Raw genomic sequence first — 72,089 nt, 5'->3', positions numbered from 1 at the left:
AGCCTTGATACACAAATCCCCCCCTATCTCTCTCTTTCAAGCAAAAACCTCCAAGTCCTACACCACCATTTCTTCTACACCACCAGCCCCCACCCTTCCATCCTCCATTCTAGAAGTTTGAAGGTGTTCTCCAAGGTCTAAGGGTGCTACAAACTCAAGCCAAGAGTTGCTAAAGACTTGTCTTCAAGGGTGAGTTTCATTTCCCCTTTTTTTGGTCCATTTCTTGTATCCTTTGTAAGCCATGCATTCTTACTGTTTCGAGCTCCGGCCCTAACTGAAAGTGGCCTTCTTTTGAGCTCCTTTTCACTTTTGATTAAGGGCTCAACCCTGTTTGAGCCCCCCATCTTGCACTTGCTTCAATATCCTTCTTGAATGTCATTTTCTTGCATGATATTTTTAGTCTATATGTGATCTGTTTTGGAGCATGATGTAAACTGTAGATAGGCTTATTTTGAGCCCCTCTTCAACATTGAAGAAGGGCTCATCACTGTTTGGGACCTCCATGTGCCACTTGTCATATTACCCCTCTTTGGTCCCCATTTTTGCATGATTTATTAGCCTATTGTGCTTCCATTTTTGGATGATTTTCAGAACTGAAAACAGTCCTATTTTGGACTCCTCTTCATATTTCATTGAGGGTCCTTCACTGTTTGAGGCACCCTTCCTATACTTTGTGTTATATCTCTCTTTTAATCCCCATTTTTGCATGATTTATTAGCCTATTGTTCTTCCATTTTTGGACGATTTTCAGAACTGAAAAAAGTCCTATTTTGGCCTCTTCTTCATGTTTCATTGAGGGTATTTCACTGTTTGAGACTTCCTTTATATACTTTGTGTTATATCCCTCTCTTTTGGCCATATTTTGCATGATATTTTTGGCTTGTATGCATGCTGTTTTGGGTCCGCCCATCAACTGTGAAGTGAATTATCTTTGGTCCCTCTTCAGTGTTGTAGAAGAGTCTTTTTCCATTTGGACTTTGCATCTACCACTTGCTTCTTTGGCCATCTTTTGGCCCATTTCTTGCATGAGAGTTTATCCATATCTGTGCTGGTTTTTGTGGTTTACCATAAACTATAAAAGATCATGTTTTGGGCCCCTCTTCAACTTTGTTGAAGGTCCCTAATCTGTTTGAGGACAGCACCTGTGAGTTGCTTCTTAATCTCACATTTAGGGCCATTTCTCGCATGCTAGTTTTGCCCTGTTTCTGTTTGCTGTTTGGCCATTCTTTGAACTGTAAAAGTGCTTATTTTGGGGCTTCCTTGCTTCTGTATTTTCATTCCATGTGCCAATTATGCATGCTTTGTATAGCTGTAGGCCACTTCGGGTGCCAAAATTCATGTTTCGGGACTATTCCAGGCATCGGGTGTACTTTCGCCTCATTTCGGGGCTGTTTTCCCCCACATTTCAGTGCTAAAATTCCATTAGCATGTTTGCATGCCATTTTAGCCATATTGCATTGCGTATGCCATTGCCTCGGTTTGCGTGCCCGTGTGCACGCATTTCGAGGCACTTCATTTTTCATCCACCGGCCTCTTATGTGAGTGTGGCAAAGGCTCTCTCATGTTAGTATAAGTCCATGTTGCATTCTATATGCCATTTTAGCCATATTGCATTGCGTATGCCATTGCCTCGATTTGCGTGCCCGTGTGCACGCATTTCGAGGCACTTCATTTTCATCCACCGGCCTCTTATGTGAGTGTAGCTGAGGCTCTCTCATGTTAGTATAAGTCCATGTTGCATTCTATATGCCATTTTAGCCATATTGCATTGCGTATGCCATTGCCTCAGTTTGTGTGCCCGTGTGCACGCATTTCGAGGCGCTTCATTTTCATCCGCCGGCCTCTTATGTGAGTGTGGCTGAGGCTCTCTAATGTTAGTATAAGTCCATATTGCATTGCGTATGCCATTTCATCCATAGCATTGTGTATGCTCGGTCGTGTATTACCTCGTATAGCGTGTATGCCATTCCATAACATTGTGTATGTTAGGATTGTATCTTAGTTGCATTTCATGCATGTCATGCATAATGCATCGTGTTCGGGACAGGAGTTAGCCCAAGCACGGGAAACGAGGCGTATTTCGTACTCCGAGAGACGGAATGTGTCTCAATTCCCTAGTCACCGACACTCCGGATTATCCATGATGGAGTTAGGTTTTGTTGTGTTTTCATGTGCATTCATCCTATATTGAATTGTGCAATTCGACTCCTCGGCCATCATGCCTCGGTATGCGTGATTGGTGGCACGAGGATCGAGGCATGCATATATCTGTGAAAATACATTGCTATGCCCCTTTCCTGCTCTTTGTTGCAGCAAAATGAAGAATCAGCAACTTTTCGGAGCTTGGCACGCTTTCCAAGAATAACTGCTAAACAGAGGCTAATCGGGGCATCCCAGTGAATTTTCGCGCAAGGCAGTCTAAACATACATCATTCATCAGAAGCGAGGCAGTCCCTGGCTTGCATGCCAGTTTTACAGTTTTCTTAGTTTAATTTGTTAAATTAATTAGGAATTTGTATATTATTTGGACTGTAATATTTGGACTGTAATATTCTTTCATTCGGGACTATATATTTATTCGGACCCTCTGTGCGAGGGCAAAACTGTAATAAGTGTGTGTGAGTGTGTTGTATGTCTTCCAACCCCACATCTTTCTCCCTTTTATTTATCCGCTTATGATGGTTAGATTAGGGCATATTTCAATTAGCATACAGTATGATAGCATGTTTGCATTCATTCATCTGTATTGCATGCACCGGGCTCGGCGCATCATACTAACTGCATTGTACTTTCAATTCCAAATTGAATGCATGTTAGTTGTCGCATTCCATATGCCATGTTTAGAATAGCCGAGCCTGCTATAGTTGCATTTTGCATGTGTTGCATTAGGCATTTCTGTATACTTAGGATCATGCATGATTTCTAATGTAGTCTCTATTTTTTGGCTTGGAGTACTCGGTAAGTTTTATGCTTTAGCATCCTTACATGCGTGTGAGTGACTGCCATGAATAGCATGCTTACCATGAGGCTATATGCTTATGTGATATAACTGCCTGAATGCCTGTGGGTGAAGGTTGGGTTATTTGGGTTGGAACAAATTATTGACTGTGAGTTTTAAGCCCACTAGATAGTGGCAAAACCATCTTTTCTAAGCCCACCCGAGGGTGGCAAAATCTGCATTTTAAGCCTACTTGCGAGTAGCAAACCATCTTTCAAAAACAAACATGAAATGTTTTGTTCCAATTCAGGCGACCCAGTCTATACTTGTATGCTGTGCGCATCACATAGTAAACTAGGCTAATAACCGGAATAAGAACACACAATGTTTTTCAAAAAAAGACATCATGGTTAGTAGAGGCCGATCTTTGATCGGGCGAGCGGGGGTGCTCACAAAGTGACCTTCCCCAATCGTACCCAAGTTCCCGAGCCGAGGCAACTTTGGTGATGACGGACACGTGGCCTTAGGCAATGAGTCAGGGTTTCCTAAATTTCCCAAAATAAAATATTTTGGTGGCGACTCTATATCTGGCAAAGCAGTCCATGTTTGGCACTTCTTTCAAAATCTGTTTCTCAAAACGATTTGCCGGATTTGGACTCTTTGGTTCAGATTTAGAACCGTGACAAATTTGAGAGTCCTGAGCTGTAGTGACCCCAAATGAACGGAACGGGAGCTCGCCCTGCCGGGAGCGTTCGGGGACGTCTACAGTTTCTAGCGACTCTGCTGGGGATTTAGAGAACTTGACTCGAACTCATGATATCTGTTTTTGACTACACTTGTGTGTTTCTTTGCATTGCATTTGCATTGGTGCGCCTAGGACACCGTGTTTGCCATCTGCTATTCCTGAACGGTTTTCCGGAGGCTTGTCTTGTCAAGACATGACCATAAGGCTGACCGGTTGTGGGCTCTGCCAGTATGGGAACACAAACCCCGGTTTTACCGGGGCACCCTTTTTGACCATTCGACCTAGTGCATATTCGGAATCCATAGTAGCCATTCCAAGCTAGGACAGGTTGCTTACCCGATCATAGGTTGTTTGAAACCGCTGCGTGCGTAGTGAAACCCTAGCTCCTGACAAAATAGGACAGGGAAACCCTACCCCAACATAGGGGTGTTTTGGCTCTCACTCATCTGTTATGTGCTTTTAGAGTGCGTCTCTACAGGAATGCATGTATCAGTTTGCAAGTTTGGGCATCAGGCCTGCGGGCATCAGTATCTGGGAATCAGTTTTACCTGAGGGTATCAGTTCACCGGCAGAATTTTGGGCAAAATTCAGTAGAGAGCACACTCATTCAACTATGCTCATATCTGTTCAGGTGAAATCAGGCTGTGATGCTCTCTGTTTTCCCTTTTGCTAGGTAGTCCTGGAACCATAGCTTCAGAAGGCTCCGATATCCCCCGGGTACATTAGACTAGTGCTGATAGACTTTGTTAGGTCAGAAATTCAATTCAAGGGCAACCAGTGTTCTTTCGCTGAGGCAAGGTAAAGAAAAGCTGGTCAGGGCTCGTCGGTTTATCTAATCCGTCAGTCGCCAGTCACATCACCTTTGTTCATACTCAGCAGACCGTGATGGCACAAGGTTCGGGAGAATTTGTGGCCGTGATAGCAGCGCTAAATCAGGGAACTGCCATGCGGGCTGAGACCAATACTGAAACACAGCGCCCATCTGGGGCGTCTGCCTCACATCCAGCTTTGGGACCCCAGCCGAACTTTGACCCATTTCCGCCAGCTGAAGATTTGCAGGGTCCAGATCCTCGAGAAGGGTTAGCTCAAGCCCGAGTTTTCGGACCCTTGGTGCTGCCTAATGAGAGACTTTATCCCCTTGATGCTAATGACCTCGATCTGACCGCAGTGAAAATTGCGAACCTTGAGAAGCAGTTCAAAAAGGCACAGGGCCTTAACTCCATTCCCGACATTGAGGATGGGTACACCGAGTCTACCGTACGGCTCCCAGACAGATTCAAAATGCCATATATTGACCGTTTCGATGGGTCTGGGGATCCAATGGTACATATCTGGCATTTCTTGGATGTCCTGAAGTCGATGGGTTTGACTAAGCCACAAAACTCTCTCTGTATGGAAGAACCCTGTCAGGTGTAGCAGCCACTTGGTATGCCAAGTTGGAGGATACAGTGAAGCAAAACTGGGAAGAACTGGCTGATGCCTTTGTCGATCAGTATTCCTACAATACCCAAGTTGAAATGACCATCCAAGAGCTTGAAGCAACTCGCCAGAACCCAATAGAGCCTTTTGTGGAATTCGTTGCAAGGTGGAGAGCAAAGGCAGCACAAATGACAAATCGTCGCCCTTCTGAAAGGGATCAAGTGTAGATGATGGTGCGAAACCTCGAGCATGATATGTTGCAAAAGTTGATAGTCGCTCCGCTATTCACTTTCAAAAGTTTGCATGAACTGGGGGTTCAGGTCGAGAATGCATTCAACAGTGGGATCATTCCCAGAATAAGGGAACCGACAAGGAGGATGATTTCAAGGAGTACCAATGCGGGAAGTAGCACTATTCCCAAACCCACTGAAATCAATACAGTCACCACAGCCAATCCTTTCGCCAAACCAAGCCTAGAAACAACCGGCCCAGCCCGAGCTCAGGGCAGAACTTTCACCCCTCTCTATATGAGCCTGACTAGCGCACTAAAAGTCTTGATGGAAAGAGGGCATCTCAAACCCCCCGATCCTCAACCTCTTCCTGACCCACTCCCAGCCAGACATAACCCCTCCAAGTACTGTATGTACCATCAGCAGCGCGGTCATGGCACCGACCGTTGCTACCGCCTTCGTCATGAGATCCAAAATCTCATCAACAATCAGACGATAGCTCCACCTTCAGACCCCAATGACCAAACATCTCCTGCCTACCTCAATCTCATCCACATACTGCCATCCACCTATAACCCCAGCATATACATCACCCCGGCCCATCTACCCAAGCCTGAGGTGTTTATCCCAGAAAGCATGGACTTATGCATGATGGGTGCACCTGAACCTCAACCATCTCAAACCCGTGAACCCACTACTTCTGAGTTGATAGGAATGATTAAAGATCTTCAAAGAACCATGACAGATCTGGCCTCCGGGACATTGGCTCCATCATCGACCACACCACATACCGAGAACTTCATGTCAAAAGGCTCCCCGATGTTGGGACGGGCTGCATTTGAGGAAGGCCAATCCCTTGGCAAAGTGGAGGCGAGTGGAAAGAACAAGATAGGGGCGGACATGGATCCCAATGAACATCTTCTGTTGGCTGTTGAGGCTTTGAAAGCCGAGGGACTGAACAAAGAGCAAGTCCTCGCAGTTGTTGTAAAAGCTGTGGATGACACTTTCGCTACTCAAGTTGGGGGCAGTCTGAATCAAAGGGAACATCGGGAGAAGGGCTGTCATACCAGAGATGATCCTGTTATCTCTAATCCTCCACTCGGAAGAGATCGGCAAACCAGACCAGCACCTGCCAATCTCTTTGTTGGTGCACCCAGTAAAAATCCACAAGCCTTGAAGTACCAACCCCGAGGTCGGAGGGTCTTCCATGCCCTCTATATGCCTTTGTCCAAAGCTCTCCAAATCCTTGTTGGACAAGGCCATCTCAAACCCCTTGAGCCTCGGCCTCTCCCGAACCCTCTTCCGGCTACACATGATACTACCCAGTACTGCGCGTACCATCAACAAACTGGCCATACTACCGACGACTGCTTCCGTCTTCGCCATGAAGTACAGGATCTATTTGACAATGGGGTCATCTTCCCGCCGAGCTTAGCAAAGTCTATCGGCACTTGATCAGTGAATTTGTGGGGGGATAATGTGATCTGATCAGAGGTTGAACCAGCTGCGGATGGCACTCGATTAACTCCGAACGTGGGAATGGCATGCACTGTTCTGAGCAATATGCAAATACCAGTTTTTGTGCTTTCTGACTTGGGTATTGGGTCAGTCTTGTTGTGTCGTACAGAGTCAGTCTTTTCTTACTAAGTCAGTCGGGTCTGTCTTGTTGTACCGAGTCAGTCCTGTTTTGTTAGAGTTAGGTGATTCCGGGGGTGTTACCTCGAGCATCACTATTTTGTTTTGTGTTTGTCTTTTTGCTTTCTTTTGAGTCTGTTTCTGTCTTGGAGCCAGTAATACCAACAGATTTGAATGAACAACAGTGATTTTCACATTCTTGTATTCGCTCCTGCCTTGTGCCAAAAGTTCTGAATGAAACGACAATGCTTTTCACCTGCTTTTCTGTGCTTTGAAAATCATTGCATCGACCTAAGTTTTTCAAAACTTTTTGAACACTGCGGTGAAAACGAAGAGGAAGAAATTCCTCGGGATTTGTAAAACTTTGATCATTTAATAGAAAGAGAGGCGTGCTAAGCCCTTAATGAATGAAATCATGCTTGTTAGCATGAGTACTGAGAAGGACCCTGGCTTGATCCAGACTGGTTTCACACTATCTTCAGCGCGAGCGATTTGTCGCTTTCTTAAAAACTTTCAAAAAAATAAAATGTTTTGCGCGGTCCTGCGAAGACCTGTGTGGAATCGCTCTTGAGATTGTGCAGCCTAGGATCGCTCTCAGCCTCGAGACTCAACCCCTTCGCTTCCAAACCTTGAACTTGAATTCAGAAGGTTCAACGGTCAATTACGATGTGAGCCCTGTGTGGCCAGATTTGAAGCAGCCCTCGAACAAGAAGCCAGGAAAGTCAGATCAAAAAAATCAGAAGATCAGAAAAAGCTTGCAAAGCTAGAACAGAAGTACCCCTCGAACTAGGGGCAAAGATATCAGACATGCTCGAAGAGCTGAAGATGAGTCCTCTTGCAAATCAACAGCCACTCTCCTGGATACGGATGGCTTCGAAACCCTATAACCATTTGGCATGGACCAAGCTACACTTTTACCCTTGAGAGGCTCGCTGGGCTGAAAACCCGGAAGGGCGACCCAGGCAAAAGTTAGAGCAAGAAAAAGAAGAAAAAGAACAAAAAAGAAAAAAAAAAGAAGAAAAAGAAAAGAAAAGAAAAAAAAAGAAAGAAAAAATGCAAGAAAAGAAAAGAAAAGAATATCAAAAAAAAAGAAGAACGCAAAAATTGAAAAGAAGAAAAACAAAGCTCGCAAGGTCGAAAACCCGCAATGGGCGCCTTGGCAAAAGTTAGAGCCTAAAAATGAGAGGTTAATACCCGAGTGTACCTTCACCCCGAACTACGTAAGGCTTGATTCCCATCTTTGGGATACGTAGGCAACTTCATTCTGAAGTCCAGCCGTAAAACACTTCAAATTCGATTATGTCCATGCGATGGTTTTAGTCATCTTTGTCTTCTCTGTATCTGAGAGTCTGGTTGCGTTCGTCGCTCTGAGGACTGCCCACAAAGCGCTGCGGTGCCATCCAAACAAGGGGCAACTTTCCGTTGCCACTCGATGCGCTGCAATGCCATTCAGACAAGGGGCAGCTTCCCGTCGCCATTCAATGCGCCGTGGCGCCGTTCAAACAAGGGGCAACTTTCCGTCGCCATTCAATGCGCCGCGGTGCCATTCAAACAAGGGGCAACTTTCCGTTGCCATGCAGTGTCCTTCAGACAAGGGGCAATTTTCCATTGCCATGGATCCGAGGTTGCGCATCTCAAGAGTAGGTTCCGTGCTCGTTGAGCAGTGGTCGTTTGCAAAAATAGTTTTTGAGAATTTTTACTGAGGTTGACTAATCTTCTCGAAAAGTATTCCATTTTCAAAACTGGACCATTTCTTGGACCCAAAAGAGGAAAATTTTCAGTTCTCATGGCCTGACTTGCATGATTTTAAATCAGAAAATTGAACAAGCATGTTAATCTAACTCTCATTTTGGTCAAACTGTTTTAGTAGAAAGCAAAAACAAAAAATGGTCAAAATAATGAACTAGGGGCACAGTTGAGTCAGGTGTTCTGTCTTTTCCCCTTTATCAAAATACTTGCCGGAAAGGGCACTCTACTTGTCGGAAAGGGCACCGTATTCGCCAGAAAAGGGCACAACAAAGGGCAGAAAGCTCTCACATCCTCCAACCAACGAGGTATCAAGCCAAGTGCGAAGCACGAACTAGAATGGGGCAAGATATTCCACTCCATCTGGATAGATCTTATCACGTCCAAACTCCTCAGCAAAGCATCATCAACTGATGTTAGCTGCAGATTTGCTACACACCCATTTGCAGCGCAACCCTTCCGTGGGAGGAATTCACTAGCTGTGAGCGGAAGAAAGAGAATCTAGCGGAATGCTAAGGGCAAGAGCCCGCAACTTTCTGTTTGTCCATCAACCACCCAGGGGAGGGATAAAAAATGAGAGATTGAAGAATAGAGAGATGTGAGCTGAGAGAAAAAGTGAGAAAAGGGCTTTTTCAGAAAAACAAAGCCTGAGGGCCGAGTGCTGTGAGAACCACAAATGAGAAAGGGTGGAAAACACTACCTGGTGAAACAGGCTCCCTGTGCATGTCTGAGTGTCGTGTCTTTTTATTTTATCTCGTTTTTTGTTTTGAGTCGTTTCGAGTGTTACTCGATGTGTCTAGGTTGTGTGCCTTTTATTTCCTTGTTGAGTCGTTTTGTTGTGTTCAGTTATAGGCTCAATACCCGATCGAGAACTCATTTATCAATTTCAAAATAAAATCGTTTTGCGCTCTGAGTGCCGTGCCGTTCTCCACATTTGTGCAAAACAGAATTGGTTTTTTCATAAAGTCGCGGGGTTCAACCTAGGTCACGTGAGAACAGTAAAACTAGGACCTATTTGAAGCTATATAGGTTCCGGACTGCAAAGCAAAAGAAAAGAGGCAAAACCTAAGCATCTGAGTGTGTCTCACCTTCAGCAAATCCCGTGATTGTACTCCGGATGCACCTCTTCAGGCCTTGTCAGTGCTCCGAAGAATGAGTGTGCTTCTACTCTAATCTTAAGCCTGCTTCGAGTCAGAATGGCAATTAAAGCAGCAGTAGATGTTATCTCTCGCCAATATAAATAGGGTGTCCCCTTTTCAGGCGGAGTGTGTTACAAACCCCTTCGTGAGGTAAATCGGAGGTCGCGTTTGGTTTTGGTCTTGTTAAGGCTTGTATTCCCATATTCGGCATTTTGTTTCAAATATGCGTTGTCACGCACGTTCCACTTGCATTGTGATGTACGTTCCAATTGCATGGTTATGCACCCACTTCACTTGCATTGTGATGCACATTCCAATTGTATTGTTATGCACCCACTTCACTAGCATTGTTACACTCATTCATTGCAATGATTTTGCACATCTATCTAGCATTGTCATGCTCATTACTTGCATTGTTATGCACATTTTCACTTGCAATTATCATTCTTTCTCCTCGCGCGTGCGACGGGTTAGACCTTCTCTGGTTAAGAGCATTTGGAATACGTTTCAATGCTCACACCATTCCGAAACACCGGGATACGTCCCTATGTTTCTCCCTCTTCGGTTAAAAGCGTTAGGAATACGTTCCAATGCTCACACCATTCTGAAACACCGGGATACGTCCCTATGTTTCTCCCTCATCGGTTAAAAGTGTTCGGAATACGTTCTAATGCTCACACCATTCTGAAACACCGGGATACATCCCTATGTTTCTCCCCCTTCGGTTAAAATCGTTCGGAATACGTTCCAATGCTTATACCATTCCGAAACACTGGGATAAGTCCCTATGTTTCTCTCTTTGTCCCCTTCCTCACACGATTTCAGCGTGTCTGGAATTTATCTTAGGATGCATGGAGCGCGCTCCTGATTAATTTTCTTTATTCTTCCTCTACTCACGAGTCCAACGTGGTTGGAGTATGTCACCATTTTGCATCTATTGTACTCTCTGTTGCATCGCATCTATTATCTATTGCATCACATCTATTACATCCATTGCGCCATATCTGTTTTATCGCCTGGTCTAAGGAGACCTTAAATCCTGCATCATCGTTCACGCTGTTTTGCGCATCGCACTTGCATTTATTCGTACTGTCTTGTGCACTCCCGGTCTAGGAGACCTTAAATCCTCTAAAGGTGCAATTCCTTTGGTGTTTGTCGTGCCCGAACGACTTCCAGTGGTCTGGTATAGCCACCTGCCTGTGTTAGCAGTGAGTTCCTAGGAGATCAACTGAGACGGTGGAAACTAGAGTTCGAATGGCTCATGCCTAGAACACAAAGGTTCGGGATTTCCGAGACTAAAGTCTGGTTTAAATACCCAGGGGATATCCTCGGCTTGAAATCTGTATGGCAGCCCCATAGATTGAGATAGCATGTGTATGCACCTCAATTCTGGATACTGAACCAACCTAGTCTGTCACCTTGTTGGAGAATAGGGAAAACTGTGACCATAGTCAGGGAGAAAAGTAGTACCTGCAGTTCAACCAAGAAGAAGCGAAAGATCCCCAGTAGCATGAGGTAAGTCATTGCCCATTGCCCCTGTAAGGTACCTTTACCTCTTAGCTATTACATTGCATTTTAGCTATTACATTACAGTGCATTGCATGAATCCTCCAATCATCAAATCGGCTTCGCGTAGCGTATAAGTCTAATTGTCAAATCGGCTTCGCGTAGCGTATAAGTCCAATTGTCAAACCGGCTTCGCGTAGCGTGTAAGTCCAATCGTCAAACCGGCTTCGCGTAGCGTATAAGTCCAATTGTCAAACCGGCTTCGCGTAGCGTATAAGTCCAATCTTCAAACCGGCTTCGCGTAGCGTATAAGTCCAATCTTCAAACCGGCTTCGCGTAGCGTGTAAGTCCAATCGTCAAACCGGCTTTGCGTAGCGTATAAGTCCAATCATCAAGCCGGCTTCGCGTAGCGTGTAAGTCCAATCGTCAAACCGGCTTTGCGTAGCGTATAAGTCCAATTGTCAAACTGGCTTCGCGTAGCGTGTAAGTCCAATCGTCAAACCGGCTTCGCGTAGCGTGTAAGTCCAATCGTCAAATCGGCTTCGCGTAGCGTGTAAGTCCAATCTTCAAATCGGCTTCGCGTAGAGTCTAAGTCCAATCTTCAAACCGGCTTCGCGTAGCGTGTAAGTCCAATCGTCAAACCGGCTTCGCGTAGCGTATAAGTCCAATCGTCAGACCGGCTTCGCGTAGCGTGTAAGTCCAATCGTCAAACCGGCTTCGCGTAGCGTGTAAGTCCAATCGTCAAATCGGCTTCGCGTAGCATATAAGTCCAATCTTCAAATCGGCTTCGCGTAGCGTATAAGTCCAATCTTCAAACCGGCTTTGCGTAGCGTATAAGTCCAATTGTCAAACCGGCTTCGCGTAGCGTATAAGTCCAATTTTCAAACCGGCTTCGCGTAGCGTATATGTCCAATTATTAAAATCTTTCTGCATATCGCTTTGCATTTTGCCCCCTTGCCTGCGGGCACATCTCTATTTATCTTGTATGTTTGTCTAAGTCTTCGGCCTTGTCCAAAATGGGTCGTCTCTGGGCTTTGACATTCACTCCCGTCACTTGTGACTTCCGAGTTCTGTCAAAGAGGGGCAACTCTAGACACCCCATTTTTGACTGACCTTAAGACTCAGACGTCACTAGTTGAGCACTGGGTGATATTGCATGTTGTGCTTGTTCAGAAGTCTAAGAGTCGCGGCTGCGAGCCCTGCCTCCGGACTTCCAAACCCTCTGTTGTGCCTTGTCTCGGTTTGCGAACCAGACTCGGTTTTCTCTGTTTCTTTTCCTGAGGGGAGGGAGAGGTCCCGTAGACCATCTCTCAGTGGCCGTGGGCTACATTTTGTGGCCATAGGCCATTTTGCCCATTTCGGAGCCCGGTTTCCGGTTTTTCGGGACCGTTGGCCGTGTGCCTCGGTTCGGGACCGCCTAATCATCTCCGTTTGCCCCAATTTTTGGTATACCTCCTATTTACTCCCTTTTGAGGGACACTGAGGTCTGAGAGACCCACTTCGTGGTCAAATGCCACTTTCGGTGCTTAACAGCCCATTTTCGGGGCCCTAAACTGCGCGTTTTGGCCCCCGAGCATTCGTTTTGCATCGGTTTTCGTTCATTTTTGGCAGGTACCTCTGTTTTATCATCAAAAAGGCCGTAGAAGGGTGGGAGGCCAGCAATTGTTTCAGCAACCAGTTATATATCCTCCGGCGCCCTCCGACGCCCGTTTTTCTCACTTCCGGGCCAATGTTGAACACCCCTGAGTCACTTTCTTGAACTTTCAACCACATATTTGTGATGTACACACATGGGAGGATCCTAAAAGTTGGTGGCCGGCCATTAATGTTGCTTGACCCTTTTGACCCCCTCCTAGAAATGGCTTGTTGTCCCTCCTGTTTTACAGTTGCCAATTTTGAACCACAGGGTTGTGTTGAGGACACCTGGGAGGACACTTTTTTGTGGTGGCCGGCCAGAAAATCAACTTGACCTTTTTGACCCCTAGCCGGCCGGCTAGGGAGGGTGGCCGGCCGGCCACCTGTAGCTTTGAAACCTAGCCGGCCATGTTCCTTGCAATACACACTTTACAGCTGTATAGCTGTATCCCCCAGAAAATATCTCAATCCGGGGGATATTTTGTGGGGGAAAACTTGCCTCCTTTCCCCCCACCTTTTGCCCTCCCTTTGCTCTCTCTTTTTTGTCCATATAACCAGCTGCTAGCATTTGTATTAGGGGTTAGAAAAATTGGTCTTCAAGCCTTGATACACAAATTCCCCCCTATCTCTCTCTTTCAAGCAAAAACCTCCAAGTCCTACACCACCATTTCTTCTACACCACCAGCCCCCACCCTTCCATCCTCCATTCCAGAAGTTTGAAGGTGTTGTCCAAGGTCTAAGGGTGCTACAAACTCAAGCCAAGAGTTGCTAAAGACTTGTCTTCAAGGGTGAGTTTCATTTCCCCTTTTTTTGGTCCATTTCTTGTATCCTTTGTAAGCCATGCATTCTTACTGTTTCGAGCTCCGGCCCTAACTGAAAGTGGCCTTATTTTGAGCTCCTTTTCACTTTTTCTTAAGGGCTCAACCCTGTTTGAGCCCCCCATCTTGCACTTGCTTCAATATCCTTCTTGAATGTCATTTTCTTGCATGATATTTTTAGTCTATATGTGATCTGTTTTGGAGCATGATGTAAACTGTAGATAGGCTTATTTTGAGCCCCTCTTCAACATTGAAGAAGGGCTTATCACTATTTGGGACCTCCATGTGCCACTTGTCATATTACCCCTCTTTGGTCCCCATTTTTGCATGATTTATTAGCCTATTGTGCTTCCATTTTTGGATGATTTTCAGAACTGAAAACAGTCCTATTTTGGACTCCTCTTCATATTTCATTGAGGGTCCTTCACTATTTGAGGCACCCTTCCTATACTTTGTGTTATATCTCTCTTTTAATCCCCATTTTTTGCATGATTTATTAGCCTATTGTGCTTCCATTTTTGGACGATTTTCAGAACTGAAAAAAGTCCTATTTTGGCCTCTTCTTCATGTTTCATTGAGGGTATTTCACTGTTTGAGACTTCCTTTATATACTTTGTGTTATATCCCTCTCTTTTGGCCATATTTTGCATGATATTTTTGGCTTGTATGCATGCTGTTTTGGGTCCGCCCATCAACTGTGAAGTGAATTATCTTTGGTCCCTCTTCAGTGTTGTAGAAGAGTCTTTTTCTATTTGGGCTTTGCATCTACCACTTGCTTCTTTGGCCATCTTTTGGCCCATTTCTTGCATGAGAGTTTATCCATATATGTGCTGGTTTTTGTGGTTTACCATAAACTATAAAAGATCATGTTTTGGGCCCCTCTTCAACTTTGTTGAAGGTCCCTAATCTGTTTGAGGACAGCACCTGTGAGTTGCTTCTTAATCTCACATTTAGGGCCATTTCTCGCATGCTAGTTTTGCCCTGTTTCTGTTTGCTGTTTGGCCATTCTTTGAACTGTAAAAGTGCTTATTTTGGGGCTTCCTTGCTTCTGTCTTTCATTCCATGTGCCAATTATGCATGCTTTGTATAGCTGTAGGCCACTTCGGGTGCCAAAATTCATGTTTCGGGACTATTCCAGGCATCGGGTGTACTTTCGCCTCATTTCGGGGCAGTTTTCCCCCACATTTCAGTGCTAAAATCCCATTAGCATGTTTGCATGCCATTTTAGCCATATTGCATTGCGTATGCCATTGCCTCGGTTTGCGTGCCCGTGTGCACGCATTTCGAGGCACTTCATTTTTCATCCACCGGCCTCTTATGTGAGTGTGGCTGAGGCTCTCTCATGTTAGTATAAGTCCATGTTGCATTCTATATGCCATTTTAGCCATATTGCATTGCGTATGCCATTGCTTCGGTTTGCGTGCCCGTGTGCACGCATTTCGAGGCACTTCATTTTCATCCGCCGGCCTCTTATGTGAGTGTAGCTGAGGCTCTCTCATGTTAGTATAAGTCCATGTTGCATTCTATATGCCATTTTAGCCATATTGCATTGCGTATGCCATTGCCTTGGTTTGTGTGCCCGTGTGCACGCATTTCGAGGCGCTTTATTTTCATCCGCCGGCCTCTTATGTGAGTGTGGCTGAGGCTGTCTAATGTTAGTATAAGTCTATATTGCATTGCGTATGCCATTTCATCCATAGCATTGTGTATGCTCGGTCGTGTATTACCTCGTATAGCGTGTATGCCATTCCATAACATTGTGTATGTTAGGATTGTATCTTAGTTGCATTTCATGCATGTCATGCATATTGCATCGTGTTCGGGACAGGAGTTAGCCCGAGCACGGGAAACGAGGCATATTTCGTACTCCGAGAGACGGAATGTGTCTCAATTCCCTAGTCACCGACACTCCGGATTATCCATGATGGAGTTAGGTTTTGTTGTGTTTTCATGTGCATTCATCCTATATTGAATTGTGCAATTCGACTCCTCGGCCATCATGCCTCGGTATGCGTGATTGGTGGCACGAGGATCGAGGCATGCATATATCTGTGAAAATACATTGCTATGCCCCTTTCCTGCTCTCTGTTGCAGCAAAATGAAGAATCAGCAACTTTTCGGAGCTTGGCACGTTTTCCAAGAATAACTGCTAAACAGAGGCTAATCGGGGCATCCCAGTGGATTTCCGCGCAAGGCAGTCTAAACATACATCATTCATCAGAAGCGAGACAGTCCCTGGCTTGCATGCCAGTTTTACAGTTTTCTTAGTTTAATTTGTTAAATTAATTAGGAATTTGTATATTATTTGGACTGTAATATTTGGACTGTAATATTCTTTCATTCGGGACTGTATATTTATTCAGACCCTCTGTGCGAGGGCAAAACTGTAGTAAGTGTGCGTGAGTGTGTTGTATGTCTTCCAACCCCACGTCTTTCTCCCTTTTATTTATCCGCTTATGATGGTTAGATTAGGGCATATTTCAATTAGCATACAGTATGATAGCATATTTGCATTCATTCATCTGTATTGCATGCACCAGGCTCGGCGCATCATACTAACTGCATTGTACTTTCAATTCCAAATTGAATACATGTTAGTTGTCGCATTCCATATGCCATGTTTAGAATAGCCGAGCCTGCTATAGTTGCATTTTGTATGTGTTGCATTAGGCATTTCTGTATACTTAGGATCATGCATGATTTCTAATGTAGTCTCTATTTTTTGTCTTGGAGTACTCGGTAAGTTTTATGCTTTAGCATCCTTGCATGCGTGTGAGTGATTGCTATGAATAGCATGCTTACCATGAGGCTATATGCTTATGTGATATAACTGCTTGAATGCCTGTGGGTGAAGGTTGGGTTATTTGGGTTGGAACAAATTATTGACTGTGAGTTTTAAGCCCACTAGATAGTGGCAAAACCATCTTTTCTAAGCCCACTCGAGGGTGGCAAAATCTGCATTTTAAGCCTACTTGCGAGTAGCAAACCATCTTTCAAAAACAAACATGAAATGTTTTGTTCCAATTCAGGCGACCCAGTCTATACTTGTATGCTGTGCGCATCACATAGTAAACTAGGCTAATAACCGGAATAAGAACACACAATGTTTTTCAAAAAAAGACATCATGGTTAGTAGAGGCCGATCTTTGATCGGGCGAGCGGGGGTGCTCACGAAGTGACCTTCCCCAATCGTACCCAAGTTCCCGAGCCGAGGCAACTTTGGTAATGACGGACACGTGGCCTTAGGCAACGAGTCAGGGTTTCCTAAATTTCCCAAAATAAAATATTTAGGTGGCGACTCTGTATCTGGCAAAGCAGTCCATGTTTGGCACTTCTTTCAAAATCTGTTTTCTCAAAACGATTTGCCGGATTTGGACTCTTTAGTTCAGATTTAGAACCGTGAAAAATTTGAGAGTCCTGAGCTGTAATGACCCCAAATGAACGGAACGGGAGCTCGCCCTCCCGGGAGCGTTCGGGGACGTCTACACTAGGATTGATGATTTGCTTGATCAACTACAAGGAGCACGAGTCTTTTCCAAGATCGACCTTGGGTCGGGCTGCCATCAGTTGAAGGTTAAAGCTGAGGACATTGAGAAGAGTGCTTTTCGGACAAGATATGGCCACTACGAATTTCTGGTAATGCCCTTCGGAGTGACCAATGCCCCAGCAGCATTCATGGACTTGATGAACAGAGTCTTTAAGCCGTACCTAGATGAGTTCGTAATTATTTTTATTGACGACATATTGATCTATTCCAAGAGTATGAGTGAGCACGAGAATCATCTGAGACTTGCCCTGCAAATCTTGAGAGATAAGAAGTTGTATGCCAAGTTGAGTAAATGCGAGTTTTGGCTTTTCAGCATTTCAACTTCCTTTTTTATTTAATTTCCAAATAGATCGTTAAGGTATAGTGGTTTCTTTAATGAACTTCAATTTTTAATTTTATGCAACTTCCATTTTTATTTTTATTCAACTTCCATTTTTATTGAAGTTATTTTTCTATTCAACTTCCTTTTTTATTTAATTTCCAAATAGATCGTTAAGGTATAGTGGTTTCTTTAATGAACTTCAATTTTTAATTTTATGCAACTTCCATTTTTATTTTTATTCAACTTCCATTTTTATTCAAGTTATTTTTCTATTCAACTACCTTTTTTATTTAATTTCCAAATAGATCGTCAAGGTATAGTGGTTTCTTTAATGAACTTCCAATTTTAAATTTCTACAACTTCCATTTTTATTTCTATTCAACTTCTTTTTTATTCAAGTTTCTTTTCTATTCAACTTCTTTTTTTATTTAATTTCCAAATAGATTGTTATGGTATAGTGGTTTCGGGATTGAACTTCCATTTTTAATTGTATGCAACTTTCACTTTTATTTTTATTGAACTTCCATTTTTATTGAATTTACTTTTCTATTAAACTTCCTTTTTTATTTAATTTCCAAATATATCGTTAAGGTACAGTGGTTTCTTTAATGAACTTCCATTTTTAATTTTATGCAACTTCCATTTTTATTTTTATTGTACTTCCATTTTTATTTAAATTATTTTTCTATTCAACTTCCTTTCTTATTTAATTTCCAAATAGATCGTTAAGGTATAGTGGTTTCTTGATTGAACTTCCATTTTTAATTTTCCGCAACTTCCATTTTAATTTTTATTCAACTTCTATTTTTATTCAAGTTATTTTTCTATTCAACTTCCTTTTTTATTTAATTTCCAAATAGATCGTTAAGGTATAGTGGTTTCTTTAATGAACTTCCATTTTTAATTTTATGCAACTTCCATTTTTATTTTTATTCAACTTCCATTTTTATTCAAGTTATTTTTCTATTCAACTTCCTTTTTTATTTAATTTCCAAATAGATCGTTAAGGTATAGTGGTTTCTTGATTGAACTTCCTTTTTTAATTTTCTGCAACTTCCATTTTTATTTTTATTGAACTTCCCTTTTTATTCAAGTTTCTTTTCAATTCAACTTCTTTTTTTATTTAATTTTCAAATAGATTTTTATGGTATAGTGGTTTCGGGATTGAACTTTCATTTTTAATTTTATGCAACTTTCACTTTTATTTTTATTGAACTTCCATTTTTATTGAATTTACTTTTCTATTCAACTTCATTTTTTATTTAATTTCCAAATAGATCGTTAAGGTATAGTGGTTACTTTAATGAACTTCCATTTTTAATTTTCTGCAACTTCCATTTTTATTTTTGTTTCACTTCCTTTTTCATTCAAGTCTCTTTTCTACTCAACTTCCTTTTTTATTTAATTTCCAAATAGATCGTTAAGGTATAGTGGTTTCTTGAATGAACTTCCATTTTTAATTTTATGCAACTTCCATTTTTATTTTTATTCGACTTTCATTTTTATTCAATTTACTTTTCTATTCAACTTCTGTTTTTATTTAGTTTCCAAATAGATCGTTAAGCTATAGTGGTTTCTTGAATGAACTTCCATTTTAAATTTTCTGCAACTTTCATTTTTATTGTACTTCCTTGTTAATTCAAGTTTCTTTTCTACTCAACTTCCTTTTTTATTTAATTTCCAAATAGATCGTTAAGGTATAGTGGTTTCTGCATTGAACTTCCATTTTTAATTTTACGCAACTTTCATTTTTATTTTTATTCAACTTCCATTTTTATTCAATTTACTTTTCTATTCAACTTCCTTTTTTATTTAATTTCCAAATTGATCGTTAAGGTATAGTGGTTTCTTGAATGAACTTCCATTTTTAATTTTCTGCAACTTCCATTTTTATTTTTATTTAACTTCCTCTTTCATTCTAGTTTCTTTTCTACTCAACTTCCTTTTTTATTTAATTTCAAAATAGATCGTTAACGTATAGTGGTTTATGGATTGAACTTCCATTTCTAATTTTATGCAACTTTAATTTTTATTTTTATTCAACATCCATTTTTATTCAATTTACTTTTCTATTAAACTTCCTTTTTTCTTTAATTTCCAAATAGATCGTTAAGGTATAATGGTTTCGTGAATGAACTTCCATTTTTAATTTTCTGCAACTTCCACTTTTATTTTTATTCGACTTCCATTTTTATTCAAGTCATTTTTTTTTCAACTTCCTTTTTTATTTAATTTCCAAATAGATCGATACGGTATAGTGGTTTCTTGAATGAACCTCCAGTTTTAATTTTCTGCAACTTTCATTTTTATTTCTATTCAACTTCTTCTTTTATTCAAGTTTCTTTTCTATTCAACTTCCTTTTTTATTTAATTTCCAAACAGATCGTTAAGGAATAGTGGTTTCTGGATTGAACTTCCATTTTTAATTTTATGCAACTTTCACTTTTATTTTTTTTCACCTTCCATTTTTATTCAATTTACTTGTCTATTAAACTTCCTTTTTTATTTAATTTCCAAATAGATCGTTAAGGTATAGTGATTTCTTGAATGAACTTTCAATTTTAATTTTCTCTAACTTCCATTTTTATTTCTATTCAACTTCTTTTTTTGTTCAAGTTTATTTTCTATTCAACTTCTTTTTTTATTTAATTTCCAAATAGACCGTTAAGGTATAGTTGTTTCTGGATTGAACTTCCATTTTTAATTTTATGCAACTTTCACTTTTATTTTTATTCAACTTCCATTTTAATTCATTTTACTTTTCTATTGAACTTTCTTTTTTATTTAATTTCCAAATAGAACGTTAAGGTATAGTGGTTTCTTGAATGAACTTCCATTTTTAATTTTCTGCAACTTCGATTTTTATTATTATTCGACTTCCATTTTTATTCAATTTACTTTTCTGTTAAACTTCCATTTTTATTTAATTTCCAAATAGATCGTTAAGGTGTAGTGGTTTCTTGAATGAACTTCCATTTTTTATTTTCTGCAACTTCCATTTTTATTTTTATTCGACTTCCATTTTTGTTCTAGTCATTTTTCTATTCAACTTTAATTTTTATTTAATTTCCAAATAGATCGTTAAGGTATAGTGGTTTCTTGAATGAACTTCCATTTTTAATTTTATCCAACTTCCATTTTTATTTTTATTCGACTTTCATTTTTATTCAATTTACTTTTCTATTCAACTTCTGTTTTTATTTAGTTTCCAAATAAATCGTTAAGGTATAGTGGTTTCTTGAATGAACTTCCATTTTAAATTTTCTGCAACTTTCATTTTTATTGTACTTCCTTGTTAATTCAAGTTTCTTTTCTACTCAACTTCCTTTTTTATTTAATTTCCAAATAGATCGCTAAGGTATAGTGGTTTCTGCGTTGAACTTCCATTTTTAATTTTTTGCAACTTTCATTTTTATTTTTATTCAACTTCCATTTTTATTCAATTTACTTTTCTATTCAACTTCCTTTTTTATTTAATTTCCAAATTGATCGTTAAGGTATAGTGGTTTCTTGAATGAACTTCCATTTTTAATTTTCTGCAACTTCCATTTTTATTTTTATTTAACTTCCTCATTCATTCTAGTTTCTTTTCTACACAACTTCCTTTTTTATTTAATTTCAAAATAGATCGTTAAGGTATAGTGGTTTATGGATTGAACTTCCATTTCTAATTTTATGCAACTTTAATTTTTATTTTTATTCAACTTCCATTTTTATTCAATTTACTTTTCTATTAAACATCCTTTTTTCTTTAATTTCCAAATAGATCGTTAAGGTATAATGGTTTCGTGAATGAACTTCCATTTTCAATTTTCTGCAACTTCCACTTTTATTTTTATTCGACTTCTATTTTTATTCAAGTCATATTTCTATTCAACTTCCTTTTTTATTTAATTTCCAAATAGATCGTTACGGTAGAGTGGTTTCTTGAATGAACTACCAATTTTAATTTTCTGCAACTTTCATTTTTATTTCTATTCAACTTCTTTTTTTATTCAAGTTTCTTTTCTACTCAACTTCCTTTTTTATTTAATTTCCAAATAGATCGTTAAGGAATAGTGGTTTCTTGAATGAACTTCCATTTTTAATTTTCTGCAACTTCCATTTTTATTTTTATTTGACTTCCATTTTTATTGAAGTCATTTTTCTATTAAACTTCCTTTTTTATTTAATTTCCAAATAGATCGTTAAGGTATAGTGACTTCTTGAATGAACTTCCATTTTTAATTTTCTGCAACTTCTATTTTTGTTTTTATATAACTACCTTTTTCATTCTAGTTTCTTTTCTACTCAACTTCTTTTTTTATATAATTTCCAAATAGAGCGTTAAGGTATAGTGGTTTCTGGATTGAACTTCCATTTTTAATTTTATGCAACTTTCACTTTTATTTTTATTCAACTTCCATTTTTATTCAATTTACTTTTCTATTAAACTTCAGTTTTTATTTAATTTCCATGTAGATCGTTAAGGTATAGTGGTTTCTTGAATGAACTTCCATTTTTAATTTTCTGCAACTTCCATTTTTAGTTTTATTCGACTTCCATTTTTATTAAATTTACTTTTCTATTCAACTTCTTTTTTTATTTAATTTCCACGTAGATCGTTAAGGTATAGTGGTTTCTGGATTGAACTTCCATTTTTAATTTTGTGCAACTTTCATTTTTATTTTTATTCAACTTCAATTTTTATTTAATTCACTTTTCTATTAAACTTCCTTTTTTATTTAATTTACAAATAGATCGTTAAGGTATAGCAGTTTCTTGAATGAACTTCCATTTTTAATTTTCTGCAACTTCCATTTTTATTTCTATTCAACTTCCATTTTTGTTCATGTTATTTTTCTATTCAACTTCCTTTTTTATTTAATTTCCAAATAAATCGTTAAGGTATAGTGGTTTTTTGAATGAAATTCCATTTTCAATTTTCTGCAACTTCCATTTTTATTTTTATTGAACTTCCCTTTTTATTCAAGTTTCTTTTCTACTCATCTTCCTTTTTTATTTAATTTCCAAATAGATCGTTAAGGTATAGTTGTTTCTGGATTGAACTTCCATTTTTAATTTTCTGCAACTTTCTTTTTTATTTTTATTCAACTTTTCTTTTTATTCAATTTACTTTTCTATTAAACTTCCTTTTTTTATTTAATTTCCAAACAGATCGTTAAGGTATAGCGGTTTCTTGAATTAACTTACATTTTTTATTTTTTGCAACTTCCATTTTTATTTTTATTCAACTTCCATTTTTATTGAAGTCGTTTTTCTATTCAACTTCCTTTTTTATTTAATTTCCAAATAGATCGTTAAGGTATAGTGGTTTCTTTAATGAACTTTCAATTTTAATTTTCAGCAACTTCCATTTTTATTTCTATTCCACGTCTTTTTTTATTCCAGTTTCTTTTCTATTCAACTTCCTTTTTTATTTACTTTCCAAATAGATCGTTAAGGTATAGTGGTTTCTAGACTGAATTTCCATTTTTAATTTTGTGCAACTTTCACTTTTATTTTTTTTTCAACTTCCATTTCTATTCAATTTACTTTTCTATTAAACTTCATTTTTTATTTAATTTCCAAATAGATCATTAAGGTGTAGTGGTTTCTTGAATGATCTATCATTTTAATTTTCTGCAACTTCCATTTTTATTTTTATTCGACTTCCATTTTTACTCAAGTTATTTTTCTATTCTACTTCCTTTTTTATTTAATTTCCGAATAGATCGTTAAGGTATAGTGGTTTCTTGAATGAACTTCCAATTTTAATTTTCTGTAACTTCCATTTTTATTTTCTATTCAACTTCTTTTTTTATTCAAGTTTCTTTTCTATTCAACTTCCTTTTTTATTTAATTTTCAAATAGATTGTTATGGTATAGTGGTTTGGGGATTGAACTTTCAATTTTAATTTTATGCAACTTTCACTTTTATTTTTTTTGAACTTCCATTTTTATGGAATTTACTTTTCTATTAAACTTCTTTTTTTATTTAATTTTCCAATAGATCGTTAAGGTATAGTGGTTTCTGGGCTGAACTTCACATTTTAATTTTATTCAACTTTCACTTTTATTTTTTTTCAACTTCCATTTTTATTCAATTTACTTTTCTATTCAACTTCCTTTTTTGTTTAATTTCCAAATAGATCGTTAAGGTGTAGTGGTTTATGGATTGAACTTCCATTTTTAATTTTATGCAACTTTCATTTTTAATTTTATGCAACTTTCATTTTTATTTTTATTCAACTTCCATTTTTATTCAATTTACTTTTCTGTTAAACTTCCTTTTTTATTTAATTTCCAAATAGATCGTTAAGGTATAGCGGTTTCTTGAATGATCTTCCTTTTTTAATTTTCTGCAACTTCCATTTTTATTTTTATTCGACTTCCATTTTTACTCAAGTTATTTTTCTATTCAACTTCCTTTTTTATTTAATTTCCAAATAGATCGTTAAGGTATGGTGACTTCTTGAATGAGCTTCCATTTTTAATATTCTGCAACTTCCATTTTTATTTTTATTTAACTTCTTTTTTCATTCTAGTTTCTTTTCTACTCAACTTCCTTTTTTATTTAATTTCCAAATAGACCGATAAGGGATAGTGGTTTCTGGATTGAACTTCCATTTTTAATTTTATGCTACTTTCACTTTTATTTTTATTCAACTTCCGTTTTTATTCAATTTACTTTTCTATTAAACTTCATATTTTATTTAATTTCTAAATAGATCGTTAAGGTATAGTGGTTTCTTGAATGAACTTCCATTTTTAATTTTCTGCAACTTCCATTTTTATTTTTATTCGACTTCCATTTTTATTCAATTTATTTTCTATTCAATTTCCTTTTTTATTTAATTTCCAAATAGATCGTTAAGGTATAGTGGTTTATGGATTGAACTTCCAATTTTAATTTTATGCAACTTTCATTTTTATTTTTATTTAACTTCCGTTTTTATTCAATTTACTTTTCTATTAAACTTCCCTTTTTTATTTAATTTCCAAATAGATCGTTAAGGTATAGTGGTTTCTGGATTGAACATCCATTTTTAATTTTTTGCACCTTCCATTTTTATTTTTATTCGACTTCCATTTTTATTCAATTTACTTTTCTATTCAACTTCCTTTTTTATTTAATTTCCAAATAGATCGTTAAGGTATAGTGGTTTATGGATTGAACTTCCATTTTTAATTTTATGCAACTTTCAATTTTATTTTTATTCAACTTCCATTTTTATTCAATTTACTTTTCTATTAAACTTCCTTTTTTATTTAATTTCCCAACCGATCGTTAAGGTATAGTGGTTTCTTGAATGAACTTCCATTTTTAATTTTCTGCAACTTCCATTTTTATTTTTATTCGACTTCCAATTTTACTAAAGTTATTTTTCTATTCAACTTCCTTTTTTATTTAATTTCCAAATAGATCGTTAAGGTATAGTGACTTCTTGAATGAACTTCCATTTTTAATTTTCTGCAACTTCCATTTTTATTTTTATTTAACTTCCTTTTTCATTCTAGTTTCTTTTCTGCACAACTTCCTTTTTTATTTAATTTCCAAATAGACCGATAAGGGATAGTGGTTTCTGGATTGAACTTCCATTTTTAATTTTATGCTACTTTCACTTTTATTTTTATTCAACTTCCATTTTTATTCAATTTACTTTTCTATTAAACTTCATTTTTTATTTAATTTCCAAATAGATCGTTAAGGTATAGTGGTTTCTTGAATGAACTTCCATTTTTAATTTTCTGCAACTTCCATTTTTATTTTTATTCGATTTCCATTTTTATTCAATATACTTTTCTATTCAATTTCCTTTTTTATTTAATTTCCAAATAGATCGTTAAGGTATAGTGGTTTATGGATTGAACTTCCAATTTTAATTTTATGCAACTTTCATTTTTATTTTTATTTAACTTCCGTTTTTATTCAATTTACTTTTCTATTAAACTTCCTTTTTTTTTTAATTTCCAAATAGATCGTTAAGGTATAGTGGTTTCTGGATTGAACATCCATTTTTAATTTTTTGCACCTTCCATTTTTATTTTTATTCGACTTCCATTTTCATTCAATTTACTTTTCTATTCAACTTCCTTTTTTATTTAATTTCCAAATAGATCGTTAAGGTATAGTGGTTTATGATTGAACTTCCATTTTTAATTTTATGCAACTTTCAATTTTATTTTTATTCAACTTCCATTTTTATTCAATTTGCTTTTCTATTAAACTTCCTTTTTTATTTAAATTCCAAATAGATCGTTAAGGTATAGTGGTTTCTTGAATGAACTTCCATTTTTAATTTTCTGCAACTTCCATTTTTATTTTTATTCGACTTCCAATTTTACTAAAGTTATTTTTCTATTCAACTTCCTTTTTTATTTAATTTCCAAATAGATCGTTAAGGTATAGTGACTTCTTGAATGAACTTCCATTTTTATTTTTATTTAACTTCCTCTTAATTCTTGTTTCTTTTCTACTCAACTTCGTTTTTTATTTAATTTCGAAATAGACCGTTAAGGTATAGTGGTTTCTGGATTGAACTTTCATTTTTCATTTTATGCAACTTTCACTTTTATTTTTATTCAACGTCCTTTTTTATTCAATTTACTTTTCTATTAAACTTCATATTTTATTTAATTTCTAAATATATCGTTAAGGTATAGTGGTTTCTTGAATGAACTTCCATTTTTAATTTTCTGCAACTTCCATTTTTATTTTTATTCGACTTCCATTTTTATTCAATTTACTTTTCTATTCAACTTCCTTTTTTATTTAATTTCCAAATAGATCGTTAAGGTATAGTGGTTTCTGGATTGAACTTCCATTTTTAATTTTATGCAACTTTCATTTTTATTTTTATTCAACTTCCATTTTTTTAATGTACTTTTCTATTAAACTTCCTTTTTTATTTAATTTCCAAATAGATCATTAACGTATAGTGGTTTCTTGAATGAACTTCAATTTTTAATTTTCTGCAACTTCCATTTTTATTTCTATTCAACTTCCATTTTTATTCATGTTATTTTCTTATTCAACTTCCTTTTTTTTTTTAATTTCCAAATAAATCGTTAAGGTATAGTGGTTTCTTGAATGAATTTCCATTTTTAATTTTCTGCCACTTCCATTTTTATTTTTATTTAAATTCCTTTTCTATTCATGTTTCTTTTCTAATCAACTTCCTTTTTTATTTAATTTCCAAATAGATCGTTAAGGTATAGTGGTTTCTGGATTGAACTTTCATTTTTAATTTTCTGCAACTTCCATTTTTATTTTTATTCAACTTTTATTTTTATTCAATTTACTTTTCTACTAAACTTCCTTTCTTTATTTAATTTCCAAACAGATCGTTAAGGTATAGCGGTTTATTCAATGAACTTACATTTTTAATTTTCTGCAACTTCCATTTTTATTTTTATTCGACTTCCATTTTTATTCAAGTCATTTTTCTATTCAGCTTCCTTTTTTATTTAATTTCCAAATAGATCGTTAAGGTATAGTGGTTTCCTGAATGAACTTTCAATTTTAATTTTCTGCAACTTCCATTTTTATTTCTATTCAACATCTTTTTTTTATTCAAGTTTCTTTTCTATTCAACTTCCTTTTTTATTTAATTTCCAGATAGATCGTTAAGGTATAGTGGTTTCTGGACTGAACTTCCATTTTTAATTTTATGCGACTTTCACTTTTATTTTTTTTCAAGCTTCCATTTTTATTCAATTTTCTTTTCTATTAACTTCCTTTTTTATTTAATTTCCAAATAGGTCGTTAACGTATAGTTGTTTCTCGAATGAACTTCCAATTTTAATTTTCTGTAACTTCCATTTTTATTTCAATTCAACTTCTTTTTTTTTTGCAAGTTTCTTTTCCATTCAACTTCTTTTTTTATTTAATTTTCAAAATAGATTGTTATGGTATAGTGGTTTCGGGATTGAACTTTCATTTTTAATTTATGCAACTTTCACTTTTATTTTTATTGAACTTCCATTTTTATTGAATTTACTTTTCTATTAAACTTCCTTTTTTATTTAATTTCGAAATAGATCGTTAAGCTATAGTGGTTTCTTGAATGAACTTCCAATTTTAATTTTCTGCAACGTCCATTTTTATTTCTATTCAACTTCTTTTTTTATTCAAGTTTCTTTTCTATTCAACTTCCTTTTTTACTTAATTTCCAAATAGATTTTAATGGTATTGTGCTTTCTGGATTGAACTTTCATTTTTAATTTTATGCAATTTCTATTTTTATTTTTATTTAACTTCCTTTTTTATTCAAGTTTCTTTTCTACTCAACTTCCTTTTTTATTTAATTTCAAATTGATCATTAAGGTTTAGGGGTTTCGGGATTGAACTTCCATTTTTAATTTTATGCAATTTCATTTTTATTTTTATTCAACTTCCATTTTTATTTAATTTACTTTTCTATTAAACTTCCTTTTTTATTTAATTTCCAAATAGATCGTTAAGGTATAGTGGTTTCTTGAATGAACTTCCATATTTAATTTTCTGCAACTTCCATTTTTATTTCTATTCAACTTCCATTTTTATTCATGTTATTTTTCTATTCAACTTCCTTTTTTATTTAATTTCCAAATAAATCGTTAAGGCATAGTGATTTCTTGAATGAACTTCCATTTTTAATTTTCTACAACTTCCATTTATATATTTATTTAACTTCCCTTTGTATTAAAGTTTCTTTTCTACTCAACTTCTTTTTTTATTTAATTTCCAAATAGATCGTTAAGGTATATTGGTTTCTGGATTGAACTTCCATTTTTAATTTTCAACAACTTCCATTTTTATTTTTATTCAACTTTTATTTTTCTTCAATTTACTTTTCTGTTAAACTTCCTTTTTTTATTTAATTTTCAAACAGATCGGTAAGGTATAGCGGTTTCTTGAATGAACTTACATTTTTAATTTTCTGCAAGTTCCATTTTTATTTTTATTCGACTTCCATTTTTATTCAAGTCATTTTTCTATTCAACTTCCTTTTTTATTTAATTTCCAAGTAGATCGTTAAGGTGAAGTGGTTTCCTGAATGAACTTTCAATTTTAATTTTCTGCAACTTCCATTTTTATTTCTATTCAACTTCTTTTTTTATTCCAGTTTCTTCTCTATTCAACTTCCTTTTTTATTTAATTTCCAAATAGATCGTTAAGGTATAGTGGTTTCTGGACTGAACATCCATTTTTAATTTTATGCAACTTTCACTTTTATTTTTTTTCAACTTCCATTTTTATTCAATTTACTTTTTTATTAAACTTCCGTTTTTATTTAATTTCCAAATAGATCGTTAAGGTACAGTGGTTTCTCCAATGAACTTCCAATTTTAATATTCAGTAACTTCCATTTTTATTTCTATTCAACTTCTTTTTTTATTCCAGTTTCTTTTCTATTCAACTTCCTTTTTTATTTAATTTCCAAATAGATCGTTAAGGTATAGTGGTTTCTGGACTGAACATCCATTTTTAATTTTATGCAACTTTCACTTTTATTTTCATTGAACTTCCATTTTTATTGAATTTACTTTTCTATTAAACTTCCTTTTTTATTTAATTTCCAAATAAATCGTTAAGGTATAGTGGTTTCTTAAATGAACTTCCAATTTCAATTTTCTGCAACTTCTATTTTTATTTCTATTGAACTCCTTTTTTTATTCAACTTTCTTTTCTATTCAACTTCTTTTTTTATTTAATTTCCAAATAGATTGTTATCGTATAGTGGTTTCTGGATTGAACTTTCATTTTTAATCTTATGCAATTTCCATTTTTATTTTTATTTAACTTACTTTTTTATTCAAGTTTCTGTTCTACTCAACTTCCTTTTCTATTTAATTTCCAAATAGATCGTTAAGGTATAGTGGTTTCTGGATTGAACTTCCATTTTTAATTTTCTGCAACTTCCATTTTTATTTTTATTCAACTTCTATTTTTATTCAATTTACCTTTCTATTAAACTTCCATTTTTATTTAATTTCTAAACAGATCGTTGAGGTATAGTGGTTTCTTGAATGATCTTCCAATTTTAATTTTCTGCAACTTCTATTTTTATTTTTATTCAACTTCTATTTTTATTCAATTTACTTTCTCTATTAAACTTCCTTTTTCATTTAATTTCCGAACAGATCGTTAAGGTATAGTGGTTTCCTGATTGATCTTCCATTTTTAATTTTCTGCAACTTCCACTGTTATTTTTATTTGACTACCATTTTTACTCAAATTATTTTTCTATTGAACTTCCTTTTTTATTTAATTTCCAAATAGACCATTAAGGTATAGTGACTTCTTGAATGAACTTCCATTTTTAATTTTCTGCAACTTCCATTTTTATTTTTATTTAACTTCCTTTTTCATTCAAGTTTCTTTTCTACTCAACTTCCTTTTTTATTTAATTTCCAAATAGACCGTTAAAGGATAGTGGTTTCTGGATTGAACTTCCATTTCTAATTTTATGCAACTTTAATTTTTATTTTTATTCAACTTCCATTTTTATTCAATTTACTTTTCTATTAAACTTCATTTTTTATTTAATTTCCAAATAGATCGTTAAGGTATAGTGGTTTCTTGATTGAACTTCCACTTTTAATTTTCTGCAAGTTCCATTTTTATTTTTATTCGATTTCCATTTTTATTCAAGTCATTTTTCTATTCAACTTCCTTTTTTATTTAATTTCCAAGTAGATCTTTAAGGTGAAGTGGTTTCATGAATGAACTTTCAATTTTAATTTTCTGCAACTTCTATTTTTATTTCTATTCAACTTCTTTTTTTATTCCAGTTTCTTTTCTATTCAACTTCCTTTTTTATTTAATTTCCAAATAAATCGTTAAGGTATAGTGGTTTCTGGACTGAACATCCATTTTTAATTTTATGCAACTTTCACTTTTATTTTTTTTCAACTTCCATTTTTATTCAATTTACTTTTTTATTAAACTTCCGTTTTTATTTAATTTCCAAATAGATCGTTAAGGTATAGTGGTTTCTCCAATGAACTTCCAATTTTAATTTTCAGTAACTTCCATTTTTATTTCTATTCAACTTCTTTTTTTATTCAAGTTTCTTTTCTATTCAACTTCTTTTTTTATTTAATTTTCAAATAGATTGTTATGGTATAGTGGTTTCGGGATTGAACATTCATTTTTAATTTATGCAACTTTCACTTTTATTTTCGTTGAACTTCCATTTTTATTGAATTTACTTTTCTATTAAACTTCCTTTTTTATTTAATTTCCAAATAAATCGTTAAGGTATAGTGGTTTCTTGAATGAACTTCCAATTTCAATTTTCTGCAACTTCCATTTTTATTTCTATTCAACTCCTTTTTTTATTCAACTTTCTTTTCTATTCAACTTCTTTTTTTATTTAATTTCCAAATAGATTGTTATCGTATAGTGGTTTCTGGATTGAACTTTCATTTTTAATCTTATGCAATTTCTATTTTTATTTTTATTTAACTTACTTTTTTATTCAAGTTTCTTTTCTACTCAACTTCCTTTTCTATTTAATTTCCAAATAGATCGTTAAGGTATAGTGGTTTCTGGATTGAACTTCCATTTTTAATTTTCTGCAACTTCCATTTTTATTTTTATTCGACTTCTATTTTTATTCAATTTACCATTCTATTAAACTTCCATTTTTATTTAATTTCCAAACAGATCGTTAAGGTATAGTGGTTTCTTGAATGATCTTCCAATTTTAATTTTCTGCAACTTCTATTTTTATTTTTCTTCAACTTCTATTTTTATTCAATTTACTTTTCTATTAAACTTCCTTTTTTATTTAATTTCCGAACAGATCGTTAAAGTATAGTGGTTTCCTGATTGATCTTCCATTTTTAATTTTCTACAACTTCCATTTTTATTTTTATTTAACTTCCTTTTTCATTCAAGTTTCTTTTCTACTCAACTTCCTTTTTTATTTAATTTCCAAATAGACCGTTAAAGGATAGTGGTTTCTGGATTGAACTTCCATTTTTAATTTTATGCAACCTTCACCTTTATTTTTATTCAACTTCCATTTTTATTCAATTTACTTTTCTATTAAACTTCATTTTTTATTTAATTTCAAAATAGATCGTTAAGGTATAGTGGTTTCTTGATTGAACTTCCATTTTTAATTTTCTACAAGGTCCATTTTTATTTTTATTCGACTTCCATTTTTATTCAAGTCATTTTTCTATTCAACTTCCTTTTTTATTTAATTTCCAAGTAGATCGTTAAGGTGTAGTGGTTTTGTCACGCCCCCAAACCGCCCCTAGTAGTTTGGTGCCGTGATGGCCAGTAACCCGAGGTTACCGAAGGCCGTCTTACAAAAATCACACACAATCAGAGTATGAAATATGGGGCTTACAAGAGCGGAAGCAAAATATACATATAAACCGAGTTGTCCATGAGAGCCGTGCATAAGTCCAATGGAATGCCATACATCAAACATCTTTACAAGTCTTACAATTTTAGATACAACAAAATGGAACACAAAATACATCCTGACCAAAAGGCTTCTCAAGCCGACATATGCCAAAACAAACAAAGAAAACGTAAGCCGAGAAGCATAATCTTCAAGACGATGCAAAACGCAAATCCAAAACATGTCGGCAAAGCACCCAAAACACATCGGCAATCACGTCTAGGCCTCAATGCCTTCTTGTTCATCACCTACATATATATAGAGAGGGTGAGCTTGGATACTCAGTGAATGATACTAGAAATAAAGGTTTTGCATGATTGATATCCAAGATTTCTTTCGAAACTATACATCGCATACTTTTCGATCAAGAGGGAAATCAAGTTCATTTGCCGGCTTTCATGTTCCTTGGATGTTAATAACATCTACTTATTTCAAGGGGTGATGACATATCAAGACAAGAGTTTCAAGACAAGCTGTGCTGCGAAAGTTTAGAGTCCTCTAGCACTAAGGACTGTCAAGACAAGCTGTGCTGCGAAAGTTTAGAGTCCTCTAGCACTAAGGACTGTCAAGACAAGTCATCAAAACAAGATAGCATTTGATATACAAAATAGGGATAGTCATTCATGCTAGATCAAGTACTTTTCAAAACAAGGCAAGACGAGATTTATGAAAGCAAGTGTAACATAGCTTTATTAAAAATACCACTCACATCGTTTCTTCACACGTCGGGGTCGAGACAAGCCCAAGTCCTACAACACATGGCAAAGCCTATTGAATGCGCTTTCAAACAAGTCTCTCATATACACAAATGTTTTCGGAAAACATGCTGGGCACCAACCAGGTCCAGGCCGAGGTTCCACACCTCCTTGCCGAGGTGTGTTCCCGAGGGCCACATGCAAGGAAAGAGGTCGGGAAACTCTGGGTTTCCCTCTGCTGATGAACATGAAGAACATGGGTGTGAAAACATGAAAAATACGAATGTTTGATCATAATCTGTCATCACAAATCTGAGGTTTTCGTGCTATGAGTTTGAAAACATGGACCTGGGTACCCATACTTGGAAATCATGCAAGAACAAACACAAAACGTGAATCTAGGCATAAAGCTTTCGGATCAAATCAAGACTTTCTTGAAGAACACATGAATGTCATTTTCTCTTTCTAAAATCGAGCTTCAAAACGATGCATGGCTTACAGATCATTTTCAATCATGCAATGCAATAACATAATCATAAAGAACATTACGAGTAGATCAAGAATCTAACCTTAGAATGCGGATCTAACGGTTGGATCTCTAGAAATCAAGCTTCAAGATCTACTTCCTCACTCTAAAACTCTTTCTTCCTCCTAGAGTTTCTCTTTCTACAAGACAAGGTTATGACACCAAATGATAGTTTTCTATACCCGGTTCTGGGGTTAACCCTCTGCTGAGACACGTGGCGGCGGCTGATTGGGTTTTACCTGAAAAGGTGCCTGACAGACCAGACAAGGCATGGTGGAAGGTTGTTCAACAAGCAAAGCGGTATGGGCTCTCTGACAGGCTATGACATCGGCTAACAACGAGGCGTATCTAACACGCTACACAGAATGACACTCCGGCAAGGGGTGACATCGGCTAACAAAGACTTCGGTGACTAAGGTGACAATGACCTCGGCTAGGAAGGACAACACTTGACTAAGCTGTGCCACATCTTGGCCTAGATGCGCCACACCTCGGCCTAGGTCATACCACTTCCAGGACGAGATCACTTGGGTGCAAGGTAACATCTCGGCTAATGTGGTCAAGGCAAGGACTGAGGTCGACAAGGGATTTCAAGATACTAAGGCCAGACTAAGGAAGACCTCGGCATTGAAATAACGTCGGCTAGAGGCAAGGCGTGACCTAAGTTTTAACATCAAGGAAGGAACAAGACAAGTACACTACGCTCAGACAAATCACGAGGCTTCAAATCAAGGCACGAATCTCACTTGTTAAAGCAAAACAAGTCACAACACACACATGCAAGCTTAACAAGTCATAATCATACAAATGCTCATGAACATGATTAAGATGAAAAATGTGGGTTCTTACAGTCTACCCTCCTTAAGGAAGTTTGGTCCCCAAACTTAAGTTACCTTGACCTACGAATAACTCCGGGTAACAGATTTTCATCTCCTCTTCCTTTTCCCATGTGGCCTCCCCGCCATAATGCTTCTCCCATTCGATTTTCACCATTGATATCGACTTGTTTCTCAACTGCCTCACTTGTCTGTCGATAATTCTCATCGGCTTCTCTTCGTAGCCCAAGTCTTCATTAACTACAACCCCGGAGTAATCTATTACATGTAGTGGGTCTCGGATATATTTTCTCAGCATCGAAACATGGAACACACTGTGGACTTGGCTCAAATCTGGCGGCAAAGCGAGTCTGTAAGCAACGGTGTTAACTTTCTCAAGAATTTCAAACGGTCCAATATATCGGGGTGCAAGTTTACCCTTCTTCCCAAATCTCGAAACTCCTGTCATCGGCGAGACCTTCAAAAATACATGATCCCCAATTCCAAATTCTAACTCCCTCCTTCTTTGGTCGGCGTAACACTTCTGTCGACTCTGTGCAGTCTTAATCCTTTGCTGAATGAGTCTGATCTTTTCAGTGGTCATTCGAACCAATTCGGGGCCAATTAGAGCTTTGTCTCCCACTTCAGTCCAACATATCGGCGATTTACATTCCCTTCCATACAAAGCTTCATACGGCGCCATGCCAATGCTGGCTTGATAACTGTTGTTGTACGCGAACTCTACTAATGGCAAATGTGATTCCCAACTTCCCTGGAGGTCCAACACGCACAGTCTGAGCATGTCTTCGAGTGTCTGAATCGTTCTTTCTGTCTGTCCGTCGGTCTGGGGGTGAAAGGCTGTGCTAAACCTCAACTCTGTCCCCAAGGCTCCTTGTAGACTCTGCCAAAATCTAGAAACGAACTTCGGATCTCGGTCTGACACAATGGACATCGGCACACCATGAAGCCTAACGATCTCATTCATGTACAATTCGGCAAGTCGGTTGGCATTGAATGTAGTCTTGACAGGCAAAAAGTGAGCTGACTTAGTAAACCTGTCAACTATAACCCAAATGGAATCCATACCTCTTTGCGTCCTCGGCAAACCCACTACGAAATCCATGGAGATGTGCTCCCATTTCCACTCAGGAATTGACAAGGGTTGAAGAAGTCCTGCTGGTCTCTGGTGTTCTGCTTTCACTCGCTGACAACACAGACACTGAGATACAAACTCGGCTATCTCTCTTTTCATGTTTGGCCACCAAAAGGTACGCTTTACGTCCCGATACATCTTGGTGCTCCCTGGATGAGCGGCAAATTTGGAACTATGGGCCTCTTGCAAAATCTTCCTTTTTAACTCTGGTACGTCGGCCACGCACAATCTTCCTTCGAACTTAAGCACCTGATTCTCTATAGAGTATCCCGGCCTCGGCTTGGTGACGAATTCATCAGTTACCTTCTTGAGGAATTTATCCTCCCTCTGACTAGTCTTCACTTCCTCAATAATAGTTGGTTCCACCGAAACCGCTGTCAGGCACGCCAAACTTCCAACTAACTTCCTGCTCAATGCGTCGGCTACGGAATTTGCCTTACCTGGGTGGTACTGAATCTGCATGTCATAATCCTTCAGTAGCTCGAGCCATCTTCTCTGCCTCATATTTAACTCTTTCTGGGTGAACAAGTATTTCAGACTCTTGTGGTCGGTGAAAACTTGGCAAGAGGTTCCGTACAGGTAATGACGCCAGATCTTCAGAGCAAAAACCACGGCAGCTAACTCCAGGTCATGGGTAGGATAATTCTTTTCATTGGGCTTCAATTGACGAGACGCGTACGCTATGACTTTACCTTTTTGCATTAAAACGCAACCCAAACCTTTGTGTGAAGCATCGCTGTAAATCTGAAATTCCTCATTAGCTGATGGTAGTACCAAAACTGGTGCTGTAACCAACCTCGCCTTCAGCTCCTGGAAAGCTGATTCTCTTTCGTCGGTCCATTCATAAGCTGTTCCCTTCTTCGTTAGTTGTGTCAATGGCACTGCAATCCTCGAGAAATCCTTTACAAACTTTCTGTAATAACCTGCCAAACCCAGAAAACTACGAATCTCGGACACGTTGGTCGGCGTCGGCCAATTCACAATGGCTTCAATCTTACTGGGGTCAACTGATATACCGTCTTCATTAATCACATGCCCTAGAAACGAAATGCTGGAAAGCCAAAACTCGCATTTACTTAACTTGGCGTACAACTTCTCATCTCTCAAGGTCTGCAGGGCAAGTCTCAGATGATTCTCGTGCTCGCTCGCACTCCCAGAATAGATCAATATGTCGTCGATAAAAATAATGACAAATTCATCTAGGTACGGCTTAAAGACTCTGTTCATCAGGTCCATGAATGCTGCTGGGGCATTGGTTACTCCGAAGGGCATCACCAAAAATTCGTAGTGGCCATATCTTGTCCGAAAAGCAGTCTTCTCGATATCCTCGGCTTTAACCTTCAACTGGTGGTAGCCCGACCTAAGGTCAATCTTGGAAAAGACTCATGCTCCTCGTAGTTGATCAAGCAAATCATCGATTCTTGGCAATGGGTATTTGTTCTTAATGGTCACCTTATTAAGTTCTCTGTAGTCAATGCAAAGACGAAGGGTGCCGTCCTTTTTCTTAACAAATAGAACGGGTGCTCCCCACGGTGAAGTGCTCGGCCTGACGAATCCCTTATCCAACAATTCTTGTAATTGCGATTTCAGTTCTCTAAGTTCAGCTGGGGCCATTCTGTAGGGTGTTTTGGAGATAGGTTGTGTTCCTGGCAAGACGTCCACAGTAAACTCTATTTCTCTATCGACAAGGTGGCCAGGCAACTCATCCGGAAAGACGTCGGGGAATTCCTCAACAACGGGTATGTCGGCTAACTCAACATTTCCATTCAGATCACTTAGTATACTGCATAAATAACCCTTACATCCTTTTTGGATCAACTTGTAGGCCTTCATGGATGAGATTAAGTAAGGTGGGGGTACTACTCCTTTACCCTGGAAAATGACCTCGGCTTGACTTGGGGTCCTCAATGTGACGCTCTTAGTAGCACAGTTAATGGATGCTTGATTCGCTACTAACCAATCCATTCCCAATATAACATCGAAGTGAGTCATGTTTAATGGCATCAAATCAACTAACAATTCTACACTCTCAATCATAGCAATACACGCCCTATAAATGGATGTAACAATCATATTTCTCCCAGATGGAGTAGACACAGATAATACATAATCAAGGGGTTCTAATTCTCTATCCAACTTCTCGGCGAATATAGTGGACACAAATGAATGCGTAGAACCCGAATCAATCAATACGTATGCATCTTGAGAACAAATTGAAATGGTACCTGACACCACTGTTTCAGCATTCTGGGCGTCTCCTGGCACCAATGCGAAAACTCTGCCCTGCCTCGCCTGTACTCCTCTGATGTTATTCTTCTGCGCAGAGCCCGAGGTGCTTCCAGTCCTCTTCCCATCATCGGTCCTTGCTTTCGGGCAGTCCTTCACGCGATGGCCTATCTCGCCGCACTCATAACAAGCTCCTGTTGCCCAACGACAAACCCCGAAATGTAGCTTTCCACAACTCGCGCACATCGGCTTAACGTTACCTTCCTGATTTGAGTTGCTGGAACTGTCTGTGCTTATCTTCTTCTTGGCATTGAACGGAATTCGGCGATTGTCATAACTCTGTCTCTTCCTCTGACCCTCACCCGAACTCTGGTACCGGTTTAAATTAGCTTCAGCCAGGATGGCCTTGTCCAGTACCCCGGCGTACGTCGGCATATTGAGCATATTGACCCGATCTTGTATCGGCCCACGCAACCCACTTTCGAACTTCCTCGCCTTTCGATACTCGTCATCAACCATATGAGGCGCATATCTCGCTAGTTCAGTAAAGGCACGATCGTATTCTGCGACCGTCTTGTTCCCTTGGGCCAGATTCTGAAACTCCGTGGTCTTTCGGTCTCGGACGCTGAGGGGGAAATGCTTGTTGTAGAACAACTCCAAAAATTTTGCCCAAGTCAAACCCGGATTGCTTTCTCGGGCCATCATCCACCACCTACGAGCATCGTCGTCTAACGTGAATGCTGCCAGAGATACCTTCTGAGCGTCTGTACTAGGGAAAACTTCAAACAACTTCTCCATCTCTAAAACCCATGCCTCGGCTTTCATTGGTTCTATGCCTCCCTGAAATCTCGGCGGTTTCATCTTCTTGAACTCTCTGATTAGAGTTATCGTGTCGTTCCCATACAAAGCTTGCTGCGGAGGCACTTGTGGCACCGGAGGGGGTGGAGCTGCATATCGGCCATTCGTCTGTTCGGCATGCATAGAAGTGGTACCAGTATCCTGCGGCCTAGATTGCCTCTGCTCACGAACCAAGCCTTCGACTAACCTTTCCAATCTCTCCAACCTGTCTTCCGATCGATCTCGGCCAACCGGGGGTCTACCTCTCCTCATGATGCTAGGGGGAATGCAAGATGAGACTTTAAAACAAGTAAACAATTAACACATACGCAAGTAACGAGCGTCTAGGCCAAAATGATGCACACATAGTCAAGTAGCAAGCAATATGATGCAATTCCTAACATCATTCTAGGGGAAATCCTAGGCTCTCTAGGACTCAAGGTGTGTGATTAACGTACTACAAGGATCTTGTGCTCTGATACCATTCTGTCACGCCCCCAAACCGCCCCTAGTAGTTTGGTGCCGTGATGGCCAGTAACCCGAGGTTACCGAAGGCCGTCTTACAAAAATCACACACAATCAGAGTATGAAATATGGGGCTTACAAGAGCGGAAGCAAAATATACATATAAACCGAGTTGTCCATGAGAGCCGTGCATAAGTCCAATGGAATGCCATACATCAAACATCTTTACAAGTCTTACAATTTTAGATACAACAAAATGGAACACAAAATACATCCTGACCAAAAGGCTTCTCAAGCCGACATATGCCAAAACAAACAAAGAAAACGCAAGCCGAGAAGCATAATCTTCAAGACGATGCAAAACGCAAATCCAAAACATGTCGGCAAAGCACCCAAAACACATCGGCAATCACGTCTAGGCCTCAATGCCTTCTTGTTCATCACCTACATATATATAGAGAGGGTGAGCTTGGATACTCAGTGAATGATACTAGAAATAAAGGTTTTGCATGATTGATATCCAAGATTTCTTTCGAAACTATACATCGCATACTTTTCGATCAAGAGGGAAATCAAGTTCATTTGCCGGCTTTCATGTTCCTTGGATGTTAATAACATCTACTTATTTCAAGGGGTGATGACATATCAAGACAAGAGTTTCAAGACAAGCTGTGCTGCGAAAGTTTAGAGTCCTCTAGCACTAAGGACTGTCAAGACAAGCTGTGCTGCGAAAGTTTAGAGTCCTCTAGCACTAAGGACTGTCAAGACAAGTCATCAAAACAAGATAGCATTTGATATACAAAATAGGGATAGTCATTCATGCTAGATCAAGTACTTTTCAAAACAAGGCAAGACGAGATTTATGAAAGCAAGTGTAACATAGCTTTATTAAAAATACCACTCACATCGTTTCTTCACACGTCGGGGTCGAGACAAGCCCAAGTCCTACAACACATGGCAAAGCCTATTGAATGCGCTTTCAAACAAGTCTCTCATATACACAAATGTTTTCGGAAAACATGCTGGGCACCAACCAGGTCCAGGCCGAGGTTCCACACCTCCTTGCCGAGGTGTGTTCCCGAGGGCCACATGCAAGGAAAGAGGTCGGGAAACTCTGGGTTTCCCTCTGCTGATGAACATGAAGAACATGGGTGTGAAAACATGAAAAATACGAATGTTTGATCATAATCTGTCATCACAAATCTGAGGTTTTCGTGCTATGAGTTTGAAAACATGGACCTGGGTACCCATACTTGGAAATCATGCAAGAACAAACACAAAACGTGAATCTAGGCATAAAGCTTTCGGATCAAATCAAGACTTTCTTGAAGAACACATGAATGTCATTTTCTCTTTCTAAAATCGAGCTTCAAAACGATGCATGGCTTACAGATCATTTTCAATCATGCAATGCAATAACATAATCATAAAGAACATTACGAGTAGATCAAGAATCTAACCTTAGAATGCGGATCTAACGGTTGGATCTCTAGAAATCAAGCTTCAAGATCTACTTCCTCACTCTAAAACTCTTTCTTCCTCCTAGAGTTTCTCTTTCTACAAGACAAGGTTATGACACCAAATGATAGTTTTCTATACCCGGTTCTGGGGTTAACCCTCTGCTGAGACACGTGGCGGCGGCTGATTGGGTTTTACCTGAAAAGGTGCCTGACAGACCAGACAAGGCATGGTGGAAGGTTGTTCAACAAGCAAAGCGGTATGGGCTCTCTGACAGGCTATGACATCGGCTAACAACGAGGCGTATCTAACACGCTACACAGAATGACACTCCGGCAAGGGGTGACATCGGCTAACAAAGACTTCGGTGACTAAGGTGACAATGACCTCGGCTAGGAAGGACAACACTTGACTAAGCTGTGCCACATCTTGGCCTAGATGCGCCACACCTCGGCCTAGGTCATACCACTTCCAGGACGAGATCACTTGGGTGCAAGGTAACATCTCGGCTAATGTGGTCAAGGCAAGGACTGAGGTCGACAAGGGATTTCAAGATACTAAGGCCAGACTAAGGAAGACCTCGGCATTGAAATAACGTCGGCTAGAGGCAAGGCGTGACCTAAGTTTTAACATCAAGGAAGGAACAAGACAAGTACACTACGCTCAGACAAATCACGAGGCTTCAAATCAAGGCACGAATCTCACTTGTTAAAGCAAAACAAGTCACAACACACACATGCAAGCTTAACAAGTCATAATCATACAAATGCTCATGAACATGATTAAGATGAAAAATGTGGGTTCTTACAGGTTTCCTAAATGAACTTTCAATTTTAATTTTCTGCAACTTCCATTTTCATTTCTATTCAACTTCTTTTTTTATTCCAGTTTCTTTTCTATTCAACTTCCTTTTTTATTTAATTTCCAAATAGATCGTTAAGGTATAGTGGTTTTTTGAATGAACTTCCTTTTTTAATTTTCTGCAAGTTTCATTTTTATTTTTATTCGACTTCCATTTTTATTCAATTTACTTTTGTATTCAACTTCCTTTTTTATTTAATTTCCAAATAGATCGTTAAGGGATAGTGGTTTCTGGATTGAACTTCCATTTTTATTTTATGCAACTTTCATTTTTATTTTTATTCAACTTCCATTTTTATTTAATTAACATTTCTATTACACTTCCTTTTTTATTTAATTTCCAAATAGATCGTTAAGGTATAGTGGTTTCTTGAATGAACTTCCATTTTTAATTTTCTGCAACTGCCATTTTTTTTTCTAGTCAACTTCCGTTTTTATTCATGTTATTTTTCTATTCAACTTCCTTTTTTATTTAATTTCCAAAAAATCGTTAAGGTATAGTGGTTTCTTGAATGAACTTCCTTTTTAAATTTTCTGCGACTTCCATTTTTATTTTTATTTAACTTCCTTTTTTATTCAAGTTTTTTTCAACTCAACTTCCTTTTTTATTTAATTTCCAAATAGATCGTTAAGGTATAGTGGTTTCTGGATTGAACTTCCATTTTTAATTTTCTGCAACTTCCATTTTTATTTTTGTTCGACTTCCATTTTTATTCAAGTCATTTTTCTATTCAACTCCCTTTTTTATTTAATTTCCAAATAGATCGTTAAGGTATAGTGGTTTCTTGAATGAACTTTCAATTATACTTTTCTGCAACTTCCATTTTTATTTCTATTCAACTTCATTTTTTATTCAAATTTCTTTTCTATTCGACTTCCTTTTTTATTTCATTTCCAAAAAGATCGTTAAGGTATAGTGGTTTCTGGACTGAACTTCCATTTTTAATTGTATGCAACTTTCACTTTTATTTTTTTCAACTTCCATTTTTGTTCAATTTACTTTTCTATTAAACTTCCTTTTTTATTTAATTTTCAAATAAATCGTTAAGGTATAGTGGTTTCTCCAATGAACTTCCAATTTTAATTTTCTGTAACTTCCATTTTTATTTCTATTCAACTTCTTTAGTTATTCAAGTTTCTTTTCTATTCAACTTCTTTTTTTATTTAATTTTCAAATAGATTGTTATGGTATAGTGGTTTCGGGATTGAACTTTCATTTTTAATTTTATGCAACTTTCACTTTTATTTTTATTGAACTTCCATTTTTATTGAATTTACTTTTCTATTAAACTTCTTTTTTTATTTAATTTCCAAATAGATCGGTAAGGTATAGTGATTTCTTGAATGAACTTACAATTTTAATTTTCAGCAACTTCCATTTTTATTTCTATTCAACTTCTTTTTTTATTCAAGTTTCTTTTCTATTCAACATCTTTTTTTTTTATTTAATTTCCAAATAGATTGTTATGGTATAGTGGTTTCTGGATTGAACATTCATTTTTAATCTTATGCAATTTCCATTTTTATTTTTAGTTAACTTCCTTTTTTATTCAAGTTTTTTTCTACTCAACTTCCTTTTTTATTTAATTTCTAAATAGATCGTTAAGGTATAGTGGTTTCTGGATTGAACTTCCATTTTTAATTTTCTGCAACTTCCATTTTTATTTTTATTCAACTTCTATTTTTATTTAATTTACTTTTCTATTAAACTTCCTTTTTTTATTTAATTTCCAAACAGATCGTTAAGGTATAGCGGTTTCTTGAATGAACTTACATTTTTAATTTTCTGCAACTTCCATTTTTATTTTTGTTCGACTTCCATTTTTATACAAGTCATTTTTCTATTCAACTCCCTTTTTTATTTAATTTCCAAATACATCGTTAAGGTATAGTGGTTTCTTGAATGAACTTTCAATTTTACTTTTCTGCAACTTCCATTTTTATTTCTATTCAACTTCTTTTTTTATTCAAGTTTCTTTTCTATTCATCTTCTTTTTTTTTATTTAATTTCCAAATAGATTGTTATGGTATAGTGGTTTCTGGATTGAACTTTCATTTTTAATCTTATGCAATTTCCATTTTTATTTTTATTTAACTTCCTTTTTTTATTCAAGTTTCCTTTCTACTCAACTTCCTTTTTTATTTAATTTCCAAATAGATCGTTAAGGTATAGTGGTTTCTGGATTGAACTTCCATTTTTAATTTTCTGCAACTTCCATTTTTATTTTTATTCAACTTCTATTTTTATTCAATTTACTTTTCTATTAAATTTCCTTTTTTATTTAATTTCCAAACAGATCGTTAAGGTACAGTGGTTTCTTGAATGATCTTCCATTTTTAATTTTATGCAACTTTCATTTTTATTTTTATTCAACTTTCATTTTTATTTAATTTACTTTTCTATTACACTTCCTTTTTTATTTAATTTCCAAATAGATCGTTAAGGGATAGTGGTTTCTTGATTGAACTTCCATTTTTAATTTTATGCAACTTTCATTTTTATTTTTATTGAACTTCCATTTTTATTTAATTTACTTTTCTATTACACTTCCTTTTTTATTTAATTTCCGAATAGATCGATAAGGTATAGTGGTTTCTTGAATGAACTTCCATTTTTAATTTTCTGCAACTTCCATTTTTATTCATGTTATTTTTTTATTCAACTTCCTTTTTTATTTAATTTCCAAATAAATCGTTAAGGTATAGTGGTTTCTTGAATGAACTTCCATTTTTAATTTTCTGCAACTTCCATTTTTATTTTTATTTAACTTCCTTTTCTATTCAAGTTTTTTTCTACTCAACTTCCTTTTTTATTTAATTTCTAAATAGATCGTTAAGGTATAGTGGTTTCTGGATTGAACTTCCATTTTTAATTTTCTGCAACTTCCGTTTTTATTTTTATTCAACTTCTATTTTTATTCAATTTACTTTTCTATTAAACTTCCTTTTTTTATTTAATTTCCAAACAGATCGTTAAGGTATAGCGGTTTCTTGAATGAACTTATATTTTTAATTTTCTGCAACTTTCATTTTTATTTTTGTTCGACTTCCATTTTTATTCAAGTCATTTTTCTATTCAACTCCCTTTTTTATTTAATTTCCAAATACATCGTTAAGGTATAGTGGTTTCTTGAATGAACTTTCAATTTTACGTTTCTGCAACTTCCATTTTTATTTCTATTCAACTTCTTTTTTTATTCAAGTTTCTTTTCTATTCAACTTTCTTTTTTATTTAATTTCCAAATAGATCGTTAAGGTATAGTGGTTTCGGTACTGAACTTCCATTTTTAATTTTATGCAACTTTCACATTTATTTTTTTTCAACTTCCATTTTTATTCAATTTACTTTTCTATTAAACTTCCTTTTTTATTTAATTTCCAAATAGATCGTTAAGGTATAGTGGTTTCTCCAATGAACTTCCAATTTTAATTTTCTGTAACTTCTATTTTTATTTCTATTCAACTTCTTTTTTTATTCAAGTTTCTTTTCTATTAAACTTCCTTTTTTATTTAACTTCCTTTTTTGTTCAGGTTTCTTTTCTACTCAACTTCTTTTTTTTATTAAATTTCCAAATAGATCGTTATGGTATAGTGGTTTCTGGATTGAACTTCCATTTTTATTTTTATTCAACTTCCACTTTTATTCAATTTGCATTTCCATTAAACTTACTTTTTTATTTAATTTCCAAATAGATCGTTAAGGTATAGTGGTTTCCCGAATGAACTTCCATTTTTAATTTTCTGCAACTTCCATTTTTATTTTTATTTAACTTCCTTTTTTATTCAAGTTTCTTCTTCTACTCAACTTCCTTTTTTATTTCATTTCCAAATAGATCGTTAAGGTATAGTGGTTTCTGGATTGAACTTTCATTTTTATTTTTACTCAACTTCTATTTTTATTCAATTTACTTTTCAATTAAACTCCCTTGTTTATTTAATTTACAGACTGATCGTTAAGGTATAGTCGTTTCTTGAATGAACTTCCATTTTTAATTTTCTGCAACTTCTATTTTTTTTTATTCGACTTCCATCTTTACTCAAATCATTTTTCTATTCAACGTCCTTTTTTATTTAATTTCCAAATAGATCGTTTAGGTATAGTGGTTTCTTAAATGAACTTTCATTTTTAATTTTCTGCAACTTCCATTTTTATTTTTATTTAACTTCCTTTTTTATTCAAGTTTCTTCTTCTACTCAACTTCCTTTTTTATTTCATTTCCAAATAGATCGTTAAGGTATAGTGGTTTCTGGATTGAACTTTCATTTTTATTTTTACTCAACTTCTATTTTTATTCAATTTACTTTTCAATTAAACTCCCTTGTTTATTTAATTTACAGACTGATCGTTAAGGTATAGTCGTTTCTTGAATGAACTTCCATTTTTAATTTTCTGCAACTTCTATTTTTTTTTATTCGACTTCCATCTTTACTCAAATCATTTTTCTATTCAACGTCCTTTTTTATTTAATTTCCAAATAGATCGTTTAGGTATAGTGGTTTCTTAAATGAACTTTCATTTTTAATTTTTTGCAACTTCCATTTTTATTTTTATTTGATTTCCATTTTTATTCAAGTCATTTTTCTATTCAACTTCCTTTTTTATTGAATTTCCAAATAGATCGTTAAGGTATAGTGGTTTTTGGATTGAACTTCCATTTTTAATTTTCTGCAACTTCCATTTTTATTTTTATTCGACTTCCATCTTTATTCAAGTCATTTTTTGATTCAACGTCCTTTTTTATTTAATTTCCAAATAGATCGTTAAGGTATAGTGGTTTCTTGAATGAACTTCCATTTTTAATTTTCTGCAACTTCCATTTTTATTATTATTTGATTTCCATTTTTATTCAAGTGAATTTTCTCTTCAACTTCCTTTTTTATTTAATTTCCAAATAGATCGTTAAGGTATAGTGGTTTCTTGAATGAACTTTCATTTTTAATTTTTTACAACTTCCATTTTTATTTTTATTTGACTTCCATTTTTATTCAAGTCATTTTTCTATTCAACTTCCTTTTTTATTTAATTTCCAAATAGATCGTTAAGGTATAGTGGTTTCCGGATTGAACTTCCATTTTTAATTTTCTGCAACTTCCATTTTTATTTTTATTCGACTTCCATCTTTATTCAAGTCATTTTTCGATTCAACGTCCTTTTTTATTTAATTTCCAAATAGATCGTTAAGGTATAGTGGTTTCTTGAATGAACTTCCATTTTTAATTTTCTGCAACTTCCATTTTTATTTTTATTTGATTTCCATTTTTATTCAAGTCAATTTTCTATTCAACTTCCTTTTTTATTTAATTTCCAAATAGATCGTTAAGGTATAGTGGTTTCTTGAGTGAACTTCCATTTTTAATTTTCTTCAACTTCCATTTTTATTTTTATTTGACTTCCATTTTTATTCAAGTCATTTTTCTATTCAACTTCCATTTTTATTTAATTTCCAAATAGATCGTTAAGCAATAGTGGTTTCTGGATTGAACTTCCATTTTTAATTTTATGCAACTTTCATTTTTATTTTTATTCAATTTAGTTTTCTATTCAACTTCCTTTTTTATTTAATTTCCAAATAGATTGTTAAGGTATAGTGGTTTTTGAACGAACTTTCATTATTAATTTTCTGCAACTTCCATTTTTATTTTTATTCGACTTCCATTTTTATTCAATTTACTTTTCTATTCAACTTCATTTTTTATTTAATTTCCAAATAGGTCGTTAAGGTATAATGGTTTCTGGATTGAACTTCGATTTTTAATTTTATGCAACTTTCATTTTTATTTTTATTCAACTTACATTTTTTTTTCAATTTACTTTTCTATTAAACTTCCTTTTTTATTTAATATCCAAATAGATCGTTAAGGTATAGTCGTTTCTTGAATGAACTTCCATTTTTAATTTTCTACAACTTCTATTTTTATTTTTATTTAACTTCCTTTTTCATTCTAGTTTCTTTTCTACTCAACTTCCTTTTTTATTTAATTTTCAAATAGATCGTTAAGGTATAGTGGTTTTTGGATTGAACTTCCGTTTTTAATTTTATGCAACTTTAATTTTTATTTTTATTGAACTTCCATTTTTTTTCAATTTACTTTTCTATTGAACTTCCTTTTTTATTTAATTTCCAAATAGATCGTTAAGGTATAGTGGTTTCTTGAATGAACTTCCATTTTTAATTTTATGCAACTTCCATTTTTATTTTTATTTAACTTCCTTTTTCATTCTAGTTTCTTTTCTGCACAACTTCCTTTTTTATTTAATTTCCAAATAGATCGTTAAGGTATAGTGGTTTATGGATTGAAATTCCATTTTTAATTTTTATTTTTATTCAACTTCTATTTTTATTGAATTTAATTTCGATTAAATTTCCTTTTTTATTTAATTTTCAAATAGATCATTAAGGCATAGTGGTTTCTTGAATGAACTTCCATTTTTAATTTTCTGCAACTTCCATTTTTATTTTTATTCGATTTCCATTTTTATTCAAGTCATTTTTCTATTCAACTTCCTTTTTTATTTAATTTCCAAATAGATCGTTGAGGTATAGTGGTTTCTTGAATGAACTTCCTTTTTTAATTTTCTGCAACTTCCATTTTTTATTTTTATTTGACTTCCATTTTTATTCAAGTCACTTTTCTATTCAACTTCCTTTTTTATTTAATTTCTGAATAGATCGTTAAGGTATAGTGGTTTCTGTATTGAACTTCCATTTTTAATTTTATGCAACTTTCACTTTTATTTTTATTCAACTTCCATTTTTGATCAATTTACTTTTCTATTAAACTTCCATTTTTATTTAATTTCCAAATAGATCGTGGAGGTATAGTGGTTTCTTGAATGAACTTCCATTTATAATTTTCTGCAACTTCCATTTTTATTTCTATTCAACTTCCATTTTTATTCAAGTTATTTTTCCATTCAACTTCCTTTTTTATTTAATTTCCAAATAGATCGTTAAGGTATAGTGGTTTCTTGAATGAACTTCCATTTTTATTTTTATTTACCTTCCTTTTTTGTTCAGGTTTCTTTTCTACTCAACTTCCTTTTTTATTTAATTTCCAAATAGATCGTTATGGTATAGTGGTTTCTTGAATGAACTTCCATTTTTATTTTTATTTAACTTCATGTTTTGTTTAGGTTTCTTTTCTACTCAACTTCCTTTTTTATTTAATTTCCAAATAGATCGTTATGGTATAGTGGTTTCTAGAATGAACTTCGATTTTTATTTTTATTCAGCTTCAATTTTTATTCAATTTACTTTTCTATTAAACTTACTTTTTTATTTAATTTCAAATAGATCGTTAAGGTATAGTGGTTTCTTGAATGAACTTCCATTTTTGATTTTCTGCAACTTCCATTTTCATTTTTATTTAACTTCCTTTTTTATTAAAGTTTCTTCTCTACTCAACTTCCTTTTTTATTTAATTTCCAAATAGATCGTTAAGGTATTGTGGTTTCTGGATTGAACATCCATTTTTAATTTTCAGTAACTTCCATTTTTATTTTTATTCAACTTCTATTTTTATTCATTTTTCTTTTCTACTAAACTTTCTTTTTGATTTAATTTACAAACAGATCGTTATGGTATAGTGGTTTCTTGAATGAACTTCCATTTTTAATTTTCTGCAACTTCCATTTTTATTTTATTCGACTTCCATTTTTATTCAAGTCATTTTTCTATTCAACTTCCTTTTTTATTTAATTTCCATATAGATCGTTAAGGTATAGTGGTTTCTTGAATGAATTTCCAATTTTAATTTTCTGTAACTTCCATTTTTCTTTCTATTCAACTTCTTTTTTTGTGACGACCTCAAAATAAACCCGTTATATATGTCATTAACATGCAATATTTAAAGAAAACAATTCATTAATTCATTCATCAGAGTATTACTAAATAAAAACATTACATGTAACATCAAATTAAATGCCCTACGGGCTAACATCTTTCCAAGCCAACACTTGGACACAAAATATGAGTTCTAACTCAAACACAAGTAAAGCCCTAGGCTTGAATGTTTACATGTAATATCAAATAAGTAAATAACAACTAAACTAAACAGAGTCTTCAACTCCAATTCGTTCCAAGCTAAGTCCTTGGAGGTAGCTTATCACCTGAACCTGAAAATGATGTTCCCATAAAGGGTGGGCCACAGCCCAATAGAAAAATACTAAACCAAATATAAGCATTGGATAAAGCTATAGCATTCAATAGATGGTTAACCAAGATAATCAATTATGACTTGATACTGTCTCATGACACTAATGTCTATGCCATGTTTAAATTCCCATTATTATCAATATGGCTCAGAACCTGGCCAAACTTACAACAGTGAACTATATATATCACATTCACATTACTTCCAATATCAACAACACAGATGAGACTTAGGCTCATATCAAAACACTTCATACTTCCCGTTTGATACACATTTTAGTGCTGTATCAATAACATGTAAAAACACTTCAATATAATAAGCACACATAATAGTGATGCTAATGGAGTCCATCCCCTATCTCCTCCCAAACAATAATCCGGTTTAGAGGTCCATCCCCTATCTTCCCCTAAACCGTGGAGTACATCCCCTATCTCCTCCCAAACAATATGCATATGCAATGCTCAAACAATACATGTATTTTTCTGTATTAATTCAATAGTCTAACTTTATGACTTAAACAAATTGATTGGTTTCAATTTTCCCTAATCCACATACAATGTCTACAACAAACACGACTATCCTCCTCCGATAGCCCAAAACAGTTATTTCTAGACTGTAAATAAATATATCAACAATTCGATAGGTGAGTGATCTAAATTATCCAACTACACCATTTAATCAATGAATTCCTCAATTTCATGAATTTAACCAAATTCCCCAATTTCCTTAAATTAATCATATAAATTAATTTATTAATACAACTAGGGTTTTTCCCAAAATTACCAAAGTATCCCCAACATATCAAAATACCAAAACTTAGAACAAAACTTATAGAATGGAGTAGGAAATCCCTACCTTAAAGAGAAGAACTCGAATGGAGAAGATGACGAAAGTCCAAAGTGCCCCGAATCCTCTCTTTTTCAGATTAAAAGAAAGCTCTCGCGAAGCTCTACCTTTCTTCCAAAGGAACTAGAGTAGAAGACCACAAGGAATAGATCAAATCTTAGAGAGAAGGTGAGAGTAGAGAGGGAGAAACTCTCAAGTGGCAGTTTTTAAAGAGTTAGGGAAAAGAAGTAGGTCAAAAAGTGATCCAAAAAGTGAAATCACGGACTGATGTAGTCGATTCTCCGCTCGAGCGTGGAAAACCCCGCTCGAGCGTCAGACACAGACTCACGCTCGAGCGTGAAAAGAGTCGCTCGAGCGTCGATCGCACACTTCCAGAAGTTTTGCAGGCGATGGTGTCCACTCGAGCGTCAAACTCTCCGCTCGAGCGGAAGGACAAAAACAAGATATCACGCTCGAGCGTAAAAACTACCGCTCGAGCGGATGAACTGCAGAGTAAAGTACTGGGAGATGAAAAAACACGCTCGAGCGTCAAAACTCCCGCTCGAGCGTGAAGGCCAAAATCTGGACATCACCTTTTGGTTTCAAAGTGCAACCAACCTGTTTCAAACCTGCACATCACAACCCAAGACTCAAATACAAAGAGTAAAGGCTAGAAGTGATAATGATACAAAAACAAGTTCACGGAACCAAGTCCAGAATATAGTATACAAAGGAAGGAAAAACCGGGATCGCTACATTTTTTATTTAATTTCCAAATAGATTGTTATGGTATAGTGGTTCCTGGATTGAACTTTCATTTTTAATTTTATGCAACTTTCACTTTTCTTTTTATTGAACTTACATTTTTATTGAATTTACTTTTCTATTAAACTTCCTTTTTTATTTAATTTCCAAATAGATCGTTAAGGTATAGTGGTTTCTTGAATGAAATTCCATTTTTAATTTTCTGCAACTTCCATTTTCATTTTTATTCGACTTCCATTTTTATTCAAGTCGTTTTTCTATTCAAATTTCGTTTTTATTTAATTTCCATATAGATCGTTAAGGTATAGTGGTTTCTTGAATGAACTTCCATTTTTAATTTTCTGCAACTTCCATTTTTATTTTTATTTTACTTCATTTTTTGTTCAGGTTTCTTTTCAACTCAACTTCCTTTTTTATTTAATTTCCAAATAGATCATTATGGTATAGTGGTTTCTGGATTGAACTTCCATTTTTATTTTTATTCAACTTCATTTTTATTCAATTTACTTTTCTATTAAACTTCCTTTTTTATTTAATTTCCAAATAGATGGTTAAGGTATAGTGGTTTCTTGAATGAACTTCCATTTTTAATTTTCTGCAACTTCCATTTTTATTTTTATTTAACTTCCTTTTTCATTCTAGTTTCTTTTCTACTCAACTTGCTTTTTTATTTAATTTCCAAATAGATCATTTAGGTAAAGTGGTTTCCGGATTGAACTTCCATTTTTAATTTTATGCAACTTTAATTTTTAGTTTTATTCAACTTCCATTTTTATTCAATTTACTTTTCTATTAAACTTCCTTTTTTATTTAATTTCCAAATAGATCGTTAAGGTATAGTGGTTTCTTGAATGAACTTCCGTTTTTAATTTTCTGCAACTTCCATTATTATTTTTATTCGACTTCCAATTTTATTCAAGTGATTTTTCTATTCAACTTCCATTTTTATTTAATTTCCAAATAGATCGTTAAGGTATAGTGGTTTCTTGAATGAACTTCCAATTCTAATTTTCTGCAACTTCCATTTTTATTTCTATTCAACTTTCTTTTTTTTTATTCAAGTTTCTTTTCTATTCAACTTCCTTTTTTATTTAATTTCTAAATAGATCGTTAAGGTATAGTGTTTTCTGGATTGAACTTCCATTTTTAATTTTATGCAACTTTCACTTTTATTTTTATTCAACATCCATTTTTGTTCAATTTGCTTTTCTATTAAACTTCCATTTTTATTTAATTTCAAATAGATCGTTAAGGTATAGTAGTTTCTTGAATGAACTTCCATTTATAATTTTCTGCAACTTCCATTTTTATTTTTATTCAACTTCCATTTTTATTCAAGTTATTTTTCTATTCAACTTCCTTTTTTATTTAATTTCCAAATAGATCGTTAAGGTATAATGGTTTCTTGAATGAACTTCCAATTTCAATTTTCTGTAACTTCCATTTTTATTTCTAAACAACTTATTTTTTTATTCAAGTTTCTTTTCTATTCAACTTCCTTTTTAATTTAATTTCCAAATAGAATATTAAGGTATAGTGGTTTCTGGATTGAACTTCCATTTTTAATTTTATGCAACTTTTACTTTTATTTTTATTCAACTTCCATTTTTATTTAATTTACTTTTCTATTAAATTTCCTTTTTTATTTAATTTCCAAATAGATCGTTAAGGTATAGTGGTTTCTTGAATGAACTTCCAATTTTAATTTTCTGCAACTTCCATTTTTACTTTTATTAAACTTCCTTTTTCATTCTAGTTCCTTTTCTACTCAACTTCCTTTTTTATTTAATTTCCAAATAGATCGTTAAGGTATAGTGGTTTCTGGATTGAACTTTCATTTTTAAATTTATGCAACTTTCACTTTTATTTTCGTTGAACTTCCATTTTTATTGAATTTACTTTTCTGTTAAACTTCCTTTTTTATTTAATTTCCAAATAGATCGTTAATGTATAGTGGTTTCTTTAATGAACTTCTATTTTTAATTTTATGGAACTTCCATTTTTATTTTTATTCAACTACCATTTTTATTCAAGTTATTTTTCTATTCAACTTCCTTTTTTATTTACTTTCCAAATAGATCGTTAAGGTAGAATGGTTTCTGGATTGAACTTCCCTTTTTAATTTTATGCTACTTTCATTTTTATTTTTATTCAACTTCCATTTTTATTCAATTTACTTATCTATTAAACTTCCTTTTTTATTTAATTTCCAAATAGATCGTTAAGGTATACTGGTTTCTTGAATGAACTTCCATTTTTAATTTTCCGCAACTTCCACTTTTATTTTTAATCGACTTCCTTTTTTATTCAAGTCATTTGTCTATTCAACTACCTTTTTTATTTAATTTCAAAATAGATTGTTAAGGTATAGTGGTTTCTTGAATGAACTTCCATTTTTAATTTTCTTCAACTTCCATTTTTATTTTTATTTGACTTCCATTTTTATTCAAGTTTCTTTTCTACTCAACTTCCTTTTTTATTTAATTTCCAAATAGATCGTTAAGGTATAACGGTTTCTGGATTGAACTTTCATTTTTAATTTTATACAACTGTCATTTTTATTTTTATTCAGCTTCCATTTTTAAGCAACATACTTTTCTATTAAACTTCCTTTTTTATTTAATTTCCAAATAGATCGTTAAGGTATAGTGGTTTCTTGAATGAACTTCCATTTTAATTTTCTGCAACTTCCATTTTTATTATTATTCGACTGCCATTTTTATTCAATTTACTTTTCTATTCAACTTCCTTTTTTATTTAATTTCCAAATAGATCATTAAGGTATAGTGGTTTCTGGATTGAACTTCCATTTTTAATTTTCTGCAACTTCCATTTTTATTTTTATTCAGCTTCTATTTTTATTCAATTTACTTTTCTATTAAACTTCCATTTTTATTTAATTTCCAGCTAGATCGTTAAGGTATAGTGGTTTCTTGAATGAACTTCCATTTATAATTTTCGGCAACTTTCATTATTATTTTTATTCAAGTCATTTTTCTATTCAACTTCCTCATTTATTTAATTTCCAAATAGATCCTTAAGGTATAGGGGTTTTTTGAATGAACTTCAATTTTTAATTTTCTGCAACTTCCATTTTTATTTTTATATAACTTCCTTTTTTGTTCAGGTTTATTTTCTACTCAACTTCCTTTTTTATAAAATTTCCAAATAGATCGTTATGGTATAGTGGTTTCTGGATTGAACTTCCATTTTTATTTTTATTCAACTTCCATTTTTATTCAATTATCATTTCCATTAAACTTACTTTTTTATTTAATTTCCAAATATATTGTTAAGGTATAGTGGTTTCTCGAATGAACTTCCATTTTTAATTTTCTGCAACTTCCATTTTTATTTTTATTTAACTTCCTTTTTTATTCGAGTTTCTTTTCTACTCAACTTCCTTTTTTGTTTAATTTCCAAATAGATCGTTAAGGTATAGTGGTTTCTGGATTGAACTTCCATTTTTATTTTTATTCAACTTCTATTTTTATTCAATTTACTTTTCTATTAAACTCTCTTGTTTATTTAATTTACAAACTGATCGTTAAGGTATAGTCGTTTCTTGAATGAATTTCCATTTTTAATTTTCTGCAACTTCCATTTTTTTTTATTCGACTTCCATCTTTACTCAAGTCATTTTTCTATTCAACGTCCTTTTTTCTTTAATTTCCAAATACATCGTTAAGGTATAGTGGTTTCTTGACTGAACTTTCGTTTTTAATTTTTTGCAACTTCCATTTTTCTTTTTATTTGACTTCCATTTTTATTCAAGTCATTTTTCTATTCAACTTCCTTTTTTATTTAATTTCCAAATAGATCGTTATGGTATAGTGGTTTCTGGATTGAACTTCCATTTTTAAATTTCTGCAATTTCCATTTTTATTTTTATTCAACTTCTATTTTTATTCAATTTACTTTTCTATTAAACATCCTTTTTTATTTAATTTACAAATAGATCGTTAAGGTATAGTGGTTTGTTGAATGAACTTCCATTTTTAATTTTCTGCAACTTCCATTTTTATTTTTATTCGACTTCCATCTTTATTCAAGTCATTTTTCGATTCAACGTCCTTTTTTATTTAATTTCCAAATAGATCGTTAAGGTATAGTGGTTTCTTGAATGAACTTCCATTTTTAATTTTCTGCAACTTCCATTTTTATTTTTATTTGATTTCCATTTTTATTCAAGTCAATTTTCTATTCAACTTCCTTTTTTATTTAATTTCCAAATAGATCGTTAAGGTATAGTGGTTTCTTGAATGAACTTCCATTTTTAATTTTCTTCAACTTCAACTTCCATTTTTATTTTTATTTGACTTCCATTATTATTCAAGTCATTTTTCTATTCAACTTCCTTTTTTATTTAATTTCCAAATAGATCGTTAAAGTATAGTTGTATTTGGATTGAACTTCCATTTTTAATTTTATGCAACTTTCATTTTCATTTTTATTCAACTTCCATTTTTATTCAATTTACTTTTCTTTTAAACTTCCATTTTTATTTAATTTCCAAATAGATCGTTAAGGTATAGTGGTTTCTTGAATAAACTTCCATTTTTAATTTTCTGCAACTTCCATTTTTATTTTTATTCGACTTTCATTTTTATTCAATTTACTTTTCTATTCAACTTCTTTTTTTATTTAATTTCCAAATAGATCATTAAGGTATAGTTGTTTATGGATTGAACATCCATTTTTAATTTTATGCAACTTTCATTTTTATTTTTATTCAACTTCCATTTTTATTCAATTTACTTTTCTATTAAACTTCCTTTTTTATTTAATTTCCAAATAAATCATTAATGTATAGTGGTTTGTTGAATGAACTTTCCTTTTTAATTTTCTGCAACTTCTATTTTTATTTTTATTCAACTTCCATTTTTATTCAGGTCATTTTTCTATTCAACTTCCTTTTTTATTTAATTTCCAAATAGATTGCTAAGGTATAGTGGTTTCTTGAATGAACTTCCAATTTTAATTTTCTGCAACTTCCATTTTTATTTCTATTCAACTTGTTTTTTTATTCAAGTTTCTTTTCAATTCAACTTCCTTTTGTATTTAATTTCTAAACAGATCGTTAAGGTATAGTGGTTTCTGGATTGAGCTTCCATTTTTAATTTTATGCAACTTTCACTTTTATTTTTATTCAACTTCCATTTTTATTCAATTTGCATTTCCATTAAACTTACTTTTTTATTTAATTTCCAAATATATCGTTAAGGTATAGTGGTTTCTCGAATGAACTTCCATTTTTAATTATCGGCAACTTCCATTATTATTTTTATTTAACTTCCTTTTTTGTTCAGGTTTCTTTTGTAATCAACGTTCTCTTTTATTTAATTTCCAAATAGATCGTTATGGTATAGTGGTTTCTGGATTTAACTTCCATTTTTATTTTTATTCAACTTCCATTTTTATTCAATTTACTTTTCTATTAAACTTACTTTTTTATTTAATTTCGAAATATATGGTTAAGGTATAGTCGTTTCTTAAATGAACTTCCAATTTTAATTTTCTGCAACTTTCATTTTTATTTTTATTTAACTTCCTTTTTTATTCAAGTTTCTTTTCTATTCAACTTCTTTTTTTATTTAATTTCCAAATAGATCGTTAAGGTATAGTGGTTTCTGGATTGAACTTTCATTTTTAATTTTATGCAACTTTCACTTTTATTTTTATTGAACTTCCATTTTTATTGATTTTACTTTTCTATTAAACTTCCTTTTTTTATTTAATTTCCAAATAGATCGTTAAGGTATAGTGGTTTCTTTAATGAACTTCTATTTTTAATTTTATGCACCTTCCATTTTTATTTTTATTCAACTTTCATTTTTATTCAATTTACTTTTCTATTAAACTTCCTTTTTTATTTAATTTCCAAATGGATCGTTAAGGTGTAGTGGTTTCTTGAATGAACTTCCATTTTTAATTTTCTGCAACTTCCATTTTTATTTTAAATCGACTTCAATTTTTATTCAAGTCATTTTTCTATTCAACTTCCTTTTTTATTTAATTTCCAAATAGATCGTTAAGGTATTGTGGTTTCTTGAATGAACTTCCATTTTTAATTTTCTTCAACTTCCATTTTTATTTTTATTTGACTTCCATTTTTATTCATGTCATTTTTCTATTCGACTTCCTTTTTTATTTAATTTCCAAATAGATCGTTAAGGTATAGTGGTTTCAGGATTGAACTTCCATTTTTAATTTTATGCAACTTTCATTTTCATTTTTATTCAACTTCCCTTTTTATTCAATTTACTTTTCTATTAAACTTCGTTTTTTATTTAATTTCCAAATAGATCGTTAAGGTATAGTGGTTTCTTGAATGAACTTCCATTTTTAATTTTTTGCAAACTTCCATTTTTATTTTTATTCGACTTCCATTTTTCTTCAATTTACTTTTCTATAAAACATCCTTTTTTATTTAATTTCCAAATAGATCGTTATGGCATTGTGGTTTCTTGAATGAACTTCCATTTATAATTTTCGGCAACTTCCATTTTTATTTTTATTTAACTTCCTTTTTTGTTCCGGTTTCTTTTCTAATCAACTTTCTTTTTTATTTAATTTCCAAATAGATCGTTATGGTATAGTGGTTTCTGGATTGAACTTCCTTTTTTATTTTTATTCAACTTCCATTTTTATTCAATTTACTTTTCTATTAAACTTACTTTTTTATTTAATTTCGAAATATATGGTTAAGGTATAGTGGTTTCTTAAATGAACTTCCAATTTTAATTTTCTGCAACTTTCATTTTTATTTTTATTCAACTTCCTTTTTTATTCAAGTTTCTTTTCTATTCAACTTCTTTTTTTATTTAATTTCCAAATAGATCGTTAAGGTATAGTGGTTTCTGGATTGAACTTTCATTTTTAATTTTATGCAACTTTCACTTTTATTTTTATTGAACTTCCATTTTTATTGATTTTACGTTTCTATTAAACTTCCCTTTTTATTTAATTTCCAAATAGATCGTTAAGGTATAGTGGTTTCTTTAATGAACTTCTATTTTTAATTTTATGCACCTTCCATTTTTATTTTTATTCAACTTCCATTTTCATCCAAGTTATTTTTATATTCAACTTCCTTTTTTATTTAATTTCCAAATAGATCGTTATGGTATAGTGGTTTCTTGAATGAATTTCCATTTTTAATTTTCTGCAACTTCCATTTTTATTTTTATTCGACTTCCATTTTTATTCAAGTCATTTTTCTATTTAACTTTCTTTTCTATTTAATTTCCAAATAGATCGTTAAGGTATAGTGGTTTCTTGAATGAACTTCTAATTTTAATTTTCTGCAACTTTCATTTTTATTTCTATCCAACTTCTTTTTTTATTCAAGTTTCTTTTCTATTAAACTTCCTTTTTTATTTAATTTCCAAATAGATTGTTAAGGTATAGTCGTTTCTAGATTGAACTTCCATTTTTAAAATTATGCAACTTTTACTTTTATTTCTATTCAACTTTCATTTTTATTCAATTTACTTTTCTATTAAACTTCCTTTTTTATTTAATTTCCAAATAGATCGTTAAGGTGCAGTGGTTTCTTGAATGAACTTCCATTTTTAATTTTCTACAACTTCCATTTTTATTTTAAATCGACTTCCATTTTTATTCAAGTCATTTTTCTATTCAACTTCCTTTTTTATTTAATTTCCAAATAGATCGTTAAGGTATAGTGGTTCCTTGAATGAACTCCCATTTTTAATTTTCTGCAACTTCCATTTTTATTTTTATTCGACTTCCATTTTTCTTCAATTTACTTTTCTATTCAACTTCTTTTTTTATTCAAGTTTCTTTTCTATTCAACTTCCTTTTTTATTTAATTTCTAAATAGATCGTTAAGGTATAGTGGTTTCTGGATTGAACTTACATGTTTAATTTTATGCAACTTTCAGTTTTATTTTTATTCAACTTCCATTTTTATTTAATTTCGAAATAGAACATTATGGTATAGTGTTTTTTTGAATGAACTTCCATTTATAATTTTCTGCAACTTCCATTTTTATTTTTATTCAAGTTATTTCTATATTCTACTTCCTTTTTTATTTAATTTCGAAATAGATCGTTAAGGTATAGTAGTTTCTTGAATGAACTTCCATTTTTAATTTTCTTGAACTTCTATTTTTATTTTTATTTAACTTCCTTTTTTGTTCAGGTTTCTTTTCTACTCATTTTCCTTTTTTATTTAATTTCCAAATAGATCGTTCTGGTATAGTGGTTTCTGGATTGAACTTCCATTTTTATTTTTATTCAACTTCCATTTTTATTCAATTTACATTTCTATTAAACTTACTTTATTATTTAATTTCCAAATAGGTCGTTAAGGTATAGTGGTTTCTCGAATGGACTTCCATTTTTAATTTTTTGCAACTTCTAATTTTATTTTTATTTAACTTCCATTTTTATTCTAGTTTCTTTTCTACTCACCTTCCTTTTTTATTTAATTTCCAAATAGTTCGTTAAGTTATAGTGGATTCGGGATTGAACTTCCATTTTTAATTTTCTGCAACTTCCATTTTTATTTTTATTCAACTTCTATTTTTATTAAATTTACTTTTCTATTAAACTTCCTTTTTAATTTAATTTACAAACAGATCGTTAAGGTATAGTGGTTTATTGAATGAACGTCCATTTTTAATTTTCTGCAACTTCCATTTTTTTTTATTTGACTTCCATTTTTATTCAATTTACTTTTCGATTAAACTTCCTTTTTTATTTAATTTCCAAATAGATCGTTAAGGTATAGTGGTTTCTGGATTGAACTTTCATTGTTAATTTTCTGGAACTTCCATTTTTTATTTTTATTCAACTTCTAGTTTTATTCAATTTACTTTTCTGTTAAACTTCCTTTTTTATTTAATTTAAAAACAGATCGTTAAGGTATGGTGGTTTTTGAATGAACTTCCATTTTTAATTTTCTGCAACTTCCATTTTTATTTTTATTCGACTTCCATCTTTATTCAAGTCATTTTTCTATTCCATTTCCTTTTTTATTTAATTTCCAAATAGATCGTTAAGGTATAGCGGTTTTTGGATTGAACTTCCATTTTTAATTTTATGCAACTTTCATTTTTATTTTTATTCAGCTTCCATTTTTATTCAATTTACTTTTCTATAAAACTTCCTTTTTTATTTAATTTGCAAACAGATCGTTAATGTATAGTGGTTTCTTGAATGAACTTCCATTTTTAATTTTCTGCAACTTCCATTTTTATTTTTATTCGACTGCCATTTTTATTCAATTCAATTTTCTATTCAACTTCTTTTTTTATTTAATTTCCAAATAGATCGTTAAGGTATAGTGGTTTCTTTAATGAACTTCTATTTTTAATTTTATGCACCTTCCATTTTTATTTTTATTCAACTTCCATTTTCATCCAAGTTATTTTTATATTCAACTTCCTTTTTTATTTAATTTCCAAATAGATCGTTATGGTATAGTGGTTTCTTGAATGAATTTCCATTTTTAATTTTCTGCAACTTCCATTTTTATTTTTATTCGACTTCCATTTTTATTCAAGTCATTTTTCTATTTAACTTTCTTTTTTATTTAATTTCCAAATAGATCGTTAAGGTATAGTGGTTTCTTGAATGAACTTCTAATTTTAATTTTCTGCAACTTTCATTTTTATTTCTATCCAACTTCTTTTTTTATTCAAGTTTCTTTTCTATTAAACTTCCTTTTTTATTTAATTTCCAAATAGATTGTTAAGGTATAGTCGTTTCTAGATTGAACTTCCATTTTTAAAATTATGCAACTTTTACTTTTATTTCTATTCAACTTTCATTTTTATTCAATTTACTTTTCTATTAAACTTCCTTTTTTATTTAATTTCCAAATAGATCGTTAAGGTGCAGTGGTTTCTTGAATGAACTTCCATTTTTAATTTTCTACAACTTCCATTTTTATTTTAAATCGACTTCCATTTTTATTCAAGTCATTTTTCTATTCAACTTCCTTTTTTATTTAATTTCCAAATAGATCGTTAAGGTATAGTGGTTCCTTGAATGAACTTCCATTTTTAATTTTCTTCAACTTCCATTTTTGTTTTTATTTGACTTCCATTTTTATTCAAGTCATTTTTCTATTCAACTTCCTTTTTTATTTAATTTCCAAATAGATCGCTAAGGTATTGTGGTATCTGGATTGAACTTCCATTTTTAATTTTATGCAACTTTCATTTTCATTTTTATTCAACTTCAATTTTTATTCAATTTACTTTTCTATTAAACTTCCTTTTTTATTTAATTTCCAAATAGATCGTTAAGGTATAGTGGTTTCTTGAATGAACTTCGATTTTTAATTTTCTGCAACTTCCATTTTTATTTTTATTCGACTTCCATTTTTCTTCAATTTACTTTTCTATTCAACTTCTTTTTTTATTCAAGTTTCTTTTCTATTCAACTTCCTTTTTTATTTAATTTCTAAATAGATCGTTAAGGTATAGTGGTTTCTGGATTGAACTTACATGTTTAATTTTATGCAACTTTCAGTTTTATTTTTATTCAACTTCCATTTTTATTTAATTTCCAAATAGAACAATATGGTATAGTGTTTTTTTGAATGAACTTCCATTTATAATTTTCTGCAACTTCCATTTTTATTTTTATTCAAGTTATTTCTATATTCTACTTCCTTTTTTATTTAATTTCGAAATAGATCGTTAAGGTATAGTAGTTTCTTGAATGAACTTCCATTTTTAATTTTCTTGAACTTCTATTTTTATTTTTATTTAACTTCCTTTTTTGTTCAGGTTTCTTTTCTACTCATTTTCCTTTTTTATTTAATTTCCAAATAGATCGTTCTGGTATAGTGGTTTCTGGATTGAACTTCCATTTTTATTTTTATTCAACTTCCATTTTTATTCAATTTACATTTCTATTAAACTTACTTTATTATTTAATTTCCAAATAGGTCGTTAAGGTATAGTGGTTTCTCGAATGGACTTCCATTTTTAATTTTTTGCAACTTCTAATTTTATTTTTATTTAACTTCCGTTTTTATTCTAGTTTCTTTTCTACTCACCTTCCTTTTTTATTTAATTTCCAAATAGTTCGTTGAGTTATAGTGGATTCCGGATTGAACTTCCATTTTTAATTTTCTGCAACTTCCATTTTTATTTTTATTCAACTTCTATTTTTATTAAATTTACTTTTCTATTAAACTACCTTTTTAATTTAATTTACAAACAGATCGTTAAGGTATAGTGGTTTATTGAATGAACGTCCATTTTTAATTTTCTGCAACTTCCATTTTTTTTTATTTGACTTCCATTTTTATTCAATTTACTTTTCGATTAAACTTCCTTTTTTATTTAATTTCCAAATAGATCGTTAAGGTATAGTGGTTTCTGGATTGAACTTTCATTGTTAATTTTCTGGAACTTCCATTTTTATTTTTATTCAACTTCTAGTTTTATTCAATTTACTTTTCTGTTAAACTTCCTTTTTTATTTAATTTAAAAACAGATCGTTAAGGTATGGTGGTTTTTGAATGAACTTCCATTTTTAATTTTCTGCAACTTCCATTTTTATTTTTATTCGACTTCCATCTTTATTCAAGTCATTTTTCTATTCCACTTCCTTTTTTATTTAATTTCCAAATAGATCGTTAAGGTATAGTGGTTTTTGGATTGAACTTCCATTTTTAATTTTATGCAACCTTCATTTTTATTTTTATTCAGCTTCCATTTTTATTCAATTTACTTTTCTATAAAACTTCCTTTTTTATTTAATTTGCAAACAGATCGTTAATGTATAGTGGTTTCTTGAATGAACTTCCATTTTTAATTTTCTGCAACTTCCATTTTTATTTTTATTCGACTGCCATTTTTATTCAATTCAATTTTCTATTCAACTTCTTTTTTTATTTAATTTCCAAATAGATCGTTAAGGTATAGTGGTTTCTGGAATGAACTTCCATTTTTAATTTTATGCAACTTTCATTTTTATTTTTATTCAACTTTCATTTTTATTCAATTTACTTTTCTATTAAACTTCCTTTTTTTTTTAATTTCCAAATAGATCATTAAGGTATAGTGGTTGGTTGAATGAACTTCCATTTTTATTTTTATTTAACTTCCTTTTTCATTCAAGTTTTTTTCTACTCAACTTCCTTTTTTATTTAATCTGCAAATAGATCGTTAAGATATAGTGGTTTATGGATTGAACTACTATTTTTAATTTTATGCAACTTTAATTTTTATTTTTATTCAACTTCCATTTTTATTCAATTTACTTTTCTATTAAACTTCCGTTTTTATTTTATTTCCAAATAGATCGTTAAGGTATAGTGGTTTCTTGAATGAACTTCCATTTTTGTTTTTATCTAAGTTCCTTTGTCATTCTAGTTTCTTTTCTACTCAACTTCCTTTTTTATTTAATTTCCTAATAGATCGTTAAGGTATAGTGGTTTGTGGATTTAACTTCCATTTTTAATTTTATACAACTTTAATTTTTATTTTTATTCAACTTCCATTTTTATTCAATTTACTTTTCTATTAAACTTCCTTTTTTATTTAATTTCCAAATAGATCGTTAAGGTATAGTGGTTTCTTGAATGAATTTCCATTTTTAATTTTCTGCAACTTCCATTTATATTTTTATTCGACTTCCATTTTTATTCAAGTCATTTTTCTATTCAACTTCCCTTTCGTTTAATTTCCAAATAGATCGTTAAGGTATAGTGGTTTCTTGAATGAACTTCCAATTTTAATTTTCTGCAACTTCCATTTTTATTTCTACTCAACTTCTTTTTTTATTCAAGTTTCTTTTCAATTCAACTTCCTTTTTTATTTAATTTCTAAATAGATCGTTAAGGTATAGTGGTTTTTGGATTGAACTTCCATGTTTAATTTTATGCAACTTTCACTTTTATTTTTATTCAACTTCCATTTTTATTTAATTTCCAAATAGAACATTAAGGTATAGTGGTTTTTTGAATGAACTTCCATTTACAATTTTCTGCAACTTTCATTTTTATTTTTATTCAAGTTATTTCTATATTCAACTTCCATTTTTATTTAATTTCGAAATAGATCGTTATGGTGTAGTAGTTTCTCGAATGAACTTCCATTTTTAATTTTTTGCAACTTCCAATTTTATTTTTATTTAGCTTCCTTTTTTGTTCAGGTTTCTTTTCTACACATTTTCCTTTTTTATTTAATTTCCAAATAGATCGTTTTGGTATAGTGGTTTCGGGATTGAACTTCCATTTTTATTTTTATTCAATTTACATTTCTATTAAACTTACTTTATTATTTAATTTCCAAATAGATCGTTAAGGTATAGTGGTTTCTCGAATGAACTTCCATTTTTAATTTTCTGCAAGTTTCATTTTTATTTTTATTTAACTTCCTTTTTTATTCAAGTTTCTTTTCAACTCAACTTCCTTTTTTATTTAATTTCCAAATAGTTCGTTAAGTTATTGTGGTTTCGGGATTGAACTTCTATTTTTAATTTTCTGCAACTTCCATTTTTATTTTTATTCAACTTCTATTTTTATTCAATTTACTTTTCTATTAAACTTCCTTTTTTATTTAATTTACAAACAGATCGTTAAGGTACAGTGGTTTCTTGAATGAACTTCCATTTTTAATTTTCTGCAACTTCCATTTTTTTTTATTCGACTTCCATTTTTATTCAATTTACTTTTCTATTAAACTTCCTTTTTTATTTAATTTCCAAATAGATCGTTAAGGTATAGTGGTTTCTGGATTGAACTTCCATTTTTAATTTTTTGGAACTTCCATTTTAATTTTTATTCAACTTCTATTTTTATTGAATTACTTTTCTATTAAACTTCCTTTTTTTATTTAATTTAAAAATAGCTCGTTAAGGTATGGTGGTTTCTTGAATGAACTTCCATTTTTAATTTTCTGCAACTTCCATTTTTATTTTTATTCGACTTCCATCTTTATTCAAGTCATTTTTCTATTCAACGTCCTTTTTTATTTAATTTACAAATAGATCGTTAAGGTATAGTGGTTTCTTGAATGAACTTTCGTTTTTAATTTTCTGCAACTTCCATTTTTATTTTTATTTGAGTTCCATTTTTATTCAAGTCATTTTTCTGTTCCAGTTCCTTTTTTATTTAATTTCCAAATAGATCGTTAAGGTATAGTGGTTTCCGGATTGAAGTTCCATTTTCAATTTTATGCAACTTTCATTTTTATTTTTATTCAGCTTCCATTTTTATTCAATTTAGTTTTCTATTAAACTTCCTTTTTTATTTAATTTCCAAATAGATCGTTAAGGTATAGTGGTTTCTTGAATAAACCTCAATTTTTAATTTTTTGCAACTTCCATTTTTATTTTTTTTCGACTTCCATTTTTATTCAATTTGCATTTCTATTCAACTTCCTTTTTTATTTAATTTCCAAATAGATTGTTAAGATATTGTGGTTTCTGGATTGAACTTCCATTTTTAATTTTATGCAACTTTCATTTTTATTTTTATTCAGCTTCCATTTTTATTCAATTTACTTTTCTATTAAACTTCCTTTTTTATTTAATTTGCAAATAGATTGTTAAGGTATAGTGGTTTCTTGAATGAACTTCAATTTTTATTTTTATTCGACTTCCATTTTTATTAAAGTCATTTTTCTGTTCAACTTCCTTTTTTATTTAATTTCCAAATAGATCGTTAAGGTATAGTGGTTTCGTGAATGAACTTCCATTTTTAATTTTCTGCAACTTCAATTTTTATTTTTTTTCGACTTCCATTTTTATTCAAGTCATTTTTCTATTGAAATTCCTTTTTTATTTAATTTCCAAATAGATCGTTAAGGTATAGTGGTTTCTGGATTGAACTTCCATTTTTAATTTTATGAAACTTTCATTTTTATTTTTATTCAGCTTCCGTTTTTATTCACTTTACTTTTCTATTAAACTTCCATTTTTATTTTATTTCCAAATAGATCGTTAAGGTATAATGGTTTGTAGAATGAACTTCCATTTTTAATTTTCTGCAACTTCTATTTTTATTTTTATTCGACTTCCATTTTTATTCAATTTACTTTTCTGTTCAACTTCCTTTTTTATTTAATTTCCAAATAGATCGTTAAGTTATAGTGGTTTCTGGATTGAACTTCCATTTTTAATATTATGCAACTTTCATTTTTATTTTTGTTCAACTTCCATTTTTATTCAATTTTCTTTTCTATTAAACTTCCATTTTTATTTAATTTCCAAATAGATCGTTAAGGTATAGTGGTTTTTAGAATGAACTTCCATTTTTATTTTTCTGCAACTTCCATTTTTATTTTTATTTCATTTCCATTTTTATTCAAGTCATTTTTCTATTCAACTACCTTTTTTATTTAATTTCCAAATAGATCGTTAAGGTATAGTGGTTTCTGGATTGAACTTCCATTTTTAATTTTATGCAACTTTCATTTTTATTTTTATTCAGCTTCCATTTTTATTCAATTTACTTTTCTATTAAACTTCCTTTTTTATTTAATTTCCAAATAGATCGTTAAGGTATAGTGGTCTCTTGAATGAACTTCCATTTTTAATTTTCTGCAACTTCCATTTTTATTTTTATTCGACTTCCATTTTTATTCAATTTACTTTTCTATTGAACTTCCTTTTTTATTTAATTTCCAAGTAGATCGTTATGGTATAGTGGTTTTTTGAATGAACTTCCAATTTTAATTTTCTGCAACTTTCATTTTTATTTCTATTCAACTTCTTTTTTTATTCAATTTTCTTTTCTATTCAACTTCCTTTTTTATTTAATTTCTAAATAGATCGTTAAGGTATAGTGGTTTCTGGATTGAACTTCCATGTTTAATTTTACGCAACTTTCACTTTTATTTTTATTCAACTTCCATTTTTGTTCAATTTACTTTTCAATTAAACTTTCAATTTTTATTAATTTCCAAATAGATCGTTAAGGTATAGTGGTTTCTTGAATGAACTTCCATTTATAATTTTCTGTCACTTTCATTTTTATTTTTATTCAAGTTATTTTTCTATTCAACTTCCTCTTTTATTTAATTTCCAAATAGATCGTTAAGGTATAGTGGTTTTTAGAATGAACTTCCATTTTTATTTTTCTGCAACTTCCATTTTTATTTTTATTTCATTTCCATTTTTATTCAAGTCATTTTTCTATTCAACTACCTTTTTTATTTAATTTCCAAATAGATCGTTAAGGTATAGTGGTTTCTGGATTGAACTTCCATTTTTAATTTTATGCAACTTTCATTTTTATTTTTATTCAGCTTCCATTTTTATTCAATTTACTTTTCTATTAAACTTCCTTTTTTATTTAATTTCCAAATAGATCGTTAAGGTATAGTGGTCTCTTGAATGAACTTCCATTTTTAATTTTCTGCAACTTCCATTTTTATTTTTATTCGACTTCCATTTTTATTCAATTTACTTTTCTATTGAACTTCCTTTTTTATTTAATTTCCAAGTAGATCGTTATGGTATAGTGGTTTTTTGAATGAACTTCCAATTTTAATTTTCTGCAACTTTCATTTTTATTTCTATTCAACTTCTTTTTTTATTCAATTTTCTTTTCTATTCAACTTCCTTTTTTATTTAATTTCTAAATAGATCGTTAAGGTATAGTGGTTTCTGGATTGAACTTCCATGTTTAATTTTACGCAACTTTCACTTTTATTTTTATTCAACTTCCATTTTTGTTCAATTTACTTTTCAATTAAACTTTCAATTTTTATTAATTTCCAAATAGATCGTTAAGGTATAGTGGTTTCTTGAATGAACTTCCATTTATAATTTTCTGTCACTTTCATTTTTATTTTTATTCAAGTTATTTTTCTATTCAACTTCCTCTTTTATTTAATTTCCAAATAGATCGTTAAGGTATAGTGGTTTCTTGAATGAACTTCCATTTTTAATTTTCTGCAACTTCCGTTTTTATTTTTATTTAACTTCCTTTTTTGTTCGGGTTTCTTTTCTACTCAACTTCCTTTTTTATTTAACTTCCAAATAGATCGTTATGGTATAATGGTTTATGGATTGAACTTCCATTTTTATTCAATTTAAATTTCTATTAAACTTACTTTTTTATTTAATTTGCAAATAGATCGTTAAGGTATAGTGGTTTCTCGAATGAACTTCCATTTTTAATTTTCTGCAACTTCCATTTTTATTTTCTTTTAACTTCCTTTTTTATTCAAGTTTCTTTTCTACTCAACTTCCTTTTTTCTTTAATTTCCAAATAGATCGTTAAGGTACAGTGGTTTCTGGATTGAACTTCCATTTTTAATTTTCTGCAACTTTCATTTTTATTTTTATTCAACTTCCACTGTTATTCAATTTACTTTTCTATTAAACTTCCATTTTTATTTAATTTACAAACAGATCGTTAAGGTATAGTGGTTTCTTGAATGAACTTCCATTTTTAATTTTCTGCAACTTCTATTTTTTTTATTTGACTTCCATCTTTATTCATGTCATTTTTCTATTCAGCGTCCTCTTTTATTTAATCTCCAAATAGATCGTTAAGGTATAGTGGTTTCTTGAATGAACTTCCATTTTTAATTTTCTACAACTTCCATTTTTATTTTTATTTGATTTCCATTTTTATTCAAGTCATTTTTCTATTCAACTACCTTTTTTATTTAATTTCCAAATAGATCGTTAAGGTATAGTGGTTTCTGGATTGAACTTCCATTTTTAATTTTATGCAACTTTCATTTTTATTTTTATTCAGCTTCCATTTTTTTTCAATTTACTTTTCTATTAAACTTCATTTTTTATTTAATTTCCAAATAGATCGTTAAGGTATAGTGGTTTCTTGAATGAACTTCCATTTTTAATTTTCTGCAACTTCCATTTTTATTTTTATTCGACTTCCATTTTTATTCAATTTACTTTTTTATTCAACTTCCATTTTTATTTAATTTCCAAATAGAATGTTAAGGTATAGTGGTTTCTGGATTGAACTTCCATTTTTAATTTTATGCAACTTTCATATTTGTTTTTATTCAACTTCCATTTTTATTCAATTTACTTTTCTATTAAACTTCCTCTTTTATTTAATTTCCAAATAGATCGTTAAGGTATAGTGGTTTCTTGAATGAACTTGCATTTTTAATTTTCTGCAACTTCCATTTTTATTTTTGTTTAACTTCTTTTTTCATTCTAGTTTATTTTCTACTCAACTTCCTTTTTTATTTAATTTCCAAATAGATCGTTAAGGTATAGTGGTTTATGGATTGAACTACCATTGTTAATTTTATGCAACTTTAATTTTTATTTTTATTCAACTGCCATTTTTAATCAATTTACTTTTCTATTAAACTTCCTTTTTTATTTAATTTCCAAATAGATCGTTAAGGTATAGTGGTTTCTTGAATGAACTTCCATTTTTAATTTTCTGCAACTTCCATTTTTATTTTTATTCGACTTCCATTTTTATTCAAGTCATTTTTCTATTCAACTTCCCTTTTTATTTAATTTCCAAATAGATCATTAAGGTATAGTGGTTTTTTGAATGAACTTCCAATTTTAATTTTCTGCAACTTCCATTTTTATTTCTATTCAACTTCCTTTTTTATTTAATTTCTAAATAGATCGTTAAGGTATAGTGGTTTCTGGATTGAACTTTCATGTTTAATTTTACACAACTTTCACTTTTATTTTTATTCAACTTCCATTTTTGTTCAATTTACTTTTCTATTAAACTTCCATTTTTATTTAATTTCCAAATAGATCGTTAAGGTATAGTGGTTTCTTGAATGAACTTCCATTTATAATTTTCTGCAACTTTCATTTTTATTTTTATTCAAGTTATTTTTCCATTCAACTTCCTTTTTTATTTAATTTCCAAATAGATCGTTAAGGTATAGTGGTTTCTTGAATGAACTTCCATTTTTAATTTTCTGCAACTTCCTTTTTTGGGCGGGTTTCTTTTTTACTCAACTTCCTTTTTTATTTAACTTCCAAATAGATCGTTATGGTATAGTGGTTCCTGGATTGAACTTCCATTTTTATTTTTCTTCAACTTCCATTTTTATTCAATTTACATTTCGATTAAACTTACTTTTTTATTTAATTTCCAAATAGATCGTTAAGGTATAGTGGTTTCTCGAATGAACTTTCGTTTTTAATTTTCTGCAACTTCCATTTTTATTTTTATTTAATTTCCTTTTTTATTCAAGTTTCTTTTCTACTCAACTTCCTTTTTTATTTAATTTCCAAATAGATCGTTAAGGTATAGTGGTTTCTGGGTTGAACTTCCATTTTTAATTTTCTGCGACTTTCATTTTTATTTTTATTCAACTTCTACTTTTATTCAATTTTATAGCGATCCCGGTTTTCCCTTTCGTGCTTAACTGTGATTCGGATTCGGTTTTGTGAGGATGCTGTTGTCTTATCCTCTTTCTATCCCTTTCTCTTTGTGTTCGAGTTTTGGGTTGTGTGGGGCAAGTTGGGAATAAGTTGGTTGTGTTTTAAAACGTAAAATCTTTGCCCAGTTTTTGGTCTCTCCGCTCGAGCGACGCTTTTGACGCTCGAGCGGGACTCTGTTGGTGCTTGTCCGCTCGAGCGGGGGTGTTGGCGCTCGAGCGGGGAAATCACTCGTCCAGTATTTCGTCTGCAGTGGTAGACGCTCGAGCGGGGGATTGGCCGCTCGAGCGGGAGTTTGTGTCTGACGCTCGAGCGGGGAGTTTGGCGCTCGAGCGGGCATCAGGTCTGTAAAAGTTCTGGGAGCGTGCATCCGCCGCTCGAGCGGGGAATTGGGCGCTCGAGCGGGGATCTGTGAGTGACGCTCGAGCGGGGAGTTCGACGCTCGAGCGTGGCGACTTTTATATAAAGTCGAGATCCGACTTTTTGTCCACTTTTTCAACATCCTTTCTCTATCTTACTTTTCAAAAAGGCTATTTGAGAGCTCCTCTCACTAAAACCCTAACTTCTCTCTTAGGATTGATCTAGTAGGGGTTGTTTTCTCACCTTGGGCCTTTACAAAAGTTGTGTTGATCGTCGAGGGCTATCTTCTAATCTGAAAATTTCGAGTTTTGGAGCACGTTGGGTTTCGTCATCTTCTTTCCTTGAGCTCCGAATTTGAGGTAGGGATATCCTACTCCTCTCTATGAGTTTTGTCTTTAAATTTTAGTATTTTGAGATGTTGGGTTGGTTTGGTAATTTCGTGAAAGTTTGGGCCTTTGTGTAATTTTACAAAAGTTGGGGTTTTAAATATATAAACCTATATGCATGTTAGGCATAGAGAAATGAGATTAATGTTGGGACATTGATGGAAATGGAACCTTAGGGTTGTTTTGTGAATTATGGCTATTTGCCCTAAGTGGTTAAATTAATTAATGTATATAATTAATTAGAGAAAATAAGGAATTGAACTGAGAATGTTGAAATTGGGAATGTATGGGACTAAAGGGTGTGGTTGAGTCATTTATTGCTCACCTAGTTGAAATATTGATATACTATCCATTTGTGCATTTATTTCCTGTTTAGAAATAATGGCTTGGGACTACCGGTGGAGGGTAGTGTTGATTGTTGTAGACAATGCATGATGATTAGGCAAACTAAAACTAATCAATTGGATGTGTCATAGAGTATGACAGTTGATAGAATACATTAACTTTATGTATTGATTGATCGGGTATATGATCAATATGTTTATATGCATTATGTGTAGATGGTTGATAGAATACATTAACTTTATGTATAGATTGATTGCGTGTATGATTCTGTGTTTATATGCATTGCTTGTGTATGGGAGGAGATGGGGGATGTACCTCTAAACCAGTTAATAGTTAAGGGAAGATGGGGGATGGACCCAGGGTTGCAGCTCATATGCTCTCCCATTGGAATGATGACACAGCTCATATGCTTGTCTATTGAAATGTTGATATAGCTCATATGCTTATCTGTTGAAGTATTGATGTAGCTCATATGCTTATCTGTGGTAGTAGTGATATAGCTCATATGCTTGTCTATTGAAGTGTTGATATAGCTCATATGCTTATCTGTTGAAGTATTGATATAGCTCATATGCTTATCTGTGGTAGTAGTGATATAGCTCATATGCTTGTCTATTGGGAAGTTTGTTTAATTTGATATAGCACTAAAATGTATATCATCATCGTTTGTGAATCATGGAAGTGGTTTATGTGTTTTTGATACAACACCAAAATGTGTATCCACCTTAAATTTTTCGAAAGTGTTCTAGTGGTGAATTATAATCACATCAAAGGTTTTGGCCAGAGTATTGAGCCTTGTTTTCAAACTCA

The sequence above is a fragment of the Camellia sinensis genome, chromosome 2, assembly GCF_055761805.1.
Source record: "Camellia sinensis isolate YWXY chromosome 2, ASM5576180v1, whole genome shotgun sequence".
In the NCBI taxonomy this organism is placed as follows: domain Eukaryota; kingdom Viridiplantae; phylum Streptophyta; class Magnoliopsida; order Ericales; family Theaceae; genus Camellia; species Camellia sinensis.
This window is presented reverse-complemented; position numbering follows the sequence as displayed.